This window comes from Triticum urartu, chromosome 7A (assembly GCF_056163025.1).
Source record: "Triticum urartu cultivar PI428250 chromosome 7A, HENAU_Tu73, whole genome shotgun sequence".
Classification (NCBI taxonomy): domain Eukaryota; kingdom Viridiplantae; phylum Streptophyta; class Magnoliopsida; order Poales; family Poaceae; genus Triticum; species Triticum urartu.
In genome coordinates, this window is record NC_141879.1 from 748,455,409 (window position 1) to 748,522,783 (window position 67,375).

Genomic DNA, 67,375 nt, shown 5'->3' on the forward strand with positions numbered 1-67,375 from the left:
ACCTTTTATGATAATTCTAGCTTTGTAGATAGTAACACTACTATCAGCGTCCGTCTTCCTCTTGAAGATCCATTTATTTTCTATGGCTTGCCGATCATCGGGCAAATCCATCAAAGTCCATACTTTGTTCTCATACATGGATCATATCTCAGATTTTATGGCCTCAAACCATTTCGCGGAATCTGGGCTCATCATCGCTTCCTCATAGTTCGCAAGTTCGTCATGGTCTAGTAACATGACTTCCAGAACAGGATTACTGTACCACTCTGGTGCGGATCTCACTCTGGTTTACCTACGAGATTCGGTAGTAACTTGATCTGAAGTTACATGACCATCATCATTAGCTTCCTCACTAATTGGTGTAGTAGTCACAGGAACAGATTTCTGCGATGAACTACTTTCCAATAAGGGAGCAGGTACAGTTACCTCATCAAGTTCTACTTTCCTCCCACTCACTTCTTTCGAGAGAAACTCCTTCTCTAGAAAAACTCCAAATTTAGCAACAAAAGTCTTGCCTTCGGATTTGTGATAGAAGGTCTACCCAACAGTCTCCTTTGGGTTTCCTATGAAGACATATTTCTCCGATTTGGGTTTGAGCTTATCAGGATGAAACTTTTTCATATAAGCATCACAATCCCAAACTTTAAGAAACGACAATTTTGGTTTCTTGCCAAACCACAGTTCAGATTGTGTTGTCTCAACGGACTTAGATGGTGCCCTTTTAAACGTGAATGCAGCTGTCTTTAATGCATAACCCCAAAATGATAGTAGTAGATCGATAAGAGACATCATAGATCGCACCATATCTAATAAAGTACGGTTATGATGTTCGGACACACCATTATGCTGTGGTGTTCCAGGTGGCGTGAGTAGTGAAACTATTTCACATTGTTTTTAACTGAAGGCCAAACTCGTAACTCAAATATTTTACTTCTGCGATCATATCGTAGAAACTTTTATTTTTATTACGATGATTCTCCACTTCACTCTGAAATTCTTTGAACTTTTCAACTGTTTCATACTTGTGTTTCATTAAGTTGATATACCCATATCTGCTCAAATCATCTGTGAAGGTCAGAAAATAACGATACCCGACGCGAGCCTTAACAGTCATTGGATCGCATACATCAGTATGTATTATTTCCAATAAGTCAGTTGCTCGCTCCATTGTTCCGGAGAACGGAGTCTTAGTCATCTTGCCCATGAGGCATGGTTCGTAAGCATCAACTGATTCATAATCAAGTGATTCCAAAAGCCCATCAGCATGGACTTTCTTCATGCGCTTTACACCACTATGACCTAAACGGCAGTGCCACAAATAAGTTGCACTATCATTATTAACTTTGGATCTTTTGGTTTCAATATTATGAATATGTGTGTCACTACGATCGAGATCCAACGAACCATTTTCATTGGGTGTTTGACCATAGAAGGTTTTATTCATGTAAACAGAACAACAATTTATTCTCTTACTTAAATGAATAACCGTATTGCAATAAACATGATCAAATCATATTCATGCTCAACGCAAACACCAAATAACACTTATTTAGGTTCAACACTAATCCCGAAAGTATAGGGAGTGTGCGATGATGACCATATCAATCTTGGAACCACTTCCAACACACATCGTCACTTCACCCTTAACTAGTCTCTGTTCATTCTGCAACTCCCGTTTCGAGTTACTACTCTTAGCAACTGAACCAGTATCAAATACCGAGGGGTTGCTACGAACACTAGAAAAGTACACATTAGTAATCTGTATATCAAATATACCTTTGTTTATTTTGCCATCCTTCTTATCCGCCAAATACTTGGGCAGTTCTGCTTCCAGTGACCAGTCCCTTTGCAGTAGAAGCACTTAGTCTCAGGCTTAGGACCAGACTTGGGCTTCTTCACTTGAGCAGCAACTTGCTTGCCGTTCTTCTTGAAGTTCCCTCTTCTTCCCTTTGCCCTTTTTCTTGAAACTAGTGGTTTCTTCAACCATCAACACTTGATGTTTTTCTTGATTTCTACCTTCGTCGATTTCAGCATCACGAAAAGCTTGGGAATCGTTTCTGTTATCCCTTGCATATTATAGTTCATCACGAAGTTCTACTAACTTGGTGATGGTGACTAGAGAATTCTATCAATCACTATGTTATCTGGAAGATTAACTCCCACTTGATTCAAGCGATTGTAGTACCCAGACAATCTGAGCACATGCTCACTCGTTGAGCGATTCTCCTCCATCTTTTAGCTATAGAACTTGTTGGAGACTTCATATCTCTCAACTCGGGTATTTGCTTGAAATATTAACTTCAACTCCTGGAACATCTCATATGGTCCATGACTTTCAAAACATATTTGAAGTCCCGATTCTAAGCCATTAAGCATGGTGCACTAAACTATCAAGTAGTCATCATATTGAGCTAGCCCAACGTTCATAACGTCTGCATATGCTCCTGCAATAGGTCTGTCACCTAGCGGTGCATCAAGGACATAATTCTTCTGTGCAGCAATGAGGATAAACCTCAGATCACGGATCCAATCCGCATCATTGCTACTAACATCTTTCAACACAATTTTCTCTAGGAACATATCAAAATAAACACAGGGAAGCAACAACGCGAGCTATTGATCCACAACATAATTTGCAAAATACTACCAGGACTAAGTTCATGATAAATTTAAGTTCAATTAATCATATTACTTAAGAACTCCCACTTAGATAGACATCCCTCTAATCCTCTAAGTGATTACGTGATCCAAATCAACTAAACCATGTCCGATCATCACGTGAGATGGAGTAGTTTCATTGGTGAACGTCGCTATGTTGATCATATCTGCTATATAATTCACGCTCGACCTTTCGGTCTCCGTGTTCCGAGGCCATATCTCTATATGCTTGGCTCGTCAAGTATAACCTGAGTATTCTGCGTGTGCAACTGTTTTGCACCCGTTGTATTTGAACGTAGAGCCTATCACACCCGATCATCACGTGGTGTCTCAACACGAAGAACTTTCGCAATGGTGCATACTCAGGGAGAACACTTCTTGATAATTAGTGAGAGATCATCTTATAATGCTACCGTCAATCAAAGCAAGATAAGATGCATAAAAGATAAACATCATATGCAATCAATATAAGTGATATGATATGGCCATCATCATCTTGTGCTTGTGATCTCCATCTTCGAAGCACCATCGTGATCACCATCGTCACCGGTGCGACACCTTGATCTCCATCGTAGCATCGTTGTCGTCTCGCCAATATTATGCTTCCACGACTATCGCTACCGCTTAGTGATAAAGTAAAGCATTACAGCGCAATTGCATTGCATACAATAAAGCGACAACCATATGGCTCCTGCCAGTTCCCGATAACTCGGTTACAAAACATGATCATCTCATACAATAAAATTTACCATCATGTCTTGACCATATCACATCACAACATGCCCTGCAAAAACAAGTTAGACATCCTCTACTTTGTTGTTGCATGTTTTACGTGGCTGCTACGGGCTTAAGCAAGAACCAATCTTACCTACGCATTAAAACCACAACGATAGTTTGTCAAGTAGGTGCTGTTTTAACCTTCGCAAGGACCGGGCGTAGCCACACTCGGTTCAACTAAAGTTGGAGAAACTGTCACCCGCTAGCCACCTTTGTGCAAAGCACGTCGGGAGAACCGGTCTCGCGTAAGCGTACGCGTAATGTCGGTCCGGGCCGCTTCGTCCAACAATACAGCCGAACCAAAGTATGACATGCTGGTAAGCAGTATGACTTATATCGCCCACAACTCACTTGTGTTCTACTCGTGCATATAACATCAACATATAAAACCTAGGCTCTGATACCACTGTTGGGGAACATAGTAATTTCAAAAAAATTCCTACGCACACGCAAGATCATGGTGATGCATAGCAACGAGAGGGGAGAGTGTGATCTACGTACCCTTGTAGATCGACAACGGAAGCGTTAGCACAACGTAGTTGATGTAGTCGTACGTCTTCACGGCCCGACCGATCAAGCACCGAAACTATGGCACCTCCGAGTTCTAGCACACGTTCAGCTCGATGACGATCCCCGGACTCCGATCCAGCAAAGTGTCGGGGAAGAGTTCCGTCAGCACGACGGCGTGGTGACGATCTTGATGTACTACCGTTGCAGGGCTTCGCTTAAGCACCGCTACAATATTATCAAGGACTATGGTGGAAGGGGGCACCGCACACGGCTAAGAATATGATCACGTGGATCAACTTGTGTGTCTAGGGGTGCCCCCTGCCTCCGTATATAAAGGATTAAAGGAGGGGTGCGGCCGGCCAGGAGAGGGCGCGCCAGGAGGAGTCCTACTCCCTCCGGGAGTAGGATTCCCCCCTTTCCTAGTTGGAATAGGATTCGGGAGGGGAAAGAGGAGAGAGAGAAGGAAGGGGGGGGTGCCGGCCCCCTCTCCTTGTCCTATTCGGACTAGAGGGGGAGGGGCGCGCGGCCCAGCCCTGGCCACCTCTCCTCTCTTCCACTAAAGCCCACTAAGGCCCATATACCTCCCGGGGGGTTCCGGTAACCTCCCGGTACTCCGGTAAAATCCCGATTTCACGCGGAACACTTCCGATATCTAAATATAGGCTTCCAATATATCAATCTTTATGTCTCGACCATTTCGAGACTCCTCGTCATGTCCGTGATCACATCCGGGACTCCGAACAAACTTTAGTATATCAAAATGCATAAACTCATAATATAACTGTCATCGAAACCTTAAGCGTGCGGACCCTACGGGTTCGAGAACAATGTAGACATGACCGAGACACGTCTTCGGTCAATAACCAATAGCGGAACCTGGATGCTCATATTGGCTCCTACATATTCTACGAAGATCTTTTATCGGTCAGACCGCATAACAACATATGTTGTTCCCTTTGTCATCGGTATGTTACTTGCCCGAGATTCGATCGTCGGTATCTCAATACCTAGTTCAATCTCGTTACCGGCAAGTCTCTTTACTCGTTCCGTAATACTTCATCTCACAACTAACTCATTAGTTGCAATGCTTGCAAGGCTTATGTGATGTGCATTACCGAGAGGGCCCAGAGATACCTCTCCGACAATCGGAGTGATAAATCCTAATCTCGAAATATGCCAACCCAACATGTACCTTTGGAGACACCTGTAGAGCACCTTTATAATCACCCAGTTACGTTGTGACGTTTGGTAGCACACAAAGTGTTCCTCCGGCAAACGGGAGTTGCATAATCTCATAGTCATAGGAACATGTATAAGTCATGAAGAAAGCAATAGCAACATACTAAACGATCGGGTGCTAAGCTAATGGAATGGGTCATGTCAATCAGATCATTCACCTAATGATGTGATCCCGTTAATCAAATAACAACTCTTTGTCCATGGTTAGGAAACATAACCATTTTTTATTAACGAGCTAGTCAAGTAGAGGCATACTAGTGACACTCTGTTTGTCTATGTATTCACACATGTATTATGTTTCCGGTTAATACAATTCTAGCATGAATAATAAACGTTTACCATGATATAAGGAAATAAATAATAATTTTATTATTGCCTCTAGGGCATATTTCCTTCAGAGTCCTCCTCCTAGTAGGAGTAGGATTCCCCTTTCCTACTACTAGGAGGAGGAAAGGAAGGAGGAGAAGGAGAAGGAAGGAGAAGGAGGATAAGAAGGAAAGGGGGGCCGGCCCCCTAGTCCAATTCGGTTTGGGCTAGGGGGGCCACGCGCCGTGTCTCCTCTCTTCCACCACTTGGCCCATCAGGCCCATTACTTCTTCCTCGTATTCCCGTAACTCCCCGGTACCCCCGAAAATACCCGAATCACTCGGAACCTTTCCGATGTCCGAATATAGTCGTCCAATATATCGATCTTTACGTCTCGACCATTTCGAGACTCCTCGTCATGTCCCCGATCTCATCCGGGACTCCGAACTCCTTCGGTACATCAAAACTCATAAACTCATAATATAACTGCCATCGAAACCTTAAGCGTGCGGACCCTACGGGTTCGAGAACAATGTAGACATGACCGAGACACGTCTCCGGTCAATAACCAATAGCGGAACCCGAATGCTCATATTGGCTCCTACATATTCTACGAAGATCTTTTATCGGTCAGACCGCATAACAACATATGTTGTTCCCTTTGTCATCGGTATGTTACTTGCCCGAGATTCGATCGTCGGTATCTCAATACCTAGTTCAATCTCATTACCGGCAAGTCTCTTTACTCGTTCCGTAATACTTCATCTCACAACTAACTCATTAGTTGCAATGCTTGCAAGGCTTAAGTGATGTGCATTACCGAGAGGGCCCAGAGATACCTCTCCGACAATCGGAGTGATAAATCCTAATCTCGAAATACGCCAACCCAACATGTACCTTTGGAGACACCTGTAGAGCACCTTTATAATCACCCAGTTACGTTGTGACGTTTGGTAGCACACAAAGTGTTCCTCTGGCAAATGGGAGTTGTATAATCTCATAGTCACAGGAACATGTATAAGTCATGAAGAAAGCAATAGCAACATACTAAACGATCGGGTGCTAAGCTAATGGAATGGGTCATGTCAATCACATCATTCTCCTAATGATGTGATCCCGTTAATCAAATGACAACACATGTCCATGGTTAGGAAACATAACCATCTTCGATTAACGAGCTAGTCAAGTAGAGGCATACTAGTGACGTTTAGTTTGTCTATGTATTCACATAAGTATTATGTTTCCGGTTAATACAATTCTAGCATGAATAATAAACATTTATCATGATATAAGGAAATAAATAATAACTTTATTATTGCCTCTAGGGCATATTTCCTTCAATAATACCCTGAAACTCAAAAGCATTTCAAATGAACTCTGAAAAGGTTAAAAGTTGGCATGGTATCATCATTTCACTAACATAGCATGTGCTAAAAAGTTGAGGGTTAGCCTCAGCCACTTCAAGAAACATAATTATGTGTGTCTGTCACCGTACATCCATTGCCGGTTCATCTGCGTGCATTATATATAATTATGTGTGTCAAAAACCATTACATGTTCACAGGGATAGATAAGTGACCAAATTAATAGAAGTTCATCATCACATTAAAAACAAAGCACATATATAGTTCTCATTGAACAACATATAGCTCTCCAGAGCATCTAGTTAAACCATACATTGAAGCTATGTAAAACCTTTCAATGCAACAACAAATGCGATCATAATCACAACCAAGGTAAAAATTGATCCAACGGCATAATGATACCAAGTCTCAGTATGAATGGCATATTTTCTAATCTTTCTAATCTTCAACCGCATTGCATCCATCTTGATCTTGTGATCATCGACGACATCCGCAACATGCAACTCCAATATCATCTTCTCCTCATCAATTTTTTTATTTGTTCCTTCAAGTAAATGTTTTCTTCTTCAACTAAATTTAACCTCTCGACAATAGGGTCGGTTGGAATTTCCGGTTCAACTACCTCCTACATAAATAAAATCTATGTCAACTTGATGGGCATAATTGTCATAAATAATAAATGAACCAAATAGTTATAAAAGATAATATATATAGGGTGGGTCTATTATTATAACACCCGTTAAGACCTTATTCTGATAACACTTCCACTTATTCTGATAGCAGTACCGAGCTGACCGGTAGCTATCAACTAACCCTGCAAAAGGAAAAGACCGACCTGCACGGGGCAAAAAGAGAATTACGCCGCTCACTCTCCCCACGACCTCCAAACTCTCTGCTCCCCCTTCCAGACAACCACCTCCCCACGCCCCGCCCCACTTCCCTCCCCACCTTCTCCGGCTGCGCCGCCCACCACCTCCTCTGGTCGCGCCGCCCACCACCTCCTCCGGCCGCGCCCGATGACACCACCTTCTACGCCAGTTGCCATCCTCTTCTTTCTCCCGCGCCATAAGCGGTCATGGCGGGCCGCAGGATCCGGCCGCCCTCGGCCCCCGGCGCGGCCTCAGCCACCGGATACGGCCGCCACGACCATTGGCGCGGCAACAAACCATGGATCCGGCCGCCACCGACCCCTTAGCGTGGAAGCCGTCCGCTCACGCAGCCTGGCGCCTGATCCGGCGAGGTCCACACCGGTGCCTCTATACCGCGCCGCCGAGGCCCGGGTTGTCCTCTCCCTCTCCGGCAGGGAGGCCCCGTCGAGCAACTCCCCCGCTTGCCACCGAGAGGAGGCCGGCCAGGAGGCAGGCGCTAGCGGCCCCCCTGCTGCCCGCGGCAGATCCGACGAGCCAACCCACATCCTCATCTCCCTCGCGGCGGATCCGACGAGCTCTATCACCACGCGCCGGCGAGCGGACCCCCCTCCCTCCTCCACTCACGGCATCGTGCGCAGGCGTCGGCGCCACCGTTTCTCCCAGCCATCCCCCCCCCATGCCACGTCTGGATGGATATGGTCCGCCCGCCGCCGGATTTGGCCACGCCTTCAACCACCGCGACGTGATGGGGTGTAGGATCCAGGGAGGTTTCAGGGGTCAAGAAGCCTCGACCTCGCCGGAAATCGCCCTTCCCTCCTCCCGGCCAATCTCCTCCACCGGATGCCTCGCGCGCTGCTACGCCAGGCGTCGGATCCATCGGCCATTCATGCACCAGGGATGAGCTCGGCACGCGGTTCGTTTGTGACTTGCATCTTCTCATTGCTTCTGCATCTCCCCCTCATGTCCTCTGACGAGAAACCACATCTTGGCGTGCAGACTACTAGGAGAAACTGCATGGAGGAAGGCTCGCTCCTGGGGGAAACTGGGTGCGCTATGGTCCTGGAGCAGATCGTTGTTTTGGTGTTTTTCTTATCAAGTGTAAATGTAGCCCACTATTGTTTGCTCATGAGCTTCAATTTACTTGTTCTTGCAGGAAGAAAGTGGTAGAGTGCGGTTTGATGCAGCATTGCATTTTTCTGTTTCCCTGATCATACAGTTTGGACAGCGAGCCTCCCTCCGTGAAGTCCGCTGGCACATCCATGCAGTACAACGCGTGTGTGTATGCGGTTCGCGACGCATGTGTTGCCGGTGGCTGTTGTGAAGTTGATTGTTTTTTTCATTTTCAGAAAAATTGCATGAGGATGCCTGGTCGTTAGTTTTATACTTAGTCATGCAGTGCACTCGTACAAGTGGTGCAGTACTCGCAAAATTGTCGTTAGTTTTCTACTTAGTGATGCAGTGCACTAGCAAAAAGTGGTGTGGTACTAGCAAAATTATTTTGTTTCTTCTCAACAACGACAAATGGTGTAGCACTTTAGTCCAAAACAGTGGTAGCACACGACCATCGTTTACTCCAGAAAGCAGTACACTTACTGTGAGCAGTTGTGCAAAAGAAAAAAGGAACTGATTGTATTTGTATTTTAGTTTTGAGACCTGTTGAGTAAAATCCAGCGACCTATTTGTCAATAATGTTAAAAGATAGATGCAGTTTGATGTAAACCCTCATGTGGTTTACTTGGTGAAGAAAAACAGGATAATAAAAACTCTTGAGAAGTTCACATCCCCTCTAAAAATGCAATTCATTTTAAAGAAAAACTACTAAAATCTAACTATTTTTTGAAACAAAAAGTGGTGTAGTACAGAAAATTGTTACGGGGACAAAAAATAAATAATGCAGTTCACTTCTTGATAGTGTTGCAGTTCACTTAGGCCCGACATGAATCGCACTCCACATTCTCCCTTGGGAAAAATTTACGTCCGACAAAGGAAATTATGCAGTACACTTGTCCATTTTGATGAAGTGCGGTTTTTAGTATGAAGGAGTGCACTCCACCTCGTTTGGGACAATTTACGTCCCACAAAAAAATCATGCAGTGCACTTGTCTGTCCAATGAAGTGTGGTTTTCTGTCTAATGCAGTACGGCACGTTTACGGTAGTCTGGAGGTTCACTTTTCATAGTCTTGCGGTTCATCAACACTCAACATGAAGTGCACTCCACCTCGTTTAGGAAAATTTACGTACCACAAATAAGTAATGCGGTTCACTTCTTGATAGTGTTGTGATTCATTTACACCCGATGTGAAGTGCACTCTACTTTCTCGTCCTTGAAAAAATTACGTTTGAATAAAAGAAACCATGCAGTTCTCTTACCAGTCTGATGCAGTGCGGCTTTTTCGTCCAAAGCAGTGCGGTTTTCAATCGGATGAAGTACCCACGTCGATTTAGGTGTCGCGAAAAACAGAGTGTCCGCATTTCGGTAAAATCGAAATTCCTCTTAAACCATAAAGAATTAGAGAGAGTGTTCTACATGAAAAAGTTGCGGCTCGTCGATATCTTTCCAATAGCGTATTGTTTGAATCATTCCGACCAGCGGTTTGTAAAAATTTCGCGAAAAACGGCTGCTGCCTCTTGTCATCAGCCGCATGATTTTCGAAATTAACTAAAAACCGTAAAGAATCTCAAAACCATTTCTACATATGAAAGTTGGGCCTTGTCCATAGCTTTCCAACGACATATTACACGCCTCGTTTCGACAAACGGTTAAAAAACTAGAGCGAAAACAGTACCGAAATTTTGAATTTTTTTGAAAAACAGAATTCCGCGATTTAGTAAATTTAAAACTGCTCTTAAACCGTAGCGAATTAGAGAAAGAAATAGATATGAAAAAGATGCGCCTCGACGATATCTATCCAACGGTGTATCATTTGCTTCATTCCGACGAGCGGTTTAGAAAAAAAATGCGAAAAAACGCTCGCTGCCACTCGTTGTGGGCCGCACCATTTTCAAAACTGCTCTTAAACTGTGAGGAATCTCGAAAAGTGTTCAACATGGCGAAGTTGCGCCTAATCCGTAGCTTTCCAACGGTATATTACACACCTCGTTCTGATAAACGGTTAAAAAATTAGAGCGAAAACAGTACCGAAAAAACACTACGCGCAGTTTTTTCCGACACGAAGTTCACTAGTCTCTGTAATGCAGTGCTCTTGTTAAAGAAAGTGCAGTGCTCTCGCATTGAGCATGCAGTACGGAAGTGTTATCAGAATAGTGTTATCAGAATAACTATTCTGATAATATTACCACATCCAAATCATAGCCAGGACGAGGGCCGACGGGGGCGGATGCCAAAACCATCGCACCATATAATAACAAGCAATAATGAAAATAAGAAAATTAGACAAGTATCTATCTAAAGTAAGAATTTTTTTTTTCAGAAGAAGATAAGAGGCTCACCACGGTGGTGCAGGCGACAAGATCGGCGCGGGCGGTCGACGACGGTGAGATGGGGACGGGATGTGACGGACCGCTAAACCTAGACAAATCTCGGGGAAATTGGAGTTTGGAGGTCGAACTTCGAGAGGAGAGAGCTTAACTAGCGTGGCTTGGGCATTTCATCGAACACCTCGTGTGCATAGGAGGTGAGCTAGAGCACCCAAAATGCCTTCTCCTCGCCGGCCAGAAAAAACAGAGCACTGTGGAGTGCTATGCTGCGGCGACGGGGTATATATATAGGCAACTCATTTGTCCCGGTTCATGACTGGAACCGGGATTAAAGCCCAGCCTTCTGTCCCCGTTCGAGCCAAGAACCGGGACCAATATTTGTTGGCCAGGAGTAAGACCCATTGGTCCCGGTTCGTGTCTGAAAGCGGGACAAATGGGTCCATACGAACCGGGACCAATGCCCATGAAGCCCCGGCCGGCCCCCTGGGCTCACGAACCGGCACGAATGCATTCATTGATCCCGGTTCGTGGAAGAACCAGGACTAATGGGCTGGTCAGACCCGAACGAAAGCCCCTTTTTCTACAAAGTGTGAGAGCATCCGATGTCGTGAATAAGTTGCAGTCCCCGACGTACAGCAAGAGCTTCTGCCGAGGCAGCATCATGTACTTGGGAGATTGGTTCTGCAACTCCCGCCATAGCTTGTCCTCTCGAGTTACGTACTATTGCAGCTAACGCACCTGAGCCATCACTGAAAAAAGCAGCATCTGTATTCACTTTGTATGTTCCCCCAGGTGGCTTCTCCCATTTCGCAGTTTCTGTCGAGTCATCAGGAATCTTTCCCGCATGGTTTGATGTAATTGCTTGTATGGAGAAAGTTGAGCATACAGGTGGCTTGATGTTCATACCTTTTTTGGCTTCTCTTCTCTTCCACCAAATATACATCATGACAAGATTATTGAGTTAAATACACTCGAGGTGCTTTAACTTGTCCAACACGACTACTTTATTGTTTAAAGTTGCAAAATACATGAAACTGGTGCTATAACTTCTCCTATGGTGCAAATACGGTACCTCCATACATATCCAGGTGTATGCTCTGGCCGTGTGGACCGCCAACATGGCCTTTAGCCCACTTGTCAGTGAGCGTTAGAATTCTTCTGAAGAAAACCGCCGCATATTTGTCGATTACAAACCATATGTCAGTCCGTAATAACGCAGAAAAACAAAGTATGTGGCTGATGGGTTTCGGACCTCGGACCTCTAGGCTAAAAAGCATAACGCTAGCCACCAGACCAAGACTAGATTACATTTAACTGGAAAAAAAACTGTTAGCTGGTGAAGTATATAGATCAATTCAACCTATCGCTTTCTGGCAAAAAACAAATTACTGCCTGGCGCTGTCCAATTTCCTTTTTATCGATTGACTAATGTTTAGTCATATAAAAAATTACAATAATTATCAATATGCGATTATTTTCTATTTTAAATCTTTATTCTATTTTCATTATTGTGTAGGTTGAAGAGGTAAACATGAATTTTTCCTAAAATTTATGTTGATTTAAACAGTTCAACATTTTTTTGTGCATCATCATTTTATTTTTAAAATACACAAATATAAAAAAATAACAACGGTGAATTTTGTCAACTGTTCAACGTGTATTAAAAATCATTGTGTAAAAACAATAAATTCTATAAATGTGTTAAAACATGTTAAGCATTTTTATAGAAAGGCAAAAATAATTTTACACAATAAATTTCTTAATACATGTTGAACATTTTTGTGAAATAGATGATTTCAATTTTTTGAATACAGGACGGACGTTTTTCAAAAACACATTTACAATTTCTTAATACACCTGATAATTTTCCAAAAATATGTTGGACTTTTTTTCAAATGAACTAACACTTTCTTTAAGTTTGTGGCAGTACGAATATTTTCTTACATTCCTTTTTTCAAACGAAAAAATATATATAAAAAATAAACATGAAATTGAAAAAATAAATAAAAAGGAACCTTGTGCGGACCCATTAGAGCGTGATATATTAAAAAAGGATAAACGCTTGAAGAGGTAAATAGCAACGCAGACATATGTAATTCTTGCTCGTAAATATTCACGTAGCACAGGCTTACCTGGTCGGTAGCCTGGGCAGGCTGCTTCAAAACTCCTGCCCGCAATTTTGTTTTTCTCTTGTTTCTGTATCATATCGACATGCCTGGCAGTGTTTCTAATTTGAGGGGCTTCTTATATAACTAAATAAAATATGAGGGGTTTATGTAAAAAAATCATCATACGCGGGGCAACCACTGCCAGCCACTGCCATGTGGGCCAAGACCATGTTTTTTTTTGCGAGCGGGCCAAGACCATGTTGGCATGCCACACAGATAGGACATACAATCAAATACATATGGAGGCACCGTATTTACATCATAAGACAAGTTAGAACATCAATTTTATGTCCCTAAAAAAAAGAACATCAATTTTATGTATTTTGCAACTTTGGATATCAAACTGACCGTGCTGGACAAGTTCAGGCACCCCTAGCTTATTTACTAACAGTTCTTTCAGCCGGGAGCAGCTCAGGGAGATAGATCAGAGGGTATTTTCCTCCATGGAGCCGAAACCAGAGAAAGAACCGATATCTGGCACAAATTTGGTTTGGGAGTAAAAGATGGGTGTATTATGAACACCTCCCACATGTAGAGCATGCACCAGTTGAAGGATGAGTGGCCGGAGGCTATGCAGCGGAAGACCGTTTAGTTTTGGCGGTGTCGTCGTTCTTGTCACTGTTTGGGTCGCTGCATCCGATGAAGTTCCTTTTGCTGGGGAAGATGGTGAACACTAGGCTGGAGAAGACGGCCATTCCCAGGGGCAGGTTCTTGAGCAGCTGCTGAGTGTCGGTGCTGGCGTCGGGGAAGAAGCAGTTCTGGAGCCCGACGTCGCTGAATACCATGGTGAGGAAGACGACGACGGTGAGGGAGGCGTGAACGAGGTCGCGCTTCTTGAGCCCACGTTCCTCGAGCACCGGCTGTATGCTTTTGAACTTCTTCTCCTCCTCCTTCTTCGATAGGTTGAAGATGTTGAGGCGGCCGTAGATGGCCAGGCCGTAGTACACCTTGCCGTCGTGGAGCACGGTGTCGGTGAGGGCGAAGAAGATGCAGGAGGCGGCGAGGACGACGACGAGGCCGAGCGTGATCCACCAGTTGGAGGGGTAGCACTTGCCCTGGTTGCTGAAGGACGGCGCCAGCATCTGGTACGCCATCACTGACCCCGTCGGCAGCAGCTGTGCCAGGTTCGCCGACACCGACAGCACCTTCTGGTTCAACGGCGTCTTGCCGTCTGTTTGGGCACTCTTCGTATCCTGAGCCTCGACGTCGCTGGTGTGCGGTGCTGCCGGCGTTGCCATGTCTTTCTCTGATCTCTCTTTGGCTATCTCCATCTCTGATCTATGTTGGATAGGGGATGGTTAGTGGTATTTGTATAGGTTCATACGTACATACATACATGCCGGCCGTGGGGTTGTTAAATATGATGGCTCGTCGCATGCACGAGTAGTCCAATTAGTGATGGATCGATGATGTGTTCGAGCCTTGTAAGAAAATGTGCAACTTGGTGCAACGCCAACTTGCAGTTATATATGGATCGCAGGTTCCACAACTTACGGGCGTGCCATTGCTGTACGACTAAATTTGCATTGTAACATGGACCTTCTGTGTGAAGACTTCGTCACAAGATTCGTTTTTTGGTCGAGGTAAATACACCGGGAGTCATAGAATTTGCACGCGACGGTCAGTTTGATGCATAAACTTGCAAAATACATGTTTCTGGTCATCAAACTTGCGCGGACGTGCAAATACGGTGCTTTCTACCATATCCGGTTGTATCCCATGCATGAGCGGCATGCCAATGTGGCAAGGGCCCGCTGTCAGTGGCTGAGGAGGTGGGTAATCCATGCTTACCTTTTTCCAAAAAGCACCCTTGCATTTCATTTTTCTACGCAGAAAATCCTGAAATGAAATGAAAAAGGCTGGAGCAGTGAGGGTTGGGATTCGACAGCATTACCTGCTGCAATTCGCATGCATATGCTAGCTAATCGGCAAAACTGACTTTTGACGTTTAACGTGCACAATTAGCTTTATATAACAGGACCGTAAGAAATAAAGTAGAAATCAAAACCAGAAAACGGTTCGCAAAAATGTGGAAGCCCAGGCTTGAACCATCCGGTCACAATGACACATAAAGATACAGACCCAATTTATCATATGTTTTTTTCTTTATTTTCTATGTAGTTTTTCAGACACAACTAATATTCTAGATAGTCTTTCGGACAGATCGACTAGATTTTTGTTTAAATTTGAATAATTTAAATTAAAATATCAAGATAAAATAATTCAGAATGAATGCACATTTTTTTATGGACAAAACAATCAAATTTCCGTTTTAATATGAATTTTTAAATTAGTAAATCTAGATAAAACAAAATATAATGTAGACTAGTACGTTTTCAGACAAATCAACTAAATTTTTGTTTGGATTTGAATAATTTTAAATTAAAAAATCTATATAAAATAAAATGTAATACAGAATGAACGTACATAAATTCTTTTGGATGGATCAATGAACTTTTTGTCTGAAATAGAATAATTTTAAATTTGAAAATCTGGATAAAAGAAAATATAAGTCAGAATGAATGTACATAATTTTTTTGTACAAATCACTATTTTTTTAAAAAAAATTGAATAATCTAGATAAAATATAATATAGTTCATAATGAATGTACGTAAATTTCTTTTGAACTAATCAACTGAATTTATTGGCCTGAATGAATGTACGTAAATTTTCCAAACAAATCAACTAAAATTTAGCTTGAATTCTAATAATTTTAAATTATAAAATCTAGACAAAGAAAATATAGTGCAGAATGAATGTATGTAATTTTGTTTCAGATAAATTTGTGAAAAATTTGTTTGAATCTGAATAATTTAAATTTGATAATGGTGAGAAAAGAAAAATATTGTTCTAAATATGTACCTTTAGCCTAAAGGATATATACCTTGGTAGTCCAAAATAAAAGAACAAGCAAGATCAGGTGGTGTGATTAGAACGCTAGCGCTATTACAGCTAGTGGCCGGTTCGAACTCCCTCAGACCCAGTTTTCCAGCACAATTAATTTACAATGCACTATGACGGGTGGTACCCACCAGGAGACCGTTTTAACATTGCCTCTGCTTGAGGGCTTTTGTACGAATTTTAAAAAACTTGAGGGTGTTTCTATAAAAAAAATATCACGTGTGTATGGAAAATGTGACCGCATTTGCACGCCCGCGCAAGTTCGATGGAAGGCCCATACTCTCATGGACGCCACCACCTGTGGGCTGGGTAAAATTGAACTCTGATGGGTCTTTTGCTCCGGATGGTGCAGGAGCGGGCATGGTACTGCGAGATCCTCAGGGAACAATCATCTTCTCAGCGTGCAGGAAATTTTTCTCTTGTCGTGAAGCATTGGAGGCGGAGCTGAGCGCTTGTATGGAAGGTTTATCACTGGCGATTCAGAGAAGTGATCTCCCGGTCATAGTGGAGATGGATTCATTAATGGCAGTGAAGATGATCCAAAGCAGAGAACAAGATAGATCCATTTATGCTTCTTTAGTTAAAGAGATTAGATATCTCTGTTCCCTTCGTGAGGTTTGTATTACTCATGTGAGCCGTCTACAAAACAAAGTTAGTGATTGCTTAGCAAATTTTGCTCGCTCTGAGGGTAGAACCATGACTTGGTTAGGATCGGGTCCCTCTATTGCGGTTGAGCTGGCTCTTGCTGATTGTAATTTTGATGTTTGAGTAATACAAATTCTTTCACTCGCAAAAAAAAAAGTTTGATGACCAAAAAGATGTATTTTGTAAATTTATGCACCAAACTGACCGTCACATGCAAGTTCTATGACTCCCGATGTATTTACCTCTTTTTGGTCCTACTAATGGCACCTTTAGAAAATGTGCAACTGGTGCAATGCTAAGCAACTAATCACAGAGCCACACAATTGGCGTTCCATTTCTTTAAGACCAAATTCACGTCAACTGTAAGATTTCTAACATATATTATTAAATTAGTAGCAAACTTGCTACATTATCGCCTAAATACTAGTTTTATTTAATTCAGGCGACTCAGAGTTCATCACCCCACTCAAGCATCATCATCATTTTGTTCTAAATTTAAAGTAGCTGCCTGGATTTTCTTGAATCAGTCACCTTAAATCGCTAACTACTTAAACCTGAAATTAACTACAATAGTTTGAATGTGTGTGATTTAAGCAACTACTTCCTCCATCCCATAATATAAGAGCTTTTTTCACACTACACTAGTGTTAAGACGCTGTTATATTATGGGACAGAGGGAGTACATTTATATATACATTGAGGTTCAGATTATGATGATGACTTGACATAGACAAGGGTGGGCCTTAGACCGGGGCTAGGAGGGCTATGGCCCTGATCCAGCCCACATACATAAGAGAGTATATATGCACTGTTAGGCCCAAAAAAATCTCTACTTTGCGAAATATTAACAGCCTAGCCCTTGTCCCGTTTCAAAGCCTGTCGCTAGACGTAAATCCAAATTATTACAAACGCAACTGGGATTTTGAAAACAAGTCAAATTCTGAATAGACATCTATCTATCTGTCTATTGCATACTAAAAGAAGAAACGAGGAAGTAAAATAATAGATGTGCTAGCAATCCTAGAAGAAAGAGAATATTTGGCCGTCGATTTGTTATTCCAAGTACTAGATAAAAAATGTTAGGTGTAAATAGATATACTTAAACAAACTATACCTGTTAGATGTACATAAACATATCTAAACAATTCAAATTCGCTAGATCCTCATTATTATAAATAAACATATCACATTCATATTATAAATAAACATATCACATTCATTCGATCTGCATAACCGAGCATGTGGTTTTTAAGTTTTGCTAGATCAACCCACAATAAAAGTCAATTACCATGCTTTCTAGTTAGACTGAATATGAGCATGACTTCTATTAACATGTCTACGCGGTATGTTGGATAAGGTAGTACATTAGCTATTATAGAGTAAATAACCTTCCTTATTTGGAAAAACACTTTAATTAATTTGAAACTTTGATCATAACTTTTTAAGTGTGTACACAACTAACAATTACAAAGTTATGATACAAGAGAATATGATAAAAATAATAAAAGAATAGAATCTTACCAATCCAAAAATATTTTATGCATCCACATATCAAAGGTACACAATATTTGACATATACTCTGGAATATACTTGATAACACCCTGCGCATTGTTGCGGTATGTGTGCATGGATTAATTTGGTGAAACTGTATGAAGCTAATAGGAAAGATTTTGTTACATTATAGTAAAGTAGCACAAATTCCTGTGCGTTGCAATGGGGAAAATAGCAGTTCTTATGAACCACGGTCATCCGCTAAGATACTTTGTTTCACCTCCAAATGATCGACGGGCAATGTGGTACTAAAGCTCGCTGGGCTACTAATATTTTTTAATGTTGTCCTTGCATGGGCTGGCAGTGAAGGCCCAACATTCCAGGAAGAACATGAAATAATTGCTATCGTGTGGCCATGCAACACATGCACAGAGAAAATTAGTTTAGTACCACATCAGCCAGTTCTAAAGATAGGACACACAGACAAATTTATAGATACATGACGGACAAAAATTTGAGACTGACGAAAAAACTGGAGAAACGCACAACACACACACACGAAAAATTAGTTTAGTACAGCATCGGCCAGTTCTAAAGATATGACACACAAAAAAATTATCAATACATGATAGACAAAAATTTTGAGCTGACAAAAAACTGGAGAAACGCACAGTCCTTTAATATTAGGTACAGCTATACTATGTTCATTAAAAATAATTAAATATGAATAATGATGACCCACACAAGTATAGGGAATCAATCGTAGTCATTTTGATAAGTAAGAGTGTCAAAACTAACGAGGAGCAGAAGGAATCGATAAGCGGTTTTCAGTAAGGTATTCTCTGCAAGTGATGTAAGATAGTCTTGACAGATAGTTTGGTAGTAAGATAATTGATAACAAGTAGCAAGTAACAAAAGTAAAGGTGCATAAAGTGGCACAATCCTTAATTTCGCTAAGGACAAGACAGTGAAACTTCTTATAGTGATTAAAACACTCTTGAGGACGCATGGGAATATTGTTGGAAATATGCCCTAGAGGCAATAATAAAAGGATTATTATTATATTTCCTTGTTCATGATAATTGTCTTTTATTCATGCTATAATTGTGTTATCCGGAAATCGTAATACATGTGTGAATACTTAGACACCAACATGTCCCTAGTGAGCCTCTAGTTGACTAGCTCGTTGATCAACAGATAGTCATGGTTTCCTGACTATGGACATTGGATGTCATTGATAATGAGATCACATCATTAGGAGAATGATGTGACGGACAAGACCCAATCCTAAACATAGCACAAGATCGTATAGTTCGTTTGCTAGAGTTTTCCAATGTCAAGTATCTTTTCCTTAGACCATAAGATCGTGTAACTCCCGGATACCGTAGGAGTGCTTTGGGTGTACCAAACGTCACAACGTAACTGGGTGACTATAAAGGTATACTACGGGTATCTCCGAAAGTGTCTGTTGGGTTGACACGGATCAAGACTGGGATTTGTCACTCCGTGTGACGGAGAGGTATCTCTGGGCCCACTCAGTAATGCATCATCACAATGAGCTCAAAGTGACCAAGTGTCTGGTAACGGGATCATGCATTACGGTACGAGTAAAGTGACTTGCCGGTAACGAGATTGAACGAGGTATTGGGGTACCGACGATCGAATCTCGGGCAAGTAACGTACCGATTGACAAAGGGAATTGTATACGGGGTTGCGTGAATCCTCGACATCGTAGTTCATCCAATGAGATCATCGAGGAGCATGTGGGAGCCAACATGGGTATCCAGATCCCGCTGTTGGTTATTGACCGGAGAGCCTTCTCGGTCATGTCTACATGTCTCCCGAACCCGTAGGGTCTACACACTTAAGGTTCGGTGACGCTAGGGTTGTAGAGATATGTATATGCAGTAATCTGAAAGTTGTTCGGAGTCCCGGATGAGATCCCGGACGTCACGAGGAGTTTCGAAATGGTCCGGAGGTAAATAATTATATATAGGAAGTGCTATTTCGGCCATCGGGACAAGTTTCGGGGTCACCGATATTGTACCGGGACCACCGGAAGGGTCCCGAGGGTCCACCGGGTGGGGCCACCTATCCCGGAGGGCCCCATGGGCCGAAGTGGGAAGGGATCCAGCCCAAAGTGGGCTGGGGCGCCACTTCCTCCTAGGGCCCATGCGCCTAGGGTGGGGAAACCCTAAAGGGGGTGCCCTCCTTGCTTGGGGGGCAAGCCTCCTCCCCTTGGCCGCCGCCCCCCTAGGAGATTGCATCTCCTAGGGCCGGCGCCCCCCTAGGCCCCCTATATATAGTGGGGGGAGAGAGGGCCTCTCACCCCACGCCTTTGGTGCCTCCCTCTCCCTCTCCAACACCTCCTCCTCCTCCATAGAGCTTGGCGAAGCCCTGCCGGAGTACTGCAGCTCCACCACCACCACGCCGTCATGCTGCTGCTGGAGCCATCTTCCTCAACCTATCCTTCCCCTTGCTGGATCAAGAAGGAGGAGACGTTATGCTGACCGTACGTGTGTTGAACGCGGAGGTGCCGTCCGTTCGGCGCTAGGATCTCTGGTGATTTGGATCACGTCGAGTACGACTTCCTCATCCCCACTCCTTGAACGTTTCCGCTCGCGATCTACAAAGGTATGTAGATGCATCCGATCACTCGTTGCTAGATGAACTCATAGATGGATCTTGGTGAAACCGTAGGAATTTTTTTTGTTTTCTGCAACGTTCCCCAACAGTGGCATCATGATCTAGGTCTATGCGTAGTTCTCTTTGCACGAGTAGAACACAATTTGTTGTGGGCGTAGATGTTGTCAACTTTCTTGCCGCTACTAGTCTTATTTTGCTTCAGCGGTATTGTGGGATGAAGCGGCCCGGACCAACCTTACACGTACGCTTACGTGAGACCGGTTCCACCGACTAACATGCACTAGTTGCATAAGGTGGCTGGCGGGTGTCTGTCTCTCCCACTTTAGTTGGAGCGGATTCGATAAAAAGGGTCCTTATGAAGGGTAAATAGAAGTTGAAAAATCACGTTGTCGCTTTCACGTAGGTAAGAAAACGTTTTTGCTAGAACCCTATTGCAGCCACGTAAAACTTGCAACAACAATTAGAGGACGTCTAACTTGTTTTTGCAGCAAGTGTTTTATGATGTGATATGGCCAAAGTTGTGATGAATGATGAATGATATATATGTGATGTATGAGATGTTCATGCTATTGTAATAGGAATCACGACTTGCATGTCGATGAGTATGACAACCGGCAGGAGCCATAGGAGTTGTCTTTATTTTTTGTATGACCTGCGTGTCATTGAGAAACGCCATGTAAATTACTTTACTTTATTGCTAAACGTGTTAGCCGTAGTAGTAGAAAGTAACAGTTGGCGAGCAACTTCATGGAGACACGATGATGGAGATCATGGTGTTAAGCCGGTGACAAGATGATCATGAAGCCCCAAGATGGAGATCAAAGGAGCTATGTGATATTGGCCATATCATGTCACTATTATTATTTGATTGCATGTGATGTTTATCATGTTTTTGCATCTTGTTTACTTAGAACGACGGTAGTAAATAAGATGATCCCTCGTAATAATGTCAAGAAAGTGTTCCCCCTAACTGTGCACCGTTGCAACAGTTCGTTGTTTCGAAGCACCACGTGATGATTGGGTGTTAGATTCCAACGTTCACATACAACGGGTGTAAGACAGATTTACACATGCAAACACTTAGGTTGACTTGACGAGCCTAGCATGTACAGACCGAAAGGTCGAGCATGAGTCGTATAGAAGATACGATGAACATGAAGATGTTCACCGATGTTGACTAGTCCGTCTCACGTGATGATCGGACACGGCCTAGTTAACTCGGATCATGTTATACTTAGATGACTGGAGGGATGTCTATCTAAGTGGGAGTTCATTGAATAATATGATTTAGATGAACTTAATTATCATGAACTTAGTCTAAAATCTTTACAACATGTCTTGTAGATCAAATGGCCAACGTTGTCCTCAACTTCAACGCGTTCCTAGAGAAAACCAAGCTGAAAGACGATGGCAGCAACTATACGGACTGGGTCCGGAACCTGAGGATCATCCTCATAGCTGCCAAGAAAGATTATGTCCTACAAGCACCGCTAGGTGACGCACCTGTTCTCCCTGCAGAACAAGACGTTATGAACGCTTGGCAGACACGTTCTGATGATTACTCCCTCGTTCAGTGTGGCATGCTTTACAGCTTAGAGCCGGGGCTCCAAAAGCGTTTTGAGAGACACGGAGCATATGAGATGTTCGAAGAGCTGAAAATGGTTTTTCAAGATCATGCCCGGGTCAAGAGATATGAAGTCTCCGACAAATTCTTCAGCTGTAAGATGGAGGAAAACAGTTCTGTCAGTGAGCACATACTCACTATTACATAACCGCTTGACTCAGCTGGGAGTTAATCTCCCGGATGACGCGGTCATTGACAGAATCCTTCAGTCGCTTCCACCGAGCTACAAGAGCTTTGTGATGAACTTCAATATGCAGGGGATGGAAAAGACCATTCCTGAAGTATTTGCAATGCTGAAATCAGCAGAGGTAGAAGTCAAAAAGGAACATCAAGTGTTGATGGTGAATAAAACCACTAAGTTCAAGAAGGGCAAGGGTAAGAAAGCCTTCAAGAAGGACGGCAAGGGAGTTGCCGCGCCCGGCAAGCAAGCTGCCGGGGAAGAAGCCAAAGAATGGACCCAAGCTCGAGACTGAGTGCTTTTATTGCAAGGGAAGTGGTCACTGGAAGCGGAACTGCCCCAAATACTTAGCGGACAAGAAGGCCGGCATCACGAAAGGTATATGTGATATACATGTAATTGATGTGTACCTTACCAGTACTCGTAGTAGCTCCTGGGTATTTGATACCGGTGCGGTTGCTCACATTTGTAACTCAAAACAGGAGCTGCGGAATAAGCGGAGACTGGCGAAGGACGAGTTGACGATGCGCGTCGGGAATGGTTCCAAGGTCAATGTGATCGCCGTCGGCACGCTACCTCTACATTTACCTTCGGGATTAGTTTTAAACCTTAATAATTGTTATTTAGTGCCAGCTTTGAGCATGAACATTGTATCAGGATCTCGTTTAATTCGAGATGGCTACTCATTTAAATCGGAGAATAATGGTTGTTCTATTTATATGAGAGATATGTTTTATGGTCATGCTCCGATGGTGAATGGTTTATTCTTAATGAATCTCGAGCGTAATGCTACACATATTCATAGTGTGAGTACCAAAAGATGTAAGGTTGATAATGATAGTCCCACATACTTGTGGCACTGCCGCCTGGTCACATAGGTGTCAAACGCATGAAGAAGCTCCATGCAGATGGACTTTTAGAGTCTCTTGATTACGAATCATTTGACACGTGCGAACCATGCCTCATGGGTAAAATGACCAAGACTCCGTTCTCAGGAACAATGGAGCGAGCAACCAACTTATTGGAAATCATACATATTGATATGTGCGGTCCAATGAGTGTTGAGGCTCGCGGTGGCTATCGTTATGTTCTCACCCTCACTGATGACTTGAGTAGATATGGGTATGTCTACTTAATGAAACACAAGTCTAAGACCTTTGAAAAGTTCAAGGAATTTCAGAGCGAGGTTGAGAATCAACGTGACAGGAAAATCAAGTCCTGCGATCAGATCGTGGAGGAGAATACTTGAGCCACGAATTTGGCACACACTTAAGAAAATGTGAAATAGTTTCACAACTCACGCCGCCTGGAACACCTCAGCATAATGGTGTGTCCGAACATCGTAATCGCACTCTATTAGATATGGTGCGATCTATGATGTCTCTTACTGATTTACCACTATCTTTTTGGGGCTATGCTTTAGAGACTGCCGCATTCACTTTAAATAGGGCTCCATCAAAATCCGTTGAGACGACACCGTATGAGTTATGGTTTGGGAAGAAACCTAAGCTATTGTTTCTAAAAGTTTGGGGATGCGATGTTTATGTCAAGAAACTTCAACCTGAAAAGCTCGAACCCAAGTCAGAAAAATGCGTCTTCATAGGATACCCTAGAGAAACTATTGGGTATACTTTCTACCTCAGATCCGAAGGCAAGATCTTTGTTGCCAAGAATGGATCCTTTCTAGAGAAGGAGTTTCTCTCGAAAGAAGTAAGTGGGAGGAAAGTAGAACTTTATGAAGTATTACCTCTTGAACCGGAAAATGGCGCAACTCAAGAAAATGTTCCTGAGGTGCCTGCACCGACTAGAGAGGAAGTTAATGATGATGATCATGAAACTTCAGATCAAGTTGCTACTGAAATTCGAAGGTCCATAAGGACACGTTCCGCACCAGAATGGTACGGCAACCCTGTCTTGGAACTATGAAGAAGCGATGGCGGGCCCGGATTCCGACAAATGGCTGGAAGCCATGAAATCCGAGATAGGATCCATGTATGAAAACGAAGTATGGACTTTGACTGACTTGCTCGTAGAGCGGCAAGCCATAGAAAATAAATGGATCTTTAAGAAGAAGACAGATGCGGATGGTAATGTGACCATCTATAAAGCTCGGCTTGTCGCTAAGGGTTATCGACACTTCAAGGGGTTGACTACGATGAGACTTTCTCACCGGTAGCGAAGCTGAAGTCCGTCCGAATCATGTTAGCAATTGCCGCATTCTATGATTATGAAATATGGCAAATGGACGTCAAAACGGCATTCCTTAATGGTTTCCTTAAGGAAGAATTGTATATGATGCAGCCGGAAGGTTTTGTCGATCCTAAGAATGCTGACAAGGTGTGCAAGCTCCAACGCTCGATTTATGGGCTGGTGCAAGCATCTCGGAGTTGGAACATTCGCTTTGATGAGATGATCAAAGCGTTTGGGTTTATGCAGACTTATGGAGAAGCCTGCGTTTACAAGAAAGTGAGTGGGAACTCTGTAGCATTTCTCATATTATATGTAGATGACATACTTTTGATGGGAAATGATATAGAGCTTTTGGACAGCATTAAGGCCTACTTGAATAAGAGTTTATCAATGAAGGACCTTGGAGAAGCTGCTTATTTATTAGGCATCAAGATCTACAGAGATAGATCAAGGCGCCTCATAGGTCTTTCACAAAGCACATACATTGATAAGATATTGAAGAAGTTCAATATGGATCAGTCTAAGAAGGGGTTCTTGCCTGTGTTGCAAGGTGTGAAATTGAGCTCAGCTCAATGTCCGACCACGGCAGAAGATATAGAAGAGATGAGTGTCATCCCCTATGCCTCAGCCATAGGTTCTATTATATATACCATGCTGTGTAGCAGACCTGATGTAGACCTTGTTGTAAGTTTGGTAGGAAGGTACCAAAGTAATCCCGGCAAGGAACACTGAACAGCGGTCAAGAATATCCTAAAGTACCTGAAAAGGACTAAGGAAATGTTTCTCGTTTATGGAGGTGACGAAGAGCTCGTCGTAAAAGGTTACGTCGACGCTAGCTTCGACACAGATCTGGATGACTCTAAGTCACAAACCGGATACGTGTATATTTTGAATGGTGGGGCAGTAAGCTGGTGCAGTTGCAAGCAGAGCGTCGTGGCGGGATCTACATGTGAAGCGGAGTACATGGCAGCCTCGGAGGCAGCGCATGAAGCAATTTGGGTGAAGGAGTTCATCACCGACCTAGGAGTCATACCCAATGCGTCGGGGCCGATCAAACTCTTCTGTGACAACACTGGAGCTATTGCACTTGCCAAGGAGCCCAGGTTTCAGAAGAAGACAAGGCACATCAAGCGTCGCTTCAACTCCATCCGTGAAAATGTTCAAGATGGAGACATAGAAATTTGTAAAGTACATACAGATCTGAATGTAGCATATCCGTTGACTAAACCTCTCCCTAGAGCAAAACATGATCAACACCAGAATTCCATGGGTGTTCGATTCATCACAATGTAACTAGATTATTGACTCTAGTGCAAGTGGGAGACTGTTGGAAATATGCCCTAGAGGCAATAATAAAAGGATTATTATTATATTTCCTTGTTCATGATAATTGTCTTTTATTCATGCTATAATTGTGTTATCCGGAAATCGTAATACATGTGTGAATACTTAGACACCAACATGTCCCTAGTGAGCCTCTAGTTGACTAGCTCGTTCACCAACAGATAGTCATGGTTTCCTGACTATGGACATTGGATGTCATTGATAACGAGATCACATCATTAGGAGAATGATGTGATGGACAAGATCCAATCCAAAACATAGCACAAGATCGTATAGTTCGTTTGCTAGAGTTTTCCAATGTCAAGTATCTTTTCCTTAGACCATGAGATCGTGTAACTCCTGGATACCGTAGGAGTGCTTTGGGTGTACCAAACGTCACAACGTAACTGGGTGACTATAAAGGTATACTACGGGTATCTCCGAAAGTGTCTGTTGGGTCGGATCAAGACTGGAATTTGTCACTCCGTGTGACGGAGAGGTATCTCTGGGCCCACTCGGTAATGCATCATCACAATGAGCTCAAAGTGACCATGTGTCTGGTCACGGGATCATGCATTACGGTACGAGTAAAGTGACTTGCCGGTAATGAGATTGAACGAGGTATTGGGATACCGACGATCGAATCTCGGGCAAGTAACGTACCGATTGACAAAGGGAATTGTATACGGGGTTGCGTGAATCCTCGACATCGTGGTTCATCCGATGCGATCATCGAGGAGCATGTGGGATCCAACATGGGTATCCAGATCCCGATGTTGGTTATTGATCGGAGAGCCTTCTCGGTCATGTCTACATGTCTCCCGAACCCGTAGGGTCTACACACTTAAGGTTCGGTGACGCTAGGGTTGTAGAGATATGTATATGTAGTAATCCGAAAGTTGTTCGGAGTCCCGGATGAGATCCCGGACGTCACGAGGAGTTTCGGAATGGTCCGGAGGTAAATAATTATATATAGGAAGTGCTATTTCGGCCATCGGGACAAGTTTCGGGGTCACCGGTATTGTACCGGGACCACCGGAAGGGTCCCGGGGGTCCACCGGGTGGGGCCACCTATCCCGGAGGGCCCCATGGGCCGAAGTGGGAAGGGATCCAGCCCAAAGTGGGCTGGGGCGCCACTTCCCCCTAGGGCCCATGCGCCTAGGGTGGGGAAACCCTAAAGGGGGCGCCCCCCTTGCTTGGGGGGCAAGCCTCCTCCCCTTGGCCGCCGCCCCCCTAGGAGATTGCATCTCCTAGGGCCGGCGCCCCTCCTAGGCCCCCTATATATAGTGGGGGGGAGAGAGGGCCTCTCACCCCACGCCTTTGGTGCCTCCCTCTCCCTCTCCAACACCTCCTCCTCCTCCTCCATAGAGCTTGGCGAAGCCCTGCCGGAGTACTGCAGCTCCACCACCACCACGCCGTCGTGCTGCTGCTGGAGCCATCTTCCTCAACCTCTCCTTCCCCTTGCTGGATCAAGAAGGAGGAGACGTTACGCTGACCGTACGTGTGTTGAACGCGGAGGTGCCGTCCGTTCGGCGCTAGGATCTCCGGTGATTTGGATCACGTCGAGTACGACTTCCTCATCCCCGCTCCTTGAACGCTTCCGCTCGCAATCTACAAAGGTATGTAGATGCATCCGATCACTCGTTGCTAGATGAACTCATAGATGGATCTTGGTGAAACCGTAGGAAATTTTTTTGTTTTCTGCAACGTTCCCCAACAAATATCATCTAGTTACTTTCACCACGATTCATCGACTTACGATTGTTTCTTTAATAAATTATTATGTCGGTGGACCGGATCTTAGGTGTTGTACTTACTTGAACAAGCACCTACTTATAATTATACCCTGTATGCAAGCATTCGAACATACACGAAAGAAAATTAAGATAAATCTAATCGTAGCATTAAACATCTGGATCCAAAACAGACCCTCACGAAACAATTCATAAACTGGGTTTAGGTTTTTGTCACTCTCGCAACCCATCATCTACAAACTAATTCCGCAATGCCTTCCCCTAGTCGAAGTGTCATTACTACAAAATCTGCTATATTCAGTGATAAAAACCCTGGTGATGAAATAAGAAACGTCGTCGAAGATCATTTTCTGTGACAGTCCACCGTGTGTTTTCCTCCTGGGGCAATGCCCTCGGAAACTTTGGGGACGTTCTGGCCTGATTTTGGACGATGCTATTGGGGGTCCATTTTTTGGGACAGTTTTTATTATCACAGAAATAATGTAGGGGATAGAGAATGGGGTATAAAAAGGTTCAGAGTGATTCGAACCGACTACCTCGCTCTTATGTATGAGTTAATCTAAACGGGTTTGCTAAGGAAAATCTAGATGTGCCTTGAGTTTTTCTAATTAACTAGTTAGTTATTTTTTTTCCGCCAATGTCAGATCCTATTAGACTCATATTGAGTCAAACTGCCTCCAGATAGCATAGGCAGCGAACAAGCACAACACGCTTGGTCAGCCCATTTTGTGCTATGCAAAATAGGGGTTGGTTTCGGTATTAGGAACTTTGTGGAAGGTTCTAGTGTTGTTTGTACTGGTTTAAGGGCTATTATTATAGAACATTTTGGTTCTTTTTTTCCTTTTTCTGTGTTTTGTTTGTTTAGTTCATGCTTTTTTAATCTTTTTATTTTTTTATTTCCTTAGAAATTAATTTGTTTTTAATTAATGTTTTGAAAAGTGTTCCAATTTTTGAAAAATATTCAACCTTTTTTATTTCTCCTATCATTTTCAGAAAATAGTTTTTTACAAAAAAGGAAATTGAAAACAAACTATTGCATTTCTAAACATTGTTCGCCAATTTAAAAAATATTCGTGTTGCCTAATATTTTTACATTTTCATAAAATGTTTGCATTTTCTTAAATATTTGGAAGTATATTTTCCTGTTTTTTCTTAAAAAAAATTGGGGAATATTTTGTAAAACATATATGCTTTTCCAAAGAAATCACAAAAATTTTGTTCAGTAAAATCAAGTTTTTTAAAAATATTTTTACTTTACTTTAAAAAAGTCATAAATATTAAAATTATACGAAAGTTTTTTAAAAATGTTGATTTTTTATGATATTTTTTCTCAAAAAGTGTTCACAAAGCGTTTTAAAAAATCATCTCAATTTGTTATAAAACGTTCAGAATTTTTTTTAAAGAACATGTTTTTATTTCACAATTTCTGCAAAACTTTTCGGTTATAGCCGGTTTTTTCAAGAAAGCTAGCTAGATAACAACTACAGTACGTAAAATCAGTTGGCCAGCTCGATAGAATTCTCTATAGTTCCAACATGGGATGACCCAAATATTTTCATGATCCCCGCTGTAGATTCCCTTAGCCTTTGCTGCTTGTAATTTTAGGATTATTCTTCTGCTCTGAAGGTTTTGAAATTTATCTGAATTGTGTGCGCACGTGCGTGTGTAAAAAAAATGTACTTTTCATATTCATAGGTTTGGTGAAACATTGATGATTCTACCTAGCCCCGAGAATACGGGTTATATATGAATATCAAGATAGCACCAGATCCACTTTTATTCTACAACAACACAATATCAAAACCAATTCGAGGCATATGCACGTGAGTTTCAGCGACTACTTGCTGTATTTAGCGGCATATAGCGGCCGTGGGAGCTATGTCTCGCCGTACCGGGATGTACTAAGTCTTAACTACAACACTGGGTTACTGGGCCGACCTATAATGTTTCTGCGCGTGATTATTCGGTTTTGATTTTTTCACTGTTTTGATTTTTTTATTTGGTTGTGCCAACTTTTTTTTTTCATTTTTCTCTTTTACGTGATTCGTTTTTCTTGTTAGTTTTTTCTTCCATTTTCTTTGTTTCTATGTTTGGTTTTCACTTTTTCGTTGGCTTTTCAGTCCTTTTTTTGTTTATATTTCTTTTTTGACACAAGTCTAATTTTTGCATGCTCATTGTACAGTTTTTGTATAGTTTGAAAAAAAAAACATTTAACATTTTTTAATTATATGATTATCATTTTTAAATATATGTTTGATGTTATACACATTTGTACATTTTTTCAGGGAATATAAAAAATTTTCATATATATTTAGCGTTGCCAAATACATATTTGGAACACTTTTTTTCAATATTTGGTAATATTTTACAAATACACGTCAAAACATGTTTTTAATGATACAATATGCTTAAAATTATGCAAACATTTTTTGAAGCTATAAAATGTTTTCTTAAATATCACAAACGTGTTTTTGAAATGCATTTACTTTTGTTTAAATTTAACATGCATTGTTTATCATAAAAACATTTTTCTTATTATACAAACATTTATTTGACTTTGTATAATTATTTCTAAAATGTTATATACATTGTTTTGAAACATGTGAACATTTGTGAAATGGGAAATGATTTTATGGAATGGTAGAAACATTTTCTAAAAGTTGAGCGAGCATTTTTTTACAGTCATTACTTAAATATGCTATGAATACATTGCAATATTCACTAATGTTTTTTGGTCATATATTTATTCAGTGTTGTTTAAATATAAGGAAAAAAATATGTGTGACATCAGTGTAGTGTCAGTGTGATGAAAGTACATGGTTACTGGGCCAGCACACTACAAGCTCCTATAGTGTAGCTTGCCTTCCGTCTCGCTAAAGGCGTGATATTGCTCAAAAATTAGAAAATTATAATTTCCACCCGACCCAAGTCTCCCATAGAGGGTCATTATATTGTCCTCGGTCCAAAATATTGAAGGTCCAGACACCCAATGTTGGCTCCTGTCTCTCATCTTCTTCCTCCTACAAAAGAAGAACCACCGCACAAGGAGCCAGAACAGGCGGATGCGAGGATTGTCGCCGCCGCCGCCACATCCGCCGCAGACCAATAGTATGATCCACTCTCTCCTCCTCGCATCTCGGCCCCACTCGTCTGTGATTCCCGAGGCGATTATATCTTGACTAGCTAGTGTACTTTGCTCGGGCGGAAGTGAATCTAGGTTGGTAGCTTGGTGGTATGTGGTATGCGGTGGCTAGTGAACTTGACAGGACTGAGTGTTAAAATGAGCGGTCATAGCTGGCTCGTCACTTGATTTGTTTTTTTCACTACGCAAATTAACCTGGGCCTTATAGAGTTCTAATCCATGAGAGGATCCTTCAGGGATAAGCGACAACCTTCGTGAGTTGCTTACGTTTTCAAGGTCTCAGATTCAAACTCTTGACCACTTGGTTTAGTACCGACCACTGTATCCTAAAGCTCAATTGTTGTGCCTAGTTACTTTTTTCTCTTCTAGTTGTGCGTCTTCCTTGTCTGGTTTTCTTCTCTTTTTTCCATTTTGTTTGGCTGTTTTTTTCTTTGGATTTTTCATATTTTTAATTTCTATAGTTTATTTTTATTTTCTTATATTCGTGATCACTTTTTAAAAGACATGGACATTTTTAAAAATTCGCTATTTTCTAAAAAAATCCATGAACTCTTTTCCAAATGCATGACTGTTTTCCTATTCAACATAAAAAAATTCAAAATCATGAACTTTTTTTTTCAAATTGATGAACTTTTTTCGGCCTTGTGAACTTTTTTCAATCCATTAACTTTTTTTCTAAATTCCTGATATTTTCAATATCAAGAATTTTTTTAAATTCACAAAATTTTCTTTAATCTATTAATATTTTTTGGCATTTTTAAAACCTACAACAATGTCAAGAGAGGGTGAGGTAGACCGAATTTGATAAGGGAGGAGTCCGTTAAGAGAGACATGAAGGATTGGAGTATCACCAAAGAACTAGCTATGGACAGGGATGTGTGGAACCTTACTATCCATGTGTCAGAGCCATAAGTTGGTCGCGAGATATTATGGGTTTCACCTCTAGCCTACCCCAACTTGTTTGGGACTAAAGACTTTGTTGTTGTTATTGTTAGAAACCTGCAACTGGTTTCCAGTTAATAAAACAACATCATAAGAGAAAACCATGAAAATACAGAGGGCAAACGAAAAAACCGAAAGGAGGGAGGTACTTGGGCATGACCCACTAAGGCGGGGTGTGAGCACCAACTTTTCTTTCGAGCGCTTAAGGCACCAAGGAGGAGGTAGTCTGGCACTCCTTCGGCTCCACCAACCAGCTTGTCGCTCGACACGCTCTTGAGGCCAGCTCCATTGTGGGATGGTGAGAGAAAGTGTTTTCTCACCATAGGAAGAAGGAGGAAGCTTTCTAGATTTGCACCAGATTGGTTTACATTGTCTGGAATCTTTGGAATGAGAGAAATCGTCATCTCTTTTAACATGAGAGCCTGCCTGTTCAACAGTTTGTAACATTATCTCTGATGAAATCTGCCTCCTTAAGGAGGTATGGGAGTAGTGCATGTAGTTACTTTTGGCTGAGCTGAGACCTTCTCAACCTCAAGCCTACCTTTTCCTTTCCTCTTTGATTTCTTTGGATTTTTAGCCTTGTCAGTATTTCCCCTTCCTATAATGAAAAGGCAGAGCACCTGCCATTCCCACTAGAAAAAGGAGTCAAAAGAAAACATTGTATCTTAAGATAAATGCACTTCTCCAACGCTTTTTGATGATGAAGTGAGCAAGCTCTCCTTTTCTCAACGTATTGTACATCTTGATGGAAGAAAATTTCTTGAAATTCCAAGAATAAGACCATTTATCAGAACTATATGTCAACTGTATCTGCTAAATGTGCCTGAAGCCGCTGATAAGCCTGACTAAAGACATTTCTAAGAACTGATTTTCTGAGCTAGCAGAGCTGAGGAATCGCTAGACTGAAATTTTGTCATGATGGAAATTGAATGCAGCTCTGCAAATTGTTTCGTTTTCATATTGCAAGACTTAGCCAACATATAGCCACACGATTACACAAGTGCCACAATTGGCTCTTTTGGATTGTAGTATTTTCATACGGAGGACCAAAGGCGGGATTTCGTTTACAGTCCCCCCCTCCCCGCGCGCGCACTGCCCCGCTCGGGCGACTCGGGGGACGAACCCTAGTCGCGCCGCTGGGCGTCCCTCCCTGCCTCCTCGCCGCCGCTTGAGGCAGCCGTCGGGCAAGCCCGGGGCGTTGCCAAGGATGGCGGCCGCGGGGCTTCAGCTACCCCGTCTCAATGCGGGGGGGGGGGGGGGGGGGGGGGGGGGGGGTGGGCTTTTGGATCTGGAGCAGTGGCTCCCTCGGCGAGGCGCCGCCGGATCTGCGGCAGGCGGCGGCGCGGATGATGGATCCGGGGTCCTGGTCGCGCGGACGGTGGGATTCCGGTGGGCGAGGGCGGCGGTGGTGGCTTCTGCAACAGCCGCCGAGCGTGAGATCTGGCGCCTCTTCTTCCCTGCTTCAGCGTGCGTGCCTCCTAGTCGGACTGTGCTCCCCTGGGTTGCCGGCCTCGGTCAGGGGGTGCTGGTGGTGGTGGGGATTTGCTCTGGGCGAAATCCCTGGCCGGCCGTGGTCGGCCGTGCCGACGGCGACGCCCATGGGCACCATTCCCCTCCTTGGAGGCATCGGTATGAGCTGATTCTCCCACTTCCCCATCCCCTAGGTCTCCTGGGTGAAAACCCAAACCTTGTTGGGCGGCGGTGGCGCCCTTGGCACTGTTCCCTTCTTGAAGGAGCCACTTTGGGAGCCTTGTGGTCTGGTGGCGCTGGTGGGTGGCGGGTGGCGGCAGCGATGTGGCCCTCCTGTCCTAGCATGAACTCCCCTTCTTCAGTGCTGGATGCGTGCGGCGGCGATGTTATGCTCAAGGCGAGCTTCCGGCGTCTCGTTGGGGATGCTCTAACCCTCTCTATGTGGCCATCTTCCGGCGGCATCCACCCCATCTTGCGACGGTGTGGCGCCTTCGATCCATGCGAGGGGTAGTGGCCTTCTTCAGATGGTGTTTCAGATGTGTCGTGCCGGGGCCCGTAGGTGCATGGCGATGGCATGCCCCACTGGTGTCGGCCCTCTCTCCTTTGAGCCAGTGTGTTTCTGTTCCTGGTGCAGCTTCCTCGAATGAGGACCTCGGTGTCTTCGGCTTCGCCCATAGTTCATATTCTTCTGTTGCCGTAGCGTGCGAGGAGTAGTTTGGTGCTGTTCATCATGTCTTTGTATCTTACCGCCATGTTGTTCTTTCCTTCCTTTGCCTGAGGGCGTATGCTTGTAATCCTGGCCGGTTGATGGCTTTGTTAATTCAAAGCCAGGCTAGGCTTGAACCCGATCTCGGACTCGGCTGATGGCTTTTTTCTAAAAAAAAGGATTTTCATAAGGATGGAGAACCAGCTAGCTTCCGTGTTTATGAGCGACGCCGCCATCCAGGATGATAGACCATTGGTTTTCATAGCATGGCAAAGGTGCCTAGAGGATCGACAACCTGGAGAAGTGCCCACATAAATCACTGGCAGATATTGCAAGTGAGTAGTAACTGGTAGATGATGTTTCATTATTAAGTTATTTTCATCTGAATTGCCTGTTGTGCGTTTACTCACTCCTGTTGAACCACTTTGCCCCTGCCCAGTGGAGCAGCAAAAGAAAAAGGAGGTACTGGAGAGGAGAATGGCGATACATGCATACAGCTCAAGAGTGAAGCGATACCGGTGGCGTTCGAAATCTTTGCTTTGCGTAGCACAGAGGAAGCAGCTGAAGTTAACCTTCATGTGTTTGTAAGACACGGCGTGGGCAGACTTGGCATGGCGTAGATGCGTGCTCTCATGATCAGTGGATTGCACTTTTCGATTCAGTATCCCAGATTTTGAGTTCTTCGGATGGTTAGTGATCGAATTAAACATGAATTGCCTTGCAAACTCCGAGCTAGCTAGTCATGATTTGTCTCACGGACCTGTCTTATTTGACAGATGATGAATGTAGCTGGGTGTCCATCAGTTCTAACACATGAATGCTTGCCACATACACAAGGAGCAACAACAATCTGAGGTGAGATCACGAACAATAACTACAGTATTTCCATTCCAATCAACCAGTGCCACCTTTATTGACAAATTAACATAGAAATTTTAACTAGCTTCCCTATTTGATTTATACCAATAAATAAATTGGAGACATATACATTACCATATAAGAGGCGCCATAAAATCGAATCTAAACATCTTTTATTGATAATACCCGAAAAGGCTTTCGCCCTGTTTTATATATAAAGCAACGATCATCAACAACCTGATACAGACACACGCACACACCCAAAGCAGGATACATCGCAACAACACCACCCCTACCACTACAGGAGCTACCAGGGTCCTCAACCGTGAACACGCCACCGCGAAGAGACAAAGCCGCATATGATGAACCGTGAGCTCCAAAGTGGCGTCTTCGGGAAGGTTATGACACCGGAGCGCCGGCACCGCACGATCCAAGGATCAAGGTTTCCCCTAGAGCAACACGGCGGGCGATGAGAGCCGCGACGATGCCTTCAAGAAGGGGACGAACTTCGCCGCTGCCGTCTGCCCAACGACAGAACAAGTTTTCACCCTGGCCAACAATCATCACCATCGGCATATGGTACGAGCGCCGCACCACCGTCACCGAATGCCACACCCCGGCCACCACGCCACCCACACGACCATGGCCATCGGGCAGCCCCTGAGCCACGGGCTCACCCAAGAGCACCATGCTCCCCACCAGGGCCGCCGCCCCAGCCTCCAAGACCCCAATGCCACCTCACCCGAGCCACGCCGCTTCACATACCAAAGAGACGAGCGGAAATGCACCTCATTTCCCACCCCCGAGCGTCCCCAACGCCGAGACCCACCTAGGCCGGCCAGATCTAGGTGAGCGTTGACTGCCACCATGATCAATGGCCTTGCAGGTGGTCTCTCCAGATGTCATTCCTGGCATCAGTTCAACCTCCGATGTGGCTGCCAACCGGGTCCAGTCCCCAAAAACATTCTGCATGGTAATAGGTAAATGCTATTATAGAGTAGATTGTACACCTTAAAAAAATCAATTATAAATGTTTAAAAAAAACATAGAAAAAAGTGTGAGTGTTCATATGGAATGTGTCTACAACCTCCAAAAATTTCATGTGCAAATTCGAAAGGCATATAGACTTGTCTTTTTGTTTCTAAATCTCCTTTCGAATACTGACCTGAAATTTTTGGTGGCTGTAGACACATCCCTTGTGAAAATTCACATTTTTTATAGAATTTATTAAAACATTTAAAAATTGATTATTTGAAACAGCAGCATAATACCATTTAAAGTTGTGGTAGCACTAGATATTCTTTCAGTAGAGTATTGGTGTGCATCGTTCGAAGTGTGCACTGCACGCTTAGATCCATCGGGGGCGGGGCTCGATCGATGTGAAAAGATGCATGATTCCGGGCAAACGGCATGCCTAGCCACTTGGCTCAATCTCGGATGATGCGAAAAGATGCTCAGTGCCTAAGTCGTACTTGTGCATGGCAAGTGAGCACATGCCGTGACTCCTCTAAATCGCAGCACCCGCCCATCAATTCTGTATAAATAAACGTACCGTACCAGCCCAGCAGCAAATGGTAGCAGCATTAGTTAGCGACATGGGCGACGAGGAGGCGTGCATGTTCGCGCTGCAGCTAGCCAACTCGACGGTGCTACCGATGACGCTGAGGACGGCCATCGAGCTGGGCCTTCTGGAGGCCCTTGTGGGCGCCGCCGGCAAGTCGCTGACTCCGGAGGAGGTCCTAGCGAAGCTGCCGTGCAAGGCCAACAACCCGGACGCGCCGTCCATGGTGGATCGCATGCTGCGTGTGCTTGCGTCGTACAAGGTCGTGTCGTGCACGGTGGAGGAGGGCGAGGACGGCAGCCTCTCGCGCCGCTACGCCGCGGAACCGGTGTGCAGGTGGCTCGCCCCGAACGAGGATGGCGTCTCCATGGCCCCCTTCGCTCTCCTCGCCCAGGACCACGTCTACCTGGAGCCCTGGCGCCACCTCAAGGACGCGGTCCTCGACGGCGACGGCGGCGGCGGCACTGCGTTCCACAGGGCGTATGGGACGTCGTGGTACGAGTACACCGGGAGGGACGCGCGCTTCAAAGGCCTCTTCTACGAGGCCATGAAGCACCACTCCGCCATCATCACCAAGAAGCTCCTCGAGGTGTACAGGGACTTCGACGGCATCGGCACCCTCGTCGACGTGGCCGGCGGATTCGGCGCCGTCAGCCACGCCATCACCTCCATGTACCCGAGCATCAAGGGTGTCAACTTTGACCTTCCCCACGTCATCGCCGCCGCCCCTCCTTACCCCAGGGTCGAGCACGTGGGCGGCAACATGTTGGAGAAGGTGCCCTCCGGCGACGCCATCCTCATGATGTGGATCCTCGACTGCTTCAGCGACCACGAGTGCGCCACGGTGCTCAAGAACTGCCACGACGCGCTGCCAGCACACGGCAAGGTCATCAGCGTGGAATGCATCTTGCCGGTGAACCCAGAGGCGACCAACAGCGCGCAGGCGTTGCTCGCCGTCGACATGAGCCTGGTCGCGTACAGTCCGGGCGGCAAGGAGAGGTATCTCAGGGACTTCGAGAAGCTCGGCAAGGGCGCTGGGTTTGCCGCCGTCGAGGCCACCTACGTCTACGCCGACTTCTGGGCCATCCAATACACAAAGTAACTCGCAAGATCGTCTACCTTATCTTGCTACTTCCGTTTTCTAATCTTCATAAATAAGTAGACACGCAGCGTGAGTCTATTCACGACGTGGCAGCAGACTTAGATTACGTTTGGGAAGTGCTCCAAACTCATTTCAGTGATCTTTTACTACGCCCCACAAAAACCATTGAATTTTTCTGCTTGGAATGGGCTGTTTGGATGCCATGTAGATTTTACAGTTTATCATATACATGTTGATTCCATGGCGATGAAGACAGACCAAGGGAGCTCACCGTGCTAAAGATAAGCATGTTCACCTAGGGGGAAATTACACGAAATATTTCAACCTCACTGTAAATGGTAAGGAAAACAAATTTTCCAACTACAACGATAAGAGGGGACCATTGTGGGTGAGGGCAACTTCAAGTGTTTTTACCGATTAGTAGTATAAGAGAATGTTTGGTGCACCAGCTAAAAACAATTTCTCTATGGTATAAGAGTCAAATGCTCACATCACGCAGTAGTCTCCAAAACAAAATACGGTTATTACTGCTGACTTCATGAAGGATGAAGTATATGAAGCTATCTCTTAGATGGAGTATAATAAGATCCCGGTACCAAATGATTTTCTGTGGAGTTTTACCAAGAATTTTGGGAAGTCAGTTAGTAATATTTCATGTCTATGTTTGATCAGATGCAGCTGGAGAGCTGCCTCTGATTAAGCTTAATCATGGGGTCATTAATCTTTACCTAAACAGAATGTTTTTGTAGTGTGTTTATTTGGTAGTGTCGATGTTGATACTAATTTCCATTAATCAACCTTATAAACTGGGAAGGAGGAAGTTCTCAGCTAGCTTAGCTGTAACCAGAGTTGGGAGATCCACCCATGGGTTTAGCTTAGCCGGAAATACTTAATATGTTGATACATGATTACTTCCCGGAGTAGATAAGTAAGCTCAAGACAGTCAGTCGCGCGACAGCTAACCAATTAATGTGCCTTGAACTTGTAAAGCCAGTTCTGATAGACATTGTTTTTTCATGTTCAGACGACTTGGGGGGTCGATCGAGGTCGTGCTAAAGGTCCGAATATGGTACTACTTGCCAGACCTAGATAACTATGACAAGCTGGAGAAGCGCTCCTTAGAAAGCTCTGCCTGAGATTCCATCTGAGTAACTAACTATCAGCAGCAGCTCAAGAGTGAAGTAATATCCCAGATGATGCTGGCGGTTCCAGTCAAATTTGACGTGTTTTGTCAAAATTGCGAAGCGTGGGCTGGGGACAGAACATATGGAGTAAATCAATCACCAGCGAATTACGTCCTCCCTATCAACTTTGGCGCTAGCTAAATTGACACCTCTCTCTCTTTTTCCGGCGGAAGATGGTATGGCGAATGGATCAATAAACTTCAGGTTCCCATCACGAATATTTACTTTCTCTAGTGGCATATTATGGTAGAAAAGTCCCGTCAAAGAAAGGTCTGTTTGGTAGGGCAGAAATGGATAAAAATGGAAGCATCTAAAACTAAAATACGACTAGATACATCCATTCCTCCAACAAGTATTTCCGGACGGAGGGAGTAGATTTTACAGTTTATCATATACATGTTGATTCCATGGCGATGAAGACAGACCAAGGGAGCTCAGCGTGCTAAAGATAAGCATGTTCACCTAGGGGGAAATTATACGAAATATTTCAACCTCACTGCAAATGGTAAGGAAAACAAATTTTCCAACTACAACGATAAGAGGGGACCATTGTGGGTGAGGGCAACTTCAAAGTGTATTTACCAACTAGTAGTATAAGAGAATGTTTTGTGCACCAGCTAAAATAATTTCTCTATAAGGTATAAGAGTCAAATGCTCACATTACGCAGTAGTCTCCAGAACAAAATACTGTTATTACTTCTGACTTCACGAAGGATGAAGTATATGAAGCTATCTCTTAGATGGAGCATAATAAGATTCCGGTAACAAATGATTTTCTGTGGAGTTTTACCAAGAATTTTGGGAAGTCGCTTAGTAATATTTCATGGCTATGATGCAAGCTGGAGGGCTGCCTCTGATGAAGCTTAATCATGGGGTTGTTTTTGTAGTGTGTTTATTTGGTAGTGTCGATGTTGATATTTATTTCCATTAATCAGCCTTCTAAACTAGGAAGGAGGAAGTTCTCAGCTAGCTTAGCTGTAACCGGTGTTGGGAGATCCACCCATGGGTTTAGCTTAGCTGGAAATACTTTTTTCTTGAACACGATACAGACGCAAAGCACTCATATATACGCGCACATCCTCACCACTATGAATGCACACACGGACACCTTATCCCGATGAGCACCTCCGAGAGACTGAGCCGGCATATCATCTTGAGATTTTACAAAGTCACCGTAGGCGCCTCGTAGTCGATGGGAACATCTCCTCCCGCTAAAACCAGGATTTGAACCCTGATGGGCGATACCACTGTCCAGCTAACCATCCAACCACAGGTTGATTTACGCTTAGCAGGAAATACTTAATATGTTGATACATGATTAATTCCTAGAGTAGATAAGTAAGCTCAAGACAGTCAGTCGCGCAACAACTAATTAATTAGTGTGCCTTGAACTTGTAAAGCCAGATCTGACAGACATTGTTTTTTCATGTTCTAACAAACGTTGTGAACAGGACTAGCTGTGAGACGACTTGGGGGTGGATCGAGGTCGTGCTAAAGGTCCAAATATGGTACTACTTGCCAGACCTAGATAACAATGACAAGCTGGGGAAGCGCTCCTTAGAAAGCTCTGCCTGAGATTGCATCTGAGTAACTAACTATCAGCAGCAGCTCAAGAGTGAAGTAATATTCCAGATGACGCTGGAGGTTCCAGTCAAATTCGATGTGTTTCGTCAAAATTGCGAAGCGTGGGCTGGGGACAGAACATATGGAGTAAATCAATCACATTACGTCCTCCCTATCAACTTTGGCGCTAGCTAAATTGTCACTTCTCTCTCTTTTTCCGGCGGAAGATGGTAGGGTGAATGGATCAATAAACTTCAGGTTCCCATCAAGAATATTTACTTTCTCTAGTGGCATATCACGATGGAAAAGTCCCGTCAAAGAAAGGTCTGTTTGGTAGGGCAATGGTCACTCTAATTTTGAGCAAGCATCTCACGGATCGATGGCATTTTTGAGCAGTTGAAAATTCTAGTGACAAAACTGAGTAGTGAGACGCAACTGTTGGAATAAATGATAAAAACCCTTACAAATAAATCATGTTTGCTCGTTTTGCAACAAAACAAAATTTCTGGAATTATTTCCACTCACAATCTTGCATCTTCTACTCCCTTTGGTGTATTATTTTTAAAATGGCTTTAGAAGGCTTGGAGTGTTGAAATTGATACCCAGACGTGTTGTCTAGCCTGGTTACACAACTTCAACTGATTTTTTAGGGCTGAACTTGTGTACTGTACCCCGGACAGTTTTTTCCTGAAACCGTTGAAGCCTCTGCAAGTTAATCGGAGAATTACTAGCTTTATGCCTTCTCGGTTTTACATGCGTCAAGGTAACTAAAACCCACCGTGCACCAGACCTTTGCCACACGTTTTATATTTTTGATGGAGAGATACAATTATGAGAATAATGCCATCTTGTAAGAAATAACTACGCTATATAAAAGCTAGAGCAGTTGAGATGATCTGAATACGAGTTAATATAGTTGTCACAAGCTCGTTTAGTTTGTTCGGGAGGATCTGTTCAGATCACATCACAGACTTGGTGTTGGCCCATCGGTCGACGATGACGCCGTAAAACTAGTCGATTCGATCGGATCGATGGGTCTGCACCACTGCACGGGCCTGCCGTAATATCATAGTATGGCAAACACGATGTCATGCATTCTCGCTGCCCCCAAGGTTTTATATTGGTTTGATCAACTGGCTCGACAAAGCTCACATACTTAGATGGTCAGTTTGAGATCGATCAGTTACCGGGGTTAGCGCATTGCTGTCTATAGTGGTACGTCAACAACCAGATGTGAGCAGCCAATGGCTAATTGACTCTTTCTCCCTCCTTGGTCTGTTTAAAGGAGTAGCTAGCCATCAAGAGCTGGAGCGGTTGTGCGCCGGGTCAACGAAGTCATTCTTAAAAAGGCATATCCATCGGCTCGATTAGCTTGCTACCGTTAAACATGGACGTGTGTACTGGCAAGCATGATCCGTGAGACGCGGGAGCAAAGTCTTGGCTGGGCGTTTGAAGTTATAGATAGAATCAAATCATCGTCGCAAGCAACAGCTAATGCATCGTTTGAATACAACTAATACATCTATAATTTTTCCATGACTAATATTACAAGTCGTTCTTCCTCTTATCTCACACTCATAACATCTAGTTGGGTTTCCAAAACAAACACATAACATCTAGTTCAGTGGAATAATGTATCAATCGCTGTTTTTCTTATGGTCTTTCTTTCTTAGACCTGTTAGTCTTTTTACGGACCTTGTCAAAATGTGAATACAGGTTACAAAGTTAGCTTCGACCAAGCATGTTTGCCATAACATTGAGGAGGATCAAACAATGGTGCAGCAGGCGGAGGAGTAAGCAGGAACTTGCTGGGCAGAGAAGAGCCAATCAAACAATCTAGTAAAACCACCATCTATAACCACAGTACTTTTCATCTTTTTTTTGTGGGGTACGGTACCTTCAATCAACCAGTATGTCTCCCCTTTTTTCTTGCAATCAGTATGTCTCCGCTTTACTGACAAACTAAACTACGCATAATGAGAAAGAAACTAAAACAAAGAAACAAAAAATTAAAAATGAAAGAAACAACAACAGATATCAACTCACATTAGGTGTGATCGTGAGATAAACCCTAAAAATTCATATATAGACATTTTAAAATAATCTGAAATTATTTGACGACATCAATATGGGGTATGTCTACAACTCCGAAAAACACAGCTCAAAACTCAATGTACATTTAGAGATTCAAAATGGACAAATTCAAATGTGAATAGTGGCACTTTGGGTGAATAGTACTTTCACACTATTCACATTGGATTTTGTCTTTTTATTTCTATTATTGTAAGTCGAATTAGGAGGTGAAACTTTTTGAGGTTGTATATCAAACATTGATCTGTGTCTACAAAACATTTGGCAATGTTTGAACCTGTACTTTTTTTAAATCGATCTCATTAATCTCACCTAATATGAGATCTCACACAAGTCCCCCCAACCATCACAAATCCCTTACACTAAAAAAAATGCTAATTGCAACTCCCCTCAAAAAAAGAAAGAAAGAACTAAGTTATATGTAACGCCAGACTAATTGCAGTTGGTTGAGTCCTAATAACAAAGTCAATTTTATGAGTTCTTTTTCAGGAAACGAGAGAATTTTATTGCTCACAGAATGTTATAGGGATACAAGGGGAGTCCGGAGGTTCCATCAACCAAACATGTCTACCCAGTGCAAGTGAGGATGAAAATTTCACTAAAGTATGTGCGTCCCTATTGTACTCTCGTCGTTCGTGGTCGAATATGACCTGCTGAAAACTTCTCTTCCGGATATCAATCTCCTTCAGAATTAATTGTGCCATAGTTTGTAAGCTTGTTCCCAGTCTCCAAGTTCTTTATTACTGCCAAACAATCTGAGACAATCAACACCCTTCTGCATTGATATCAGCTGCTAAAGACAACGCTTCACAAATTGATGTAGCTTTAAGGATGTCAGGGCTAACCATTCCTTCAGAAGCTGTAGCTGATTCCCCCATATAATGGCCTTGCTGATCCCGGCATACTGCTGAGGAAGCCCCCCTTTGCTTGTTTTTGGAGAGCCCTCCATCTACCTGAATCTTGAGGAAGTTTTGTTCTGGGTGGTTCCACTTCATCATCTGTACATTTGCTTCAGAGTGACCATTCGATCTTGCACCACCCGGCCTGGCAGCTTTTGCCCTCTCTTCAGACTCGCGAACCTCATCAAGAAAACGATCAATGAAAGCATTTGCCGACAGCGGATATTGGAATTTGTTTTCATGTATAGCTCGCCTCCTTGCCCACCATAGAGCCATAAGATAACAAGTGCTCTTGCAAACTGTTGCCCGGCTAACCTCTTGCTTAATTCAGACAGCCATAGCTTTGCTTTAGGTGTTTCATCAATTGTGACCTCAGCATACAACTCCTGATCTGAGATTGCCCAAACACTTAGCGCCATGTTGCACTCCATTTAGGAGTGTCTCCAACTATCATTCAAAGCACCACAGAAAGTCCGTGCCGCCGAATCAGCCATATGCCTATGCTCTCAAATTTGTCCCGTAGGTAATGATGCTCTTGCAAGCCTCCGTGCAAAGTTTTTGATTTTCTGTGGCAGCCGAACACCCCATAGCCTTTTCCAACCTGAGTGCTCTTCATTCCTGTTGGAGTTTTGTGGTGTCTTTTCTATCCGTTCCCCCTGCCTCCTTTTTAGAGAAAAGGGGTACACCCGACTTTATAAATAAAGCCACACGGCAGAGTAGCGAAACACAATAGTCACGGGTCACCACCATAGGACATCGAAGAGTACCATGCCAACAACCAGTGACGCGCAGGACAAAAAATCATAAGGCACACAGGCCCACTAAAAAAGTTCAAGATAGGCGCACAGGCCAACAACCTACTCATAAAAGACTCGTGGGGGCGCCGAGATTAAGCATGAACATCATCAGCTGAAGACGGCAGAAGATTGACAGACACATGAACTTTAGAAGTCATCATCTCCAGGGTGTCCCGATCGGCCGGTTTAGTCAATATTTCTGTTGCTGCAAGAAGATAGACATTTTAAACAAGAAATTAGCAGGTTTGTTAGGAAAGGAAACCTCAATTGTGAATTTGTTCCTAGTAGTCCAAAGAGCCCAACAAAGGGCGCTAAAGCCGACATAGAATAACCATTTAGAAACACCCTGGAGCTCAGAACAGAGCAGACAAAGCTCGTCGAATGAGTCGGGGGCCAGGCAACATCTACCCAAGACCGCATAAAGCACCATGCCAACTTAGCCAACACACACCCAAAGAAGATGTGGTTGGTATCTTCCAGTTCAGAACATAAAGCACAATGATCAGATCCCGACCCATTCCGCTTGTGAATTTGATTGGCTGAAGGCAACCGACGCCTAATAGCCCGCCAAAGGAAAAAATTTGATCTAGGGTGGAACCTTGGCCACACAAACCTACTTGAATTTAGAAGTGGGGGTCCCAGAAATGAGTTGAGAATATAAAGACTTGACCGAAAACTTCGCAGAAGCCACGTGAGGCCAGACCACAGTGTCCTCCTCCTCCGAGAGAGAAAATGGAACAGGGCAGCAAGGCGATGCCAGTCTCCCAACTCTGCAAGAGACAGGGATCTCCTGGGGCCTAGGTCCCAATCATTGCGAGAGAGCTCAAAGATTGAGATCTCGAGGTTAGAACAGTAAGAAAACAACACAGGGAAAGAAGTAGCTAACGGTGAGTCACCGGACCACCAGTCTAACCAAAAACGAGTAGAGACAATGTTCCCAACAACGAAATTAACATGTTCGCGAAACAAGTCGCGAACTTCGACCAAATCTTTCCAAAACTAGGAGCCAAGAGAAGTCGAGGCAAACATGGGACTGACAGAAGGAAAAGACTTAGCTTTCAGTACATCAAACGAGAGAGTACCAGGGCTAGCCGTCATAATCCTCCACCACCACTTGATGATCAAACATTTATTCATAACTGTGATATTCAAAATGCCCAACCCCCCAAGGTTTTTAGGCCTGCAAAATTTTTTCCACTTCAGAAACCTATATTTGCGCTTGTTATCCGTCACGTTCCAGAAAAAAAAAGCACCTCTATGCTAGTCAAAACAATCATGTGTCCCTGAGAAAGGCGATAAAAGCCCATAGTGAACATGGGAAGGGAAGAGAGGCACCGATAATCCACTTCTGAGGGCTCAGGCTCCTCTGCACCCGTGCTAAAAAAAGTACAAAATACATAGTAGAAAAATTTAAAAAAGATCAAAAACAAATTCCATGGTAGATAGTTTGATGCGTGAGGTCCGCTCCAGTTTCCAAATTATTTGGACACCTGAGCAGCTCTCAGCAAAAAAGACAAATCCGAGGTTTGTAAAAAAGTTTACTGTTCATGCACTATTCTGATCAGATTTGTCTTTTTTGCTGAAAGCTACTCATATGTCCAAATGACCAGAAAATTGGAGCAGACCTCAACAATAGATTTTCTACCATGCAAAAACAAATTGGAATTTTTTGAATTTTTTGTGATTTTTTCTGATCGGGTGCAGATGAGCCTGGGTGCCAAAATGCTGCACTCAGAGAGGCACACATTAATGAGGCAAACCTTCCCAGCTAAAGTTTTATATCTGCCACGCCAAGGAATAACCCGATTACCCACTTTATTGACAAGAGGCCGAAACTCTTTAGCACTCAAATGAAATGGGGAGATGGGAAGGCAGAGATATTTGAAGGGAAAGGAGCCTAAACTGCAATTTAGAAGCTGAGACACCCTCACAGCTTTGTCATCCAACACACCAGTCACGATCACCTCGCTCTTGGAGAAGTTGATCTTGAGCCCCAACAAGGCCTCGAAGCATAAAAGGATAAATTTAAGATGAGCAAGGCATGCATCATTCAGCTCAAACATAATGATAGTATCGTCAGCATACTGGAGTCGAGTGATGCCCTGCGGCAAAAGATTCCCGCTTCCTTTTGTTTTCATCATCATTCTGTTAGCAGAAGAACTGTGATCAACCCACTCTTTTCAAAGTGCCAATCCCCGCAATCAGGTTGCCTAACATGGCTCACCGGAATGCCTTTAATTGCTTCAACATCCATCAGTATAAAGTGTTCTTGCAGTTTTTGAATGTCCCAAGCTCTGGTCGTTGGAAGCAGATGATATTTCTAGAATACTTTTCCACACAATAAGATTCTAAACGAAAAGGATTATTAATGAATTTTTAAAAACTTTTCCACACAATAAAATTATAATGCATCTATTCCAACATGAATGCAACAAACAAAATAATAAGAACCAAAATTATTTCATTTAATTTAGAAAATATATCTTTTTCCTAAATAAAATTCAAATACTATAAATAACTAAAGGGAAATTTTAATCTATTATAAATAGTTTTAAAATTTAGTGAAAATTTATTCACATGCCAAATTGGGAAATTTGGGATGTGACACTGTATACCATGTTATGAATAGCACTAATATATTCTAGCCCCAAGGGGACTATATATATCGGTACACGAGGGCGAATACTAGACTAGGCTAAGGAATCAGGAATCTACAATTAGAGTTCTATACTACTACTACTTTTTCTTTTGATCGGCTATACTACTACTACACCCTAAACACCAAGATAGCCTTCTCTGCAGTGTTTTCAGCAATGGTTATACTTTGACTGCTTTTCACTTATTTTCCCATTGAACCGTTCTGGTCTAAGATGTTTGTCTGGAACTCGCTTTTAACTTATTTTCTTCTGGATCACGCCCTCGGCTCCTCGGTAGTCTTCATATATTCCATGGCTTTATTTTTATGTTCTTTGCTCTGCTCATGTTGACAGAGAAGGGATGAGGGAGACAGAAGGGAATGAGAGGGGAACACGAGCATCAGAAATTGATCCCGGAGGTAATGAACTCAATCATCTGTGCAATGATATCTAACATATCCATCAATCCATGCCCACGTAAGCAAAGGCACTGCAAATCTCCTCACGTCTGGTTTGGTGGCTCAGAGTCTTTACTTAGCTCCCTAATTGCCTTGCACCTTTGTAGAATAGATTTTCATTTCTTGTGCAACTCCAAAATATCGACTATTAGCAGAAGCCCAGTGGTTTTGCCACTAAAATATGGAAACGTGATTATAATTTAGATTAGTCCTGGTTCCTGGAAAATAACTATTGCAGATATCCTTTTTTTTTTTTTGAAAAGGAGGATTACCTCCAGCCTCTACTATTGCAGATAACCTTGCTCTATACGTATCCCCGCAGACCTTTTGTGACAGTAATGAGTTTTACTTGGAGAGAACTTTAATTTGCAACCTTAACATGCTCCAGGGAGGATTGTAAGGTAAAATTAATTTGGTATGAAAGGACAGTAAGTGAAAAAACATCTATGGTCTTGCCTGACAAGAGGACCTGCTCCCATGTGCTTGCTTGATGGAAGCCACTGCAGGGTTGCTGCTGCTACGACACTTGAAGTGCAACTACCCTGAACATGCATCATCTTCAGAAAGCCCATAGACCAGTCTCACTAGCAGCTTGTGATGAACCTATCCTGACAACAAAATGCTTCTTACGATGACGATTTTGGTGTTGCTTGTGTAAATTCTGATGTTTTTATTGTTCTTTTCGTTGTGTTGTTTTCAAGTCTTGTTCAGTGTGTATAACTACTCAATACATTAGAGTTTTATGTACTTGTACATTCTAATGATATTAATGTTAATATAGTCATGTGTCACGTATAAGACAGTTCAGACGTTATCATATGAAATTTTGGTCACCCGTAGCAACGCACGGTCATTCACCTTCTACTTGCGTTGAAACGATGAGTATTTTGCCTACCGCTACTGGTTGCATGCACCCGGCAAAATAGCAACCACTGACTGAAGAATTTGCGTACCGGCCACATTCATATCTCGAGCGCCGAAGCAAGAAAACAAAAATCCTAGCTGCAGGGACGGATGGGGCGACCACCGGAGGCGCTGCCGGAATCTTCGTCGCGGTCCGCTGATCTGCCGCGGTCAAGGCCGATCGCCTCGTCCTCGTCATCTCTCGCAGCACAGCCCGAGCCCATCCAGCCGGATCAGATCGAGGTTGCGTGTGAGGCGGATGAGTGTGCGAAGGAGGGATTGCGTTGGGCCGTGCATTTCCGAGATGGCCATGCATGGGGAATGGATCAGCGGGCGTCTGCATCATTCTCCGGCATCTCGCTGGACGACGTTGCTGGATATGGACAACGACGTCCGCGCCGGCGAATATGTTGCAATCGGCGACCAGGCAGTGGCGTACCCAGGAAAAAAATGAAGGGTGTGCACACTCTAAAAAAAATCCCCACCTAATCCATGTGTCAGACAAAATATGTCAAAATAATAACATGAGTAGCTTAATGCAAATCTCACAACAATTTAGTTCACAAAATATATCTCAAATGTGCTCAATTACAATACGAGTAGTCTTACATGAAAGAAGAATAAGTAGAAAATTACATCACTAGGTAACTCTACGTTTTTGCATTGCCATGAAAGCATCAACTATGTCATCTTCGCTTACTTCCATGAACACATCCCGTTCAATAAATGTCACCAAGCAATCATTCAAGTGATCATCACTCATAGTAGTCCTCAACTTATTTTTCACTAGATTCATTGCTGAAAACACTCTTTCAACACTCACCGTTGCCACCGGTAAAATCAATATCAATTTGATGAGTAAGTAGACCAAATCATAAAGAACATGCTTCTTTGTTGCAACAAGCATAATAGAGAGCTCACCAATATTACTTGCATTTCTAAACCTATCATCTTGTCTCATATCATCAATAAAATTAGTAAGTTGAAATTCTAGCCTTATCAAATCTGTGCTTGAAATGTCCATGGGATAGAATTCAGCAAGTCTCATTACCTTGAGTGCATCATAAGAAGCAAATGAATTGAGGGGATTCAGGCCCTGTTTGGTTCATAAGTCTTAGGACTTTTTCTAGTCCCAACTAAAAAGTCTCTAGTCCCTAAAAAGTCCCTCCCTGTTTGTTTCCAGAGACTAAAAAGTCCCTAGTCCCTTCCTAGAGGTTATTAAATGACCATGTTGCCCCTAGTATATACTCCCTCCGGTCCTTTTTACTCTGCATATTATAATTCTCTAAAGTCAAACTTCACAAAGTTTGACCGTATTTATATAAAAAAATATCAACATCTGCCATGTTAAAGTTATACAATATGAAACTTTAAGTCATGACACATCTATTGGTATTGATTTCAGATTATGAATGTTGGTACTTTTTTCTATAAAGTTGGTCAAATTTTACGAGGCTTGACTTCAGTCAAATCTTATATGCAAACTAAAAAGGACCGGAGGGAGTAGAAAAATAACAATCAAACAACACCATGGGGTGGCGGGCCATTGAATGCATGGAGGGGCATTGTTGGAAAAGTCCCAAAAAGTCCCAAAAAAGACTCTCCTTGAGAGTCTTCTTCATTTAGTCCCAAATGCCTAGTTTAGTCCCTAAAAAGTCCCTCCCGTTTGGTAAAAAAGTCTCTAAGAGGGACTTTTTCTAGTCCCTACACAAAAAAGTCCCTGGAAACAAACACCCCCTCAAAGCCGACATGCAAATAAGCAACTCGGTATTAACCTCATCAAACCGATTGTCAAGCTCTTGAATTGTTTGATCAATGACACCAAGATATACTTCTCTTCTATAACGATCATCATTTGTTTGTACTTCATAATACCGACGTGATCTTCGATTTGGCTCATAAATATCCTCCCACAAAGGAACTTGAATGTCATGTTTGTTGCAAAATAAGGTTAGCTTTGCAAGAAAATCTTCCCAACCATGAGACCTCATGTGTTGCATTCTACTCTTTGCCAAACTAACAAGTGTCATTGCATTGACAATATCTTAATCTCTCTTTTGCAAAGATTTGGACAACGCATTTGTGTAGCCAAGAATAACAAGCATCAAGTGAAGATTGAAAACAAAGTCAAATGATTCAAAGGCTTGAGCAACTCCACGTATTCTTGTCCACTCACTTTTTTGTGAAGGATCTTTTCCAATAGCATCAAGTACTTCAAGGATTGTGGAATACATGCTAACAATGTGCATAATGGTTTTTAAATGAGAACCCCAACGAGTGGCGCCGGGTCTAGCTAGTCACATCTCTTGATTTAGCCCACTTCCACTTTCAATCTCACCCATTTCAAGTGCTTCCAACACCTTTTGAGCTCTAACATCTCGAAGCATGTCATGGCGCTTACAACAAACTCCAACAATATTGAGCAAATAAGAAACATGATCAAAGAACCACAAACATGGTTCATTGTCCTTTGCCACATCTATAAGAACCAACTGAAGTTGATGTGCAAAACAATGGATGTAATAGGCAGAGGGTGACTCTTTCATGATCAATGTTTTCAACCCTTTAATCTCCCCTTTCATGTTGCTAGCCCCATCATATCCTTGCCCACGTATTTGACTAGGAGTCAAATGATGATCTTTAAGCAAAGTTTGAATTGCATCCTTAAGTGACAATGAAGTTGTATTGGCAACATGAACAACTCCAAGGAACCTCTCACATCCTCTTCCCGATTTGTCAACAAATCATATGAAGAGAGCAAGTTATTCTTTATGAGATGCATCACTAGACTTCGGCCGTCGGGACGGGAGGCGCGGGCGGGAAGAGCTCCTCCGGGGCGGCGGCGGCCCTCTGGTCCGGGTCGGCAGCTCGCGGGTCGCGGCGCTTGCTGCTTGCTAGCTGTTCTCGCCAAAGGGAAGGAGCTCCGGTGGCCGGCGCTGCTTCGACTTCGAAGGGGAGCAGCAGCTGCCGAGTGGGTGAGGCGGTGAGCGCCGAGCGGCGGCGCGTCCTGGTTGGGCAGCGGCCGAGCGAGAAGGGATTAGGCCATTAGGTCGTGCCGCTCTGCCTCTCTCTCTCTCTCGCTCGCTCTGTCCGGGTCTCTCACGTGATGGCAGTTAGGCCTGGCTGGCTGGCTTAGTTAAATTGGGCTAAAATATTATATGGTATAAAAAAATTCTCACAAACTCTGGGTGTGCCACGGCACACCATGCACACACGCTAGGTCCGCCACTGCGACCAGGTGACGGTAGGATCTAAATTGCGTATTGATATTTACGACGTGGTTGTGGATCATCGTATGCAGATGGTTGCGGACGTGGTAAATCAGATCGAGCTTCTTGACTCGTCCTCGGAGTGTGATGGAGGGAAGCAAGATCGGCGGGTTGGAGGTCGCTTCTGGGTTCTCGCTGACGGCGACGACGACGAGGACGACGACGAAGGGAACTGCGTCAGGGAGCAGCCAGAGTTGTATTCGCCGATGGTTGATGCCGCTGTTCCTAGCGGTGAGTCGGAGCGACAAGGATCGAGAGCTGATGACAAGATCAAGTTGATCGCCCGATAGTTCACCGGAGAACGACGGCATCCGCGATCCGGCCATGGAAAGGACCTGTCCCCAAGGTATGTCTTGCACCAATCACATTATCAGACTTCTGGAGAACGGATTCGTGGACAAAAGTAACTCGAAAAAAGAAACGGAATGGCCGGGCAGCGGCGCAGCCGCCGGCGCCGGCGACCGTCCGGGCGGTCGAGATCCAGGCGGCCAGGAGAGCACGTTTGAATCAGCTATTGGGCCAGGTTGGGCCTGCGGTTGATGAGGCCGGTACGGAGTCGGACATGCCTGGGTATGTGGCCCAACATGAGACCCCCGTACCGAACCCTTCCTACGTGATCCCTGACCCATCGCGTGTCGTTCCTGTGGATGTATCGATCGTTCCGCCACAGCAACAGACCGCTAGGGTTCGTCGTTGGACCACTCCTGGGTTTCCTAAGCTGGGCTCCGGCCACGCCGCTAGGGTAACCAGGCCGCCGGGTGACGCCATGGCGGGGCGTGGATTGCCGCCACCAAAGCATGGGGCCGCGCCCCCGGCACCTGTTCCAGCGCGAGCCAACTTGGCCGCGGCCCAAGGCCGAGCCGTCGTGAAACAGCCGGTGCAGACCGGCCAGGCCGCCGGTCGAGGCGGCGACTTTGCTGCCGGGCGGAACGACGCCCAGGCCGCTGGAAGGGACGGTGCCCAAGGTGCAGGACGGGGCGGTGCTCCGGGTGCTCCCGTTGCCGGGCGGGGCGGTGCCCTTGGTGCCGGGCGCGGCAATGGTCCTGATGGTGGCGCCGGGCGTGGCAATGGCCCCGGTCGTGATGGCTATGGCGGTGGCGGGCGGAACTACGGTGGTGATGGTTTTTGTTACAATCGCTATGGACAGTGGGGTGATGATGGCTATGATGCGTACGGCGAGGGGCTGCACCGTGGTTCTTCGTCGGGCGGTGGACGAGGTTTTGGATGGTATAATGACGGCGGAGTGGGACGCAACTTTCAAGGTCCTCCCGGCAATTTTGTCGAGGGGGTGGCCGGCCCAACAGACCGGTATAACCGGGGAGCTTGCCGTACATTCCGAGGTGGGCGAGGAGGGGGTCGACGTCCGCCTCCCCCGCGGCCTACTATTCATCCTATTGATACGGCAGCAACGGCACAGGCTGAACCTATTGATACGGTGCAGACGAAAGACTGCTCTTCCGGAGGTGGCTTTAGAAATAGTCTGGGCCTTGGCAGATGTCAGTATTCCGGTCACCAGTACCGTGGCTGCTAAGGTCGGCGACGAGGGTTCTGATAAGGGTCCGGACAAACAGAATGGGGAAAAGCTTTCAAAGCGGGCTATTAAGAAAAAGAAGCTTCCGTGCTATAGATGTGGCGAGCCGGGACATTTTGCGTCAGAGTGTACCACCGAGTTATGTGATTATAGCTCCAGATCGCAGCATACAACCGGTGAGTGTCAGTTGCTTTCTGGCCCCAAGCCAGTGGTCAATATCTATGGGGTTTGTTGTGAGGAGCTCATGTTTTTTGAGTCACCAGATGTGGCACCGGTGACGCATGTGCAAGAGAGTTCTTACCCCGCGGTTGTCAAGGTGACCAATGGGACTTTAATTGAGGCACAGATTGTGTGATAGTTGTAGGATTTAGTGCCAGGCAACCATCGGTGGGACCTTGTCAGGTTGGAGGCCCAGACTTACAAGGTTGAGTTTCCCATTAAGGAGGATCAGATGCATACCCTTAAGTATGGCATGTGCAGAGTTCAGAGCACCAACGTTATCCTCGCCTTTGATGAGTGGAAGGAGAAGGAGCCCCAGGGTACACGTTTAGAGAAGGTCTGGGTTCATTTCTATGGTGCACCTGGCAAGTATATTAATCATTTCTCGATAGCTTGGAGTTTGGGTTCTATCATTGGTAAGACGGAGCAGATTCACATGCCTTTTGCTCGGGCACATGGAGCAGCGAGGTTGCTAGTCAGTGTAGTCAGTCTGGAGTTTGTACCGGATGTTGTAAAGTGGACGCGTGCCGGGGTTACCTATGTACTTGAGCTTGAGATTGAGGAAACACCAATACCGCAGGAGGGAGATGAGGTTCAGGATATGGATACAACTGAGGGTGATGGTGCACCTGGGAATCAGGACAAGGGGCCGGAGAACACACCACGTGAGCAGGCTAAGGGGCCGCAATCACAGGGCACGGCAGATACATCCGCTAAGGAAGCGCCTCCCTCCACGACACCGATGACCTCATTCTGGTTTGGTTCTTTTGGAGCGCGGTCTGCTCCCAGTCGGTTATGGAGCAATCGAGTTGAGGCGGATGATCCAGAGGAACTAGAGTTACTGGCAGTGATGCCCCCTACTGTTGGTTCCTGTCAGTCTCCGAGGTTTGATTCCGGACCACATCACTCGTCGAGCTGCGCGATACCGTTGGTGTGTGTGTGGGGGCGGTGGGCAGGAGGCCCGTAGTCCTAGCCCACCCGTAGCGGTTCCTACTCCTAGGGGGGAGGGGCGCGGGTTGGAGGCCCGTGACGTCCTCTCCCCTCGGGCCAGTCCTCGGCGTCACGACCAGGAGTGCGGGCAGGAGGCCCGCAAATCTCCTTCTCCGACGTCATCTCCACGTCACGCTGATGGCTTGGGGGGAATGAGACTATTGAGCAGGTGGATCCACGGTGTCCTTCTCTAACTCCTACGGCTGATGGTACCCGCTTGACCATGCCTTGCCCCTCTTCATCGGCAATTAGGGAAGGCGGTCAGAGCGGGGACCACATGCCTCGGGAGAGGACTATAGAGGAGCTTGTCGCTTTTGGTGGCATCTCTGATCCGGTCATGGCTGGCAGGTGGATCAGCAGTCGGATCCAGGGCCAGCCAGATGCGGATGACCTACAGCTAGCGTGTGCCAAGAGGGCGGCCATGCTTCGTGATGTGGAAGCAACTACAGGTATGTCTTTTGATAAGAGTCGTTCAATTATGCATTTTATCGAGCATGATATTATTGATAAAGCAAACGACTTAGGGGTTACTTTGGGTTCAACTGAAATAGAGATAGCGAAGTCTGTTAATGACATTCTAGATTTAGAAGCTGAGAGGGCTTCTGAAATAATTCGGAACCTCGCATCAGTTAAACCAATGAATAACGATGACATGAATAATCTAGGAATTGTAGCCCTGGAAAGCTTTTATAATAATCTCTTACCTAATGAGGAGGCCGAAGATGAGGAGGGGTCTGAGAATATGGACATTGTAGAGCCCATGAGGGAGGGCGTTGTCCAGTATTATGCCAATCCTACGTTTCCGGAGGGTGCTGAGGAGAAGCCCAAGCGACCCTGGAAACGGAAAATTTATCCTACTTCGGCGGTGCGTAGAAGTGCTAGGGTTAAGCATAAAAAAATTCACGATGACTTATGAAAGGAATCTTTTGGAATAGCAGAGGTCTAGCTGACTTGGCTAAACGAAGGTTCCTGGCTGAGACAACGGTAGAGCAACATTTAGACTTTATTGCGCGTTTGGAAACTAGACGAGATAACTTCACCTCACAGTTCCTTGGAACTCTTTCCGGTGGAATTGATTTTGATTGGCATGTCTTACCTCCTAGAGGAAGATCTGGTGGGATCTTGCTAGGGGTTCGGTGTGCAACACTCGAGGTGCTTAACGTGGTCAGGGGAGATTTTACGATCAAATTTCGGGTGAGATCCAAATTGGATGGATTCCGATGGTCTCTTGTGGCTGTATATGGAGCAGCACAACCCGAATTCAAACCAGATTTTTAGCTAGGTTGGTGCAGATTTGTGGCGATGAATCCTTGCCAATCCTAGTTGGTGGGGACTTTAATATAACTCGGAGGAGAGAGGAAAAAAACAATGACAATTTTGATGGACGATGGTCTATGATGTTCAACATGATTATCGAGAGTCTTGATTTGAGAGAAATTGAGCTCACCGGTAGATAATTTACTTGGGCCAATTCGTTGCCCATTCCAACTTATGAGAAGTTGGATAGGGTACTCGCTAGTGTGGAATGGGAACAAAAGTACCCATTAGTATCGGTTCATGCGATGCATAGAGGGATCTCAAATCATACACCTCTTCTTGTAGACTCAGGAGAGGCCACCCATGTCGCAAATAAGAACGCTTTTTCTTTCAAACTAGGTTGGTTCGAGAAAGAAAACTTTCTGGAGATCATTGCACGCGAATGGGCAAAACCTGTTAGCGGTAGAACTAGCATTGAGAGGTGGCAAAATAAGATCAGACATCTGAGACAGTTTTTGCGAGGTTGGGCCAGAATGAGAGTGGGATATACAAGCAAGAGAAAGAACGCCTTACTCATTTAATTGAGACTTTAGATTTAAAAGCCAAAAGTAATCCCCTTACGATTACTGAGCAACACTCCAAGTCCGAAGCTGAGCAAGGCTTATGCGCGCTTCTTAGAGAAGAAGAGCTCAAGTGGGCATTGCGCGCTAAAGTGCTTAAGGTTGTCCAAGGGGACGATAATACACAATTCTTCCATATGGTTGCGAATGGTAAACATAGGAAGAAGAAAATCATACAGCTTGAACAGGACGAGGGGACAATTCTAGGGCATGAGAATTTGAAAGCGTATATATCTAATTACTATAAACAACTTTTTGGGCATCCGGAAGCAAGCACGGTGGCCCTAGATGAATCTGTTTTTGGAGATATACCTCAGCTTCAGGTAGAGGAGAATGATATTCTATCTGCAGCATTTACTGAGAAGGAGGTTTTGAATTCCATCTCACAAATGAAACCGAATAAAGCACCGGGAACAGATGGGTTTCCAGCTGAATTCTATAAGAAATGTTGGCATATTATTAAGAATGATCTTATTTCTATGTTTCATGACTTCTTTAGTGTCCATCTCGAGCTGTTTCATCTTAATTTTGGCCTGATTACGCTGTTACCCAAAAAAGAAGAAGCAATTCGGATTGAACAATTTAGGCCAATATGTCTTCTTAATGTGAGTTTCAAAATCTTCACAAAGGTTGGTACCAATAGATTTACACAAATTGCCCGTTCAGTGGTACAACCGAGTTAGACGGCGTTCATGCCAGGGCGACACATACTTGAAGGGGTTGTCGTGCTACATGAAACGCTTCATGAAATCCATTCGAAGAAGCTAGATGGGGTTATCTTCAAAGTGGATTTTGAGAAGGCATATGATAAAGTTAAATGGCCTTTCCTTCAGCAGGCAATGTGCATGAAAGGATTTAGTGAGGCGTGGCGGAACCAAGTGGGTTCTCAAGTCCAGAATGGTAGTGTCAGAATCAAGATTAATGATGATATCGGTCATTACTTCCAGATACATAAGGGTTTGAGACAAGGAGATTCCATGTCTCCTCTCTTATTTAATATAGTGGCCGATATGTTGGCCATTCTTATTGGCAGAGCCATACAGCATGGTCAGGTAGAGGGTTTAGTTCCTCATCTGGTCGATGGAGGAGTCTCTATCTTGCAGTACGCTGACGACACCGTCTTATTCATGGAACATGACATTGCTAAAGCGCACAATATGAAACTTATATTGTGCCTCTTCGAACAATTGTCTCGATTAAAGATAAACTTTCACAAAAGTGAGTTGTTCTGCTTTGGGAAGGCCAAAGACGAGCAAGACACATATAGACAATTGTTCGGGTGTTAGGGTCGTTACCATTTAGTTATTTGGGCATACCAATTCACCACCGTAAGTTGTCTAATAAAGAATGGAAGTGTATTTGAAGATCGATTTGAGAAAAAGCTGAGCTGCTAGAAGGGTAAGCTTATGTCTTATGGAGGTCGGCTAGTGCTGATTAATTCGGTATTGACCAGTATGCCGATGTTCCTACTCTATTTCTTCAAAATCCCTAAAGGAGTACGAAAGTGACTTGATTTCTTCAGATCTCGTTTCTTCTGGCAGTTGCAACCTCTTTTAGCACTGCGTTGGTTTTCCCCGAAGAAGAAGGGATGATGCAGCAAAGTAGCGTAAGTATTTCCCTCAGTTTTTGAGAATCAAGGTATCAATCCAGTAGGAGGCTACGCGTGAGTCCCTCGTACCTGCACAAAACAAATAAATCCTCGCAACCAACGCAAATAGGGGTTGCCAATCCCTATAGGGCCACTTACGAGAGTGAGATCTGATAGATATGATAAGACAATATTTTTGGTATTTTTATGATAAAGATGCAAAGTAAAATAAAGGCAAAGTAAATAGCAAAGCAAATAACTAAGTAGTAGGAGATTGATATGATAAAGATAGACCCGGGGGCCATAGGTTTCACTAGTGGTTTCTCTCGAGAGCATAAGTATTCTACGGTGGGTGAACAAATTATTGTTGAGCAATTGACAAAATTGAGCATATTTATGAGAATATCTAGGTATGATCATGTATATAGGCATCACGTCCGAGACAAGTAGACCGACTCCTGCCTGCATCTACTACTATTACTCCACTCATCGACCGCTATCCAGCATGCATCTAGAGTATTAAGTTAAAAACAGAGTAATGCCTTAAGCAAGATGACATGATGTAGAGGGATAGACTCATGCAATATGAAGAAAACCCCATCTTGTTATCCTCGATGGCAACAATACAATACGTGCCTTGCTGCCCTTACTGTCACCGGGAAAGGACACCGCAAGATTGAACCCAAAGCTAAGCACTTCTCACATTGCAAGAAAGATCATTCTAGTAGGCCAAACCAAACTGATATTTCGAAGAGACTTGCAAAGATAACCAATCATACATAAAAGAATTCAGAGAAGATTCAAATATTATTCATAGATAGACTTAATCATAAACCCACAATTCATCAGTCTCAACAAACACACCGCGAAAAGAAGATTACATCGAATAGATCTCCACAAGAGAGGGGGAGAACATTGTATTGAGATCCAAAAAGAGAGAAGAAGCCATCTAGCTACTAACTATGGACCAGTAGGTCTGAAGTAAACTACTCACACTTCATCGGAGGGGCTATTGTGTTGATGTAGAAGCCCTCCGTGATCGATGCCCCCTCCGACGGAGCTCCGGAACATGCCCCAAGATGGGATCTCGTGGATACAGAAAGTTACGGCGGTCGAATTAGGGTTTTGGCTCCTATCTGATCGTTTGGGGTATGTGGGTATATATAGGAGGAAGAAGTACGTTGGTGGAGCAACAGGGGGACCACGAGGGTGGAGGGCACGCCTGGGGGGGCAGTGTTGGGGATCGTAGCAGAAATTTAAAATTTTCTATGCATCACCAAGATCAATCTATGGATTAATCTAGCAACGAGGGGAAGGGGAGTGCATCTACATACCCTTGTAGATCGCTAAGCGGAAGCGTTGCAAGAACGCAGATGAAGGAGTCGTACTCGTAGCGATTCAGATCGCGGTTGATTCCGATCTAAGCGCCGAACCACGATGCCTCCGCGTTCAACACACGTGCAGCCCGGTGACGTCTCCTACGCCTTGATCCAGCAAGGGGAGAAGGAGAGGTTGGGGAAGACTCCGTCCAGTCGTACTCGTAGCGATTCAGATCGCGGTTGATTCCGATCTAAGCGCCGAACCACGACGCCTCTGCGTTCAACACACGTGCAGCCCGGTGACGTCTCCTACGCCTTGATCCAGCAAGGGGAGAAGGAGAGGTTGGGGAAGACTCCGTCCAGCAGCAGCACGACGGTGTGGTGGTGGTGGAGGAGCGCGGAACTCCAGCAGGGCTTCGCCAAGCACTACGAGAGACGAGGATGGATAGAGGTAGGGCTGCGCCAAGAGGGAGATGATCTCGTGTATGTTGCAGCCCCCAATACCTCAAGTATATATAGGGGAAGGGGAGGGGCTGCGCCCCCATCTAGGGTTCCCTCCCTAGGGGTGGCAACAGCCCCAAAACCCATCTAGGGTTGCGGACAAAGGGGGGGAGAGAGGAGGCGCACCTAGGGTGGGCCTTAAGGCCCATCTGCCCTAGGGTTTGCCCCCCTTCCCTCTAGGAGGTGCCTTGGGCCTTGGTGGGAGGCGCCCCAGCCCACCTAGGGGCTGGTCTCTTTCCACTATTGGCCCATGTAGGCCTCCGGGGCTGGTGACCCCTCCCGGTGGACCCCCGGACCCCTCCGGTGGTCCCGGTACACTACCGGTGATGCCCAGAACACTTTCGGTGGCCAAAACCATACTTCCTATATATTAATCTTTACCTCCGGACCATTCTGGAACTCCTCGTGACGTCCGGGATCTCATTCGGGACTCCAAACAACATTCGTTAACCGCGTACATACTTTCCCTATAACCCTAGCGTCATCGAACCTTAAGTGTGTAGACCCTACGGGTTCGGGAGTCATGCAGACATGGCCGAGACAACTCTCCGGTCAATAACCAACAGCGGGATCTGGATACCCATGTTGGCTCCCACATGCTCCATGATGATCTCATCGGATGAACCACGATGTCAAGGATTTAATCAATCCCGTATACAATTCCCTTTGTCTAGCGGTATAGTACTTGCCCGAGATTCGATCATCGGTATCCCGATACCTTGTTCAATCTTGTTACCGGCAAGTCTCTTTACTCGTTCTGTAACACATCATCCCGTGATCAACTCCTTGGTCACATTGTGCACATTATGATGATGTCCTACCGAGTGGGCCCAGAGATACCTCTCCGTTTACACAGAGTGACAAATCCCAGTCTCGATTCGTGCCAACCCAACAGACACTTTCGGAGATACCTGTAGTGTGCCTTTATAGCCACCCAGTTACGTTGTGACGTTTGGCACACCCAAAGCACTCCTACGGTATCCGGGAGTTGCACAATCTCATGGTCTAAGGAAATGATACTTGACATTAGAAAACCTTTAGCAAACGAACTACACGATCTTGTGCTAGGCCTAGGATTGGGTCTTGTCCATCACATCATTCTCCTAATGATGTGATCCCGTTATCAACGGCATCCAATGTCCATGGTCAGGAAACCATAACCATCTATTGATCAACGAGCTAGTCAACTAGAGGCTTACTAGGGACATGGTGTTGTCTATGTATCCACACATGTATCTGAGTTTCCTATCAATACAATTCTAGCATGGATAATAAACGATTATCATGAACAATGAAATATAGTATAATAATAACTAATTTATTATTGCCTCTAGGGCATATTTCCAACAGTCTCCCACTTGCACTAGAGTCAATAATCTAGTTCACATCGCCATATGATTAACACTCACAGGTCACATCACCATGTGACCAACATCCAAAGAGTTTACTAGACTCAATAATCTAGTTCACATCACTATGTGATTAACACTCAATGAGTTCTGGGTTTGATCATGTTACGCTTGTGAGAGAGGTTGTAGTCAACGGGTCTTGCCATATTCAGATCCCTATGTATTTCGCAAAACTTTATGTCATATCGTAGATGTTGCTACCACGTTCCACTTGGAGCTATTCCAAATTGTTGCTCCATTATACGTATCCGGTATCTCTACTCAGAGCTATCCGGATAGTGTTAAGCTTGCATCGACATAACTCTTTACGTCGAACTCTTTATCACCTCCATAACCGAGAAACATTTCCTTATTCCTCTAAGGATAATTTTGACCGCTATCTGGTGATCTACTCCTAGATCACCTTTGTACCCTCTTGCCAGACATGTGGCAAGGCACACATCAGGTGCGGTACTTCAGCATGGCATACCGTATAGAGCCTATGACAAAAGCATAGGGGACGACCTTCGTCCTTCCTCTTTCTTCTGCCGTGGTCAAGTTTTGAGTCTTACTCAACTTCACACCTTACAACTCAGGTAAGAACCCCTTCTTCGACTGATCTATTTTGAACTCCTTCAGAAACATGTCAAGGTGTGCGTTCTTTGAAAGCACCATCAGGCGTCTTGATCTATCTCTATAGATCTTGATGCCCAATATGTAAGCAGCTTTATCCAGGTCTTCCTTTGAAAAACACTCTTCAAACAACCGTTTATGCTTTCCAGAAATTCTACATTATTTCGGATCAACAATATGTCATCCACATATACTTATCAGAAATGTTGTAGTGCTCCCACTCACTTTCTTGTAAATACAAGTTTCTAACAAACATTGTATAAACCTAAAAGCTTTGATCACTCCATCAAAACATATATTTTGATTCCGAGATGCTTGCTCTAGTCCATAGAAGGATTGCTGGAGCCAGCATACCTTTTAGCATCCTTAGGATCGACAAAACCTTTTATTGTATCACATACAACTTTTCTTACGAAAACTAGTAAGAAAACTTGTTTTGACATCCATCTGTAAGATTTCATAATCGAAAAATACAGCTAATGCTAACATGATTCCGACGGACTTAAGCATCGCTACGGGTGAGAAATTCTCATCGTAGTCAACTCCTTGAACTTGTGAAAAGACTCTTTCCCACAAGTCAAGCTTCATAGACGGTAACATTACCGCCCACGTCCGTCTTCTTCTTAAAGATCCATTTATCTCAATGGCTTCCCTGATCATCGGGCAAGTCCACCAAAGTCCATACTTTGTTCTAATATATGGATCCTATCTCGGATTTCATGGCTTCTAACCATTTGTCGGAATACGGGCCCACCATTGCTTCTCCATAGCTCGTAGGTTCATTGTTGTCTAACAACATGATATCTAAGACAGGATTACCGCACCACTCAGGAGTAGTACATATCCTTGTCGACCTACGAGGTTCGATAGCAACTTGATCCGAAGCTTTATGATCACTATCATTAACTTCCTATTCAACAGATGTAGGCTCCACAGAAAACATCTTTCTGTGTTGCATCACTCTCTGGTTGAAATAAAGGTTCGACAACCTCATCAAGTTCCATCTTCCTCCCACTCAATTCTTTCGAGAGAAACTCCTTCTCGAGAAAGGACCCGTTCTTAGCGACAAACAATTTGCCCTCGGATCTGAGATAGAAGGTATACCCTACTGTCACCTTTGGGTATCCTATGAAGATGTGTTTGTCCGCTTTGGGTTCGAGCTTCTCCGGCTGAAGCCTTAAGCATCGCAGCCCCAAACATTAAGAAATGACAACTTTGGTTTCTTGCCAAACCAATGTTCATACGACATCGTCTCAATGGACTTAGATGGCGTCCTATCTAAAGTGAATGCAGTTGTCTCTAACGCATAACCTCAAAATGAAAACGGTAGATTGATAAGAGACATCATAGATCGCACCATATCTCATAGTGTTTGATTACGACGTCCGAACACACCATTACCTTGTGGTGTTCCATGTGGCTTCAACTGTGAAACAATTCCACAATGTCTTAAGTGATTGCCAAACTCATAACTCAGAAAATCCCCTTTTGATCAGATCGTAGGAACATGATCTTATTGTTATGATGATTCTTAACTTCACTCTAAAATCGCTTGAACTTTTCAAACATTTCAGACTTGTGCTTCATTAAGTAAATATACCTATATCTACTCAAATCGTCAGTGAAGATGAGAAAATAGTGATATCCACCGCATGCTTCAATTCTCATTGGATCACACGCATCAGCATGTATGATTTCCAACAAGTCACTTGCCCGTTTCATTGTACCTGAAAACGGGGTCTTAGTCATCCTGCCCATGAGGCATGGCTCGCATGTATCAAGCGATTCAAAATCAAGTGACTCCTAACATCCATCGACATGGAGTTTCTTCATGCATCTTACGCCAATATGACCTAAGCGGTAGTGCCACAAGAAAGTGGTACTATCTACATCTTATGGCGTGAACATGTGTATTACTACGACCGAGATTCACTGAACCATTCACATAGGGTGCATGACCATGGAAGGTATTATTCAAGTAAACAGAATAACCATTATTCTCTAACTTAAATGAATAACCGTATTGCAATGAACATGATCTAATCATATTCATGCTCAACGTAGACACCTGATAACATTTATCTAGGTTCAATACTAATCCCGAAGGCAGATGTAGCGTGCGATGGTGATCTCATCAACTTTGGAAACACTTCCAACACACATCGTCACCTCGCCCTTAGTCAGTCTTCGTTTAGTCCGTAGCTTTTGCTTCAAGTCACCAATAATAGCACCTGAACCGGTATCCAATACCCCGGTGCTACCAGGAGTACTAGTGAGGTACACATTAATAACACGTATATACTTTGTTGAAGTTGCCAGCCTTCTTATCTACCATGCATTTGGGGTAATTCGGCTACCAGTGACCATTCCCCTTACAATAGAAGCACTTAGTCTCGGGTTTGGGTTTAACCTTGGGATCCTTCACTGGAGCGGCAACTGGTTTGCCATCCATGAAGTTTCCCTTCTAGCCCTTGCCCTTCTTGAAACCAGTGGTCTTGTTAAACCGTCAATACTTGATGCTCCTTCTTGATTTCTACCTTTTGCGGTCTTAAGCACCGCGAACAGCTCCGGGATCAACTCCATCCCTTGCATGTCATAGTTCATCACGAAGATCTAGTAGCTTAGTGATAGTGGCTAGGGAACTCTATCAATCACTATCTTATCTGGAAGTTTAACTCCCACTTGATTTAAGTGATTGTAGCACCCAGACATTCTGAGCACATGCTCACTAGCTAAGCTATTCTCCTCCATCTTGTTGGCAAAAGAACTTGTCAGAGGTCTCATACCTCTCAACACGGGCATGAGCCTGAAATCCCAATTTCAGCTCTTGGAACATCTCATATGTTCTATGGCGTTCAAAACGTCATTGGAATCCCGATTCTAAGCCGTAATGTATGGTGCACTAAACTATCAGGTAGTCATCAGAATGTGTCTGTCAGGTGTTCACAACATCCACAGACGATGTTGTAGGGGTTTGCACATCGAGTGGTGCATCAAAGACGTAAGCCTTCTGTGTAGCATTGAGGACACTCCTCAGACTACGGACCTAGTCCGCATCATTGCTTACAATATCTTTCAACTTAATCTTTCTCTAGGAATGTATTGAAACAGGGAGCTACAATGTGAGCTATTTATCTACAACATATTTGCGAAGACAATTTAGACTATGTTCATGATAATTGAGTTCATCTAATCAAATTATTTAATGAACTCCCACTCAGATAGACATCCCTCTAGTCATCTAAGTGAAACATGATCTGAATCGACTAGGCCGTGTCCGATCATCACGTGAGACGGACTAGTCATCAACGGTGAACATCTCATGTTGATCATATCTTCTATACGACTCATGTTTGACCTTGTGGTCTTCCGTGTTCTGAGGCCATGTCTGTACATGCTAGGCTCGTCAAGTCAACCTAAGTGTTTCGCATGTGTCCCGAGGCCATGTCTGTACATGCTAGGCTTGTCAACACCCGTTGTATTCGAACGTTAGAATCTATCACACCCGATCATCACGTGGTGCTTCGAAACAACGAACCTTCGCAACGGTGCACAGTTAGGGGGAACACTTTTCTTGAAATTTTAGTGAGGGATCATCTTATTTAAGCTACCGCCGTTCTAAGCAAATAAGATGTAAAACATGATAAACATCACATGCAATCAAATAGTGACATGATATGGCCAATATCATTTTGCTCCTTTTGATCTCCATCTTCGGGGCTCCATGATCATCGTTGTCACCGGCATGACACCATGATCTCCATCATCATGACCTCCATCATCGTGTCTTCTTGAAGTTGTCTCGTCATCTATTACTTCTACTACTATGGCTAACGCTTTAGCAATAAAGTAAAGTAATTACATAGCATTTATGTTGACACACAGGTCATAGATAAATTAAGACAACTCCTATGGCTCCTGCTGGTTGTCATACTCATCGACATGCAAGTCGTGATTCCTATTACAAGAACATGATCAATCTCATACATCACATATATCATTCATCACATCCTTTTGGCCATATCACATCACAAAGCATATGCTGCAAAAACAAGTTAGACGTCCTCTAATTGTTGTTGCAAGTTTTTTTTACGTGGCTGCTATAGGTTTCTAGCAAGAACGTTTCTTACCTACGCGAAAACCACAACGTGATATGCCAATTTCTATTTACCCTTCATAAGGACCCTTTTCATCGAATCCGATCCGACTAAAGTGGGAGAGACAGACACCCGCTAGCCACCTTATGCAACTAGTGCATGTCAGTCGGTGGAACCAGTCTCACGTAAGAGTACGTGTAAGGTCGGTTCGGGCCGCTTCATCCCACGATGCCGCCGAATCAAGATAAGAATAGTAACGGCAAGTAAATTGACAAAATCGACGCCCACAACTGCTTTGTGTTCTACTCGTGCATACAAACTACTCATAGACCTAGCTCATGATGCCACTGTTGGGGATCGTAGCAGAAATTTAAAATTTTCTACGCATCACCAAGATCAATCTATGGAGTAATCTAGCAACGAGGGGAAGGGGAGTGCATCTACATACCCTTGTAGATCGCTAAGCGGAAGCGTTGCAAGAACGCGGATGAAGGAGTCGTACTCATAGCGACTCAGATCGCGGTTGATTCCGATCTAAGCACCGAACCACGGCGCCTCCGCGTTCAACACACGTGCAGCCCGGTGACGTCTCCTACACCTTGATCTAGCAAGGGGAGAAGGAGAGGTTGGGGAAGACTCCGTCCAGCAACAGCACGATGGCGTGGTGATGGTTGAGGAGCGCGAAACTCCAGCAGGGCTTCGCCAAGCACTACGAGAGACGAGGAGGGAGAGAGGTAGGGCTGCGCCAAGAGGGAGATGATCTCGTGTATGTTACAGCCCCCAATACCTCAAGTATATATAGGGGAAGGGGAGGGGCTGTGCCCCCATCTAGGGTTCCCTCCCAAGGGGTGGCGGCAGCCCCAAAACCCATCTAGGGTTGCGGCCAAAGGGGCGGGGGAGAGAGGAGGCGCACCTAGGGTGGGCCTTAAGGCCCATCTGCCCTAGGGTTTGCCCCCCTCCCCTCTAGGAGGTGCCTTGGGCCTTGGTGGGAGGCGCCCCAGCCCACCTAGGGGCTGGTCTCTTCCCACTATTGGCCCATGTAGGCCTCCGGGGCTGGTGGCCCCTCTCGGTGGACCCCCGGACCCCTCCGGTGGTCCCGGTACACTACCGGTGATGCCCGGAACACTTCCGGTGGCCAAAACCATACTTCCTATATATATTAATATTTACCTCCGGACCATTCCGGAACTCCTCGTGACGTCCGGGATCTCATCCGGGACTCCGAACAACATTCGGTAACCACGTACATACTTTCCCTATAACCCTAGCGTCATCGAACCTTAAGTGTGTAGACCCTACGGGTTCGGGAGTCATGCAGACATGGCCGAGACAACTCTCCGCTCAATAACCAACAGCGGGATCTGGATACCCATGTTGGCTCCCACATGCTCCATGATGATCTCATCGGATGAACCACGATGTCAAGGATTTAATCAATCCCGTATACAATTCCCTTTGTCTAGCGGTATAGTACTTGCCCGAGATTCGATCATCGGTATCCCGATACCTTGTTCAATCTTGTTACCGGCAAGTCTCTTTACTCGTTCTGTAACACATCATCCCGTGA

General features: G+C 44.4%; 2 protein-coding genes, 1 long non-coding RNA gene and 1 pseudogene across 4 annotated transcripts; 2 read left to right on the top strand and 2 right to left on the bottom strand.

Moving 5' to 3' along the window:
* Nucleotides 1-13,750: 13,750 nt before the first annotated feature.
* Nucleotides 13,751-14,746, bottom strand: LOC125519608 (protein DMP7-like). The gene has a single exon (XM_048684355.2). The coding sequence runs from the start codon at nt 14,599-14,601 to the stop codon at nt 13,900-13,902; it is 702 nt and encodes a 233-aa protein (XP_048540312.1). The 5' UTR covers nt 14,602-14,746; the 3' UTR covers nt 13,751-13,899.
* An 18,431-nt stretch (nt 14,747-33,177) lies between these two features.
* LOC147962751 (uncharacterized) lies at nt 33,178-48,201 on the top strand. Of its 2 annotated transcripts, XR_015612370.1 has the most exons (7): nt 33,178-33,797; nt 34,524-34,679; nt 34,784-35,033; nt 35,121-35,199; nt 42,329-42,451; nt 47,390-47,454; nt 47,882-48,201. It is a non-coding gene; the product is annotated as an uncharacterized LOC147962751 (long non-coding RNA). The 2 variants fall into 2 exon arrangements; XR_015612369.1 differs by lacking the exons at nt 42,329-42,451; nt 47,390-47,454; nt 47,882-48,201 and adding an exon at nt 40,501-40,771 and having other exon boundaries at nt 33,182-33,797.
* On the top strand, nt 35,217-38,050 carry LOC125522262 (tricetin 3',4',5'-O-trimethyltransferase). Its single transcript, XM_048687339.2, has one exon. The coding sequence runs from the start codon at nt 36,774-36,776 to the stop codon at nt 37,863-37,865; it is 1,092 nt and encodes a 363-aa protein (XP_048543296.1). The 5' UTR covers nt 35,217-36,773; the 3' UTR covers nt 37,866-38,050.
* An 835-nt stretch (nt 48,202-49,036) lies between the features above and the next one.
* LOC147962752 (uncharacterized) lies at nt 49,037-50,630 on the bottom strand (annotated as a pseudogene).
* Nucleotides 50,631-67,375: the final 16,745 nt, after the last annotated feature.

Coding starts and splice junctions, on each gene's coding strand:
- LOC125519608 (XM_048684355.2), bottom strand. CDS start 14,601: ATGGAGATAGCCAAAGAGAGATCAGAGAAAGACATGGCAACGCCGGCA.
- LOC125522262 (XM_048687339.2), top strand. CDS start 36,774: ATGGTAGCAGCATTAGTTAGCGACATGGGCGACGAGGAGGCGTGCATG.